Source organism: Talpa europaea, assembly GCF_964194135.1.
Source record: "Talpa europaea genome assembly, chromosome: 6".
In the NCBI taxonomy this organism is placed as follows: domain Eukaryota; kingdom Metazoa; phylum Chordata; class Mammalia; order Eulipotyphla; family Talpidae; genus Talpa; species Talpa europaea.
Genome location: NC_140072.1, coordinates 94,184,633 through 94,256,721, shown reverse-complemented (window position 1 = coordinate 94,256,721; position 72,089 = coordinate 94,184,633). Strand labels below are relative to the sequence as shown.

The window sequence follows — 72,089 nt, the reverse complement described above, 5'->3', positions numbered from 1 at the left end:
AGAGACACTTAGTCTATAAGGTGGAGACAAGCTATGGTGATAGCTAAAACAAATCTGATTTAGCCAGAGCACAGAGGAGAGATGAACAGATGGGACAGGAGAGAAGAGGGCGTGAGAAAGAGGGAGAAGACTTTTCAAGCAGGAGGAGGCACTGGTTTTCAGACAAACCAGTCTGAAAGTGGACTATGAGAAGTCCTTGTGAAGGAGGAGCACCTGGAGATGTGCTGGGAGGTAGGGAGGTGGGGAGGGGGTGTAAGGAGGTGAAGTCAGGGCTGACTGGACGGATTCTGCAGGCATTGCACAAAGTGGTTGGAGGGTTTCAACTGTTTCTAGTATAGTTTGCTAAGGTTTCAAAGTTAGGTGACAATTCCAGCAAAAATTTGAAGATGGCCTCGACAGTGAGATAAAGGCAGGGAGTTTGATTTCAGGTAACAAGAGAGGCAAACGCAACATTTGCCATTTGTCTCCTATGAGTTACATGAACATCCTAATTGTTCCCACCAACACAGTTGATATTACCCCAATCAAAGTAGGCAGAGCTTTTACAAACTCTAAAGAGGGCAGGCATAAAATTGTTATAAGATCACTACTTGGAAGACAAAACAAACACACCACTTTTGCAATTTCCCAACATCGTTCAAGACAGGCAAGTTATTTTTAATCATTGGATCCATGTAGATAAAAAGTTGAATATCACTATTCTTAAAGCACCTTTTATAAATTAATCCAGGTAACTAATACTTTCTGAGCACAATATAGAACTACCCTTCACATTTCATTTTGGTTACTGTTGGGATTTTTTTCCTAATAAGTATTTTCTAGGAATACTCTCCACAAGGCCACCACTATATTACTATTTTTTAATTTGGTAAAGCACCTTTTGAACACATCCTAATATTCTGAAGTAAAGGATGCTGTTTCAACAGGAGAGATTGCACCTACAGTTCTCAGACACTGCTTTGGAAACATGTTTGTGAAACAGACACATACTAATCTTTTGGCTTATATTTTTGTTTTATGTTAATACAGAAACAATTTTTTACACAGTGAGAGAGGGGAGGAGGTGGGATAGGACCAAGATAGGAAAATATGTTACAAACATAACTGGAAGCAATTGTGTTCTTCATATATTAGGGGATAAATTACCAGAGAGGGGAAAAGTCTCTCATGCCCCCTAGTGTCCTTTGGCGAGACTTACAGTATTCTAAAAGTTTTGAACCACTAGAGATTTCAGGAGAAAAGATTCTTGAAGATTTTTCCCTCAGAATTAGGTCATATCACTGTAAGTGAATTTTAACCTGCTATCCTTATTTATGATATACTTTAATATAATAATTTGAATATCTGCTTGATTATTAGACACAAGAAGGCCTGGTACTTGTTGATGACTGTGTCCCTGAGTTTACTGCAGATGTAAAATGCGGTTCACCAAGGATGCTAAGAAGAGATTGAGATCATGCCCAGACACATGGCCCGTTTATGTATGAGAGTCATGATAATTCCACTGTTTACAATGTGGACATATTCAAGGGAGAAGAAAACTAACTGCTTTCCCTTATTGAATAATGGTTCTGGTTTTGTTACAGGGCAGGGAGAGGGCACCCCAGACCCTGCAAACCTGCCTGCTCTAAATAGGTTCTGCCATCTGCCACATCAACACAAAACACATGAGACTTTAATGAAAAGGAACTTTAATACAATTCATAAACAAAACAGGGAAGGCAAAGAATATAGTTTTTAATCAAGCACTCAAAGTGACCCGTCCCCTCATGGGTAAAAGTCCCCCCAAATGGGATTGGCCCAGAGCAAGCCCCAAAGCCTGCCACAAGTCTAAAGCACCTTTCAGTGGGGATCCACAGAAAAGGGTCAGAAATAACCGGACAAGTTTGGGAGGCAAAGAGCAAAATCAAAACCAATATAAAAGCTGCCATTGTTATCCTCCCTGCCAGTCTCTTACCCACATCTGGGTCACCCAGTCCACAACCAAAAGGCAAGCGCAGTTTCTTCACGTGTCTCTCTGTTCCGTTCCTCCTCCAGGTCTCCTTCTTCTGCCTCCCCATCCTTAGTCTCCTCTGCAGCTTTTCCTCCCTTTGCTCAGCTCCACCCTCCTTTGGGTGGGGCAGGAACCCCCCGAAACTCCCCTCCTCCTGGGGACCACCCTGCTACAGTTTGATGACATGAACTTAAGGAATTGGGAGGATTCACTTGCATTGAAGCCAAAGATTTTAAGTCCACAATTTTCTGGAACAATTTGATGCTTTCCTTGTCCAGTGAAAATATATCACAACACAAATGCCTCTGCCCCCTAATATGGGGTAGGTGAAAACAACAGCATATATACCTACTGCTTCCAAGATTTAAAAGATTATAAACAATGCCTAGTTAAAGCAAACAAACAGCCACAAAAAACTTCTGCTACACACACTAAATGAACCAGTAGATGTGGTTTTAGAAAAAGGAGATTACTTTTCGATATTTTTGTGGCATGGCCAGTGGAGTCAGCTTTTCTGAAGAAAGCTCCAAGCTTTTACTCCTTCCTATAAAGCCCAGGGTACAAACTTTCCTGACTCAGAACTGCAACCAAGTGGCTCCCCCAAATCATATGGACTGCAGTGACAGTGAAATCTGAAACATTGAACGTTCTTCTTGCGTCTTCCCTTAGGCAAGTTTCAGGAAACAGGTATAAATATTTTCGGCAAAGGCAGTTCAGCAAGAGATGCACACAAACTCTACCAAAGGACAAAGACAAAAATGTGTCTAATTCGAGGGTCTGTGTTTGAAACCTCTGCATGTGTTCCCTGCTTATAGCGACAAAACCTAAACGTGGTTGTGTTTGCTGAGGTTTTTTTTTTTTTTTTTTTCCTTCAAGGGTGCTAATTCTCACTCCTAGCGTGCATGGCAATCATCTGGAAATGTAGTCAATAAACACAGATGGAGGGGTGGGGGTAGGAGAAGAGCCACCAACCAAGCTTCTGATTCTGTAGTTCTGGGGTGAAGCCAATAAAATTTCTAACAAGCTCCCAGGTAACGCCAAAGCTGCGAGTCCACACCGAGCCTCGCTGCTGCAGGGGTGCGCAACTTTTGAGTACCTGGTCTAGTGAGTGGGTGAGGGGAGAGAAGGCAGGGTGCGTCGAGAGCATTCTCCGTGCAGCTTCATCTTCGTGAGAGAGAGGCAGCAAACCCTCTGCACAGCGCTGGCCCAGTGCATGCAGCGGAAACAAAACAGTGCACAATGGGGGTTCTCGGGCGCTTTTCTCCCGTTAGCCGATTAAAACACTTATTTACACACACACACATTTATTCACACACACACACAGGCGGGGTCCTGTCTCTTCGCTCACCTCTGGCGGCCCAAGGTGGACCGTCTCCCTGGGTAGCAGGAGGGCAGGGACCGGAGCCAGCCCCGCTCCTGAGCACTAGTCCACCTGAGCCCTGCCAGGCCTGCACTGCGCTTCTGCTTGGGCCGGGTAAGGACCAGGGATTGGTAAAATTATTAGTGGGAGCCCCGAATTTGGGTTCCCTGGCAGAGCCCGGTCGGGGTATAGTCGGGGTATAGCTGGCGGAAATGCAGCCTGCTCTATTTGGAGGCGCTTCAGGAGGCTTGCTTTCCTTCCCTCCAGGTGCTTTCTTCCCTTCCCTGTGTTGGACTTCTGTGGCTGTTTGACATTTAGCCCAGCTGGAGGAATTCAGGTTAGGGTGAAGTAGGCGTCGTCCGTGTGGAGGAAACATCCCACGCTCCACGCTAGGCTGACGACCATCTTCGTCTCTCCTGGGCCCAACCCTCCACGGGCACACCCGCGTAGGAGCTGCACAGGCTCTTGGTTGTGGTTGCAGCTGTTTCCGCAGTGCTTCCTATATGTCCTCAGGTGCAGTGGTTCCAGATTTCACACCCCCATCTGTGAGTATTCCTAGATCTTAAAACTCCAAGAAATCCTAGGGACAACCTACTTGTTCTGCAGAAACAGAATTCTTGAGAGCCAATTTATTGAAGGGTTATCTTAATTTTTGTTTGTTTTTATTATGTAATTGTTCTCTTTGGGCACAGATCCATAAAGTCTAGATAACTGTACAGAATGTCCACTTATGGGGTGAATGACCAAATTTAGGGAGTAGTTGATCTTCGCTGTGATTGTGTATTTCCTGATAAATATTACATTTTATTCTACTTGTGTTGGGATCAGTAGTAGACCAAGTGCAGAAGTCAGAAGAATGACTGAAAAACCCAAGGCTTTATAGGGTGCTTTGTCAGTGGGGGTGGTGGTAACAGGCATCTGAGGAAGGGTGAACCTGTTCCCTAAAATCATATACAGTGCCCTAAACCATCTTACTTCCATAAAGAAAAAACACATGCAAGGCCACATGTGGTTGTGGCTGACCTGTATTGAGAGGAAATGGACAGAATAAAGGTTCCATCTACTGTCCTATTTTTAAGAAGCCCACTAAGCAACAACAGACAAAGTCTGAGTGACTAACCTTGAGAAATGCAGGCTGGTAAGAGACTGAAAATGTCTATAACTTTAAAAAGTTACTTTCCAGTGGGAACCTTCAGAAAAAGTTTCCTGAGCATAAATGGGACTTTTAGCAGTGAACTTTGGGACAAAAAATTTTCCCAAATAGTTTATATGGGGTAGTTCATAGTTCTCTGTGAGCCTCAATGACTGGGAAAAGCATATTTTTCAAGGAATAATTGGAAAGACTGTCAGAACTAATTATGTACTATTTAATAACTTTTTGTTAATCAGATAATCTGCATGAGTTCAGCCAAATGTTTTTTTTTTTTTGATTCTGCTGTCATTCAAGGACCTAGTAAAATGTGTAGCATATAGTAGCTGCAAAGTGAATATTTATTATAAATGCATATAAGAGCATTGTCGAATCATAGCATGAATCTGACATTCTTGAAAATCACTCATATAACCCATATGTCAGCTGAGGGCACCGTTTGTTCACATTTAGTTCGTATTGACTCAGTCCCCTCCCAGGCCTGCACATTCTGCTAGGAGCACAGTTTCCTTTTAGAGATTTCATTAATTTGCTCTTGGTAACTTCCCTCTTCATTTAATGTTATTCTGTGTGTGCTGAACCCAAAATAGAACTTAGGAATTTTCACCTGATTCCCCATTAAGTATTAAGGTAGTATTGTGTCCAACATTTGCTGAAGATTTGGGAGTTAAGGTTGGGTTATATTATCATATAGATTGCAAGTTATTTAAGACCCCTGATGACTCAGATCTCACTGCCTTATCACTCTCAACTGTCTCCTAAGCAGGCCCATCCAGCTGCCTATAGACCTATGACCAAATTTAGATCTTTCTCTGAAGTCCTTTCCCTTTGCTCTGTCTCTATACTCAGCTGCTTCCTTGATAGCTCCATTCTGGTATTGTAGAAGGGTCATCATATGTAGTATATTTTTGGTGGACTTGCAACAGTAGAAAGTTATTGCAGGTGAGACTTTTACTGCTGTGTGATCTTGCAACTGTGGCAACAGTTGAGGGAGCTTAATAAGTTGTGACAAAAGGGGAATCCCTTTTGAATGTGTTCTGCCATTCCTTGGCTTCTCTTAGCTGGCTTGTTACACTATTTTTTATGACACTTCTCAATAATATTTATTGCTGTCAAGATATTTTTTGAGCACATAGAGGGATGATAAATGTTGTGTAGGTTTCTTGTTGTCTTTGCTAATAGGGAAAAAAATCTTAGTTACCAGTAATGGTCAAGCCACTCTTGTATGATAAGTTTTTCTTAAGCTGCAGCTAATTTGCTTGCTGGGGCACATTGGCATAATGGGCCCATTAAAGTTTCTGTATTTCCTTCTCAATTTTTCTTTTCTGTTTTTGTCAGTTAGTTGTGTGGTAATCGGGACATATTTCAAGTGTATCTTAAGTACCTTCTGAGAGGTTTAATTCGGTTCTACCTCTTTTTGCTACAGAGGCAATTCCAGCAAAGACACTCCAGTAGAGGAGTGTCTATTCCACATACACTCATTTTTTATCAATAAGGTATATCAGTTAAGGATTACCCAAGGATATACTTAAAGTATGTCCAAAGCAGTATTGTTTATTCTGGTGAAGGCTTAACTGTGAAAACCTGAATGTGCAATATAGGGGAACAGATAAGTAAATTATGTTATATTTGCACAATGAAATAATATGCTCTGCCTTTTCTATCGAATTAAACCCACATACTTATAGTTTCCATTTTAATAATTAGAAAAATCACATAGAGGTTGCTACTTTGAACTTCTTAGTTTGAGGTAAACAATAGCCATGACCCCACTTTGAAAGGGGAATGGGGTTAATCTGTGAAAGATCGTGAACACCATCTGTAAGGTCAGGAATGGACACAGTGCAGGTTCTCTGATCCCATGCAGACCAGGTAAAGGAGGAGTCAGAGTCCTTAGTGGGTTTTTGCAGGTCTTTTATTGGGGTTCACCAGGCATATGGCAGGCAGGGGTGCTGGGGGGCCAGGAAGCTGGCAGGCCTCCCAGCCCCCAGCAGGTCTTCACTCTGGGCTCTCCGGCCTTCTCTCGGCTTCTGCTTCTCTTGCTTCTCTCTTGGCTTCTGCTCGGCTTCTGCTGCTGCTTTCTCGGCTTCTTGCGTCCCTGTGACGCCACCCTTAAAAGCACAGTCTTAGCGCAGGTGTACCCACTTCAGGTGCCCACCATCAGGCATGCATTCAGGATCACAGGGTTCCCTCATCTATCCTGATGGCGGGAGGGCAGAAAAGCCTGATACCTTTTACCTTACTCTACACCATCTTAAAGAGCTTGGACTTACCTAGAATTTCTGAGTGAGGGAATGATAAGGTATTATCTACCAACAGAGTTACCCTAGAAAATTCAGCAGGGTAAAAAAAATAATAATAGCTGGCACCCATAAACTAGGGAGGTGTATGATATCCTGAAAAAAAAAATTAGTCATGGAAGGAGAAGCTTTGATGGTTTATGTGGGAAGAAACAATAAAAAAGGAGACTGTTATACTCACCTAAATAAAATTGGAAGTTTTGAGTGAGAAAGAGTAGGAAGGGAGGGAAGTGGAGAGAAAGAAGGCTGGATCTTGCCTCTGTGTTTAGAAAGCTATGAAGGGTTTTGTATTTAATCCAAAATGCAATAGGAAGTCACCTAAGAATCTAAGCAAAATAGGGCTGATCTAAGTCAAATAGAAATTTGAAAGATCTTTTGGAATTCTTGTGGCTTATCTGAAAACTTCCCTAATAACATCTCTGTATCCACTTACAAATTATTTCGTAAGGATAAATTCCTGTAAATAGGGTTGTTGTACTGAAGATAACACAAATTTTTAAGTCATAAGGAATATATTGAAATAATTTGTCCTTTATTAAATTATTGACTATGGACCATAACGGGTTTTTGTTTTAGTATAGTATGCTGGTGGTCTCTGAGTCTCTTCCTTTTCCCATCATTCTCTTTCAAAACCATATTTTTTCCTATAAGTAGAAATGTATAAAAAATATAAAATAAGCTTCCTCTGAGTTCCTGGGTCTGTGTAATAGAAATTCTTATCTTTCTTAGGGTCTATCAGTAGAGACTGTGAATCCATTATGTATACCCACCTGGAAACGTTTTAAATGGTGAGCATGGATTGCATCATTTACGCCTCAGCAGTAATGCTAGGAACCTAGGAACCTGTGTGAGTTAGGAATGAAATTTGACTGCAGATAACTCAAGGCTGAAAAATAACCAAATGAGTGACTTTATTACCATGAAGCGAGGCAGAGCTGGTATATTTCAGAAGGTCATTGTAGTGCCAGCAAGGCACAGGGCAGGTTCTCTATTTGGAAGACGAGTAAAGAAGAGTCCTGGAACCCTCAGTAGTTTTTTCAGGCTTTTAATGAGCTTTCTAAACCATTTGTAGTGAAGCAACCAGGTGCAGGGCAGGCAGCGAGGTTGCGGGGGCAGTGTAGGAAGCTCGCAGGCCTCCTACAGGCCAGCCCCTGGTGAATCTTTACTCTCTCTGGGCTCTCTGACTTCTCTCGTGGTCTTGTAACTGTTCTCCATTGCACACCGTTCTCTGTGTGGTCGCCCTCATAGCCTCTGCTTTTAGGCTCAGGTGTGCCCACTTACGCACGCCCACACTGTACTTAAGGTGTCCACCATCAGGCATGCGTATCTCCAGCCCACGCCCCCAAGCGCCTCCTGCTTGATAGCGCAAAGGCCAACGGCGCAAAAGCCATCACTTACCCTGCAGCCACCAAGAGTTGGGTTCCTGTCTTTCCACATTTTCATCTATAGGCTGTGCTTGCTGCCTCACAGGACATCATGGCAGTTCAGGGCCATTGTCAGACACAAGCAAGAGTGAAGAAAGAAAGGTAAAGGGTGAAACACATGTACTGTCTGGGTATGATCCCCTTAAGTGTTGTTCCTAAAAGTCTCCGGAAAAAAATCTCCTGCTTTTATATCATTTACTAAAATGCATAACAAGGATATCTAATTTGCAAAGGAAGCTAGGAAAAGTGGTCAGTATAATCAGACTGCATTAACAGGGAAGATGAGAATGTTGTTGGTAGAAAATCAGAAGTTTCTGCTATCCACCCAAATGTGAGGACATTGCTCACAACTATGGATGAAAAATGTAAATCAAATTTAGGTCTACAAATGATAAAGGTATTTTTATTAGTTACCTATTGCTGTGTAAAAATTTACTCCAAATGTTAGAGCTTTAAAAGCAAAAAACATCTTACGAATTCTGTGGGGCAGGAGTCCAGGTGTGTTTTAGCTGGGCCTTTGGGATTTGGTCTCTCACAGGATGCATGGGGCCAGGGCTGTGTCCCAGCTGAAGCTCAATTGAAAGAGGATCTGCGTCCAGGCTCATCCATGTGGTTGTTGTCAGGATTCCATTCCTTATAAGCTTGGAGTAAAGGCCATAATTTTTTGCTGGCGGGTGACTGGAGCCTCCTCTTCAGCTTTTTGTCACGTGATCTTTTTCACTCACAATATGGCAGCTGGCTTCCATTAGTGTGAGCAAGTGTGGGAGCCAGAAAAATGGCAAGATGAAATCCTGAGTCTTTTTATAACTTAATCTCACAACTGCTATCCCGAACCTTTGGCTATATTCTATGCAAGAGAAGCCAGTTAGACTCAAGGGAATGAAGTTACCCAAGAGCATAAATACTAGGAAGCAGGGATTGTTGGGTTCACTTTAGAAGCTGCCACCATAGCACACATTGTGTGCTATTAGTGCTAGGATAAGTAGACACCATGTCCTTGTAAAGCTCAGAGGGAGTGGCCTAACAGTAAAGAAAATTTGTTCTCATTCTTTGTAGTGCATTCTCTACTGCCTGCTTGAACTGGACATACCTTTTTTTCTTTAACAAATTTATTTATTTATTTTTAAAGATTTATTTATTTATTTTATACAAGAACCAGGGTATAGGCCAGATGCGCGGGAGGGTGAGAGGATTCACCAGAGACAGAGAGGGCAACAGAACAGGCAGACTGATGAAATACACTGCTGAGGGGAGCAGGGGGCGCGACAGGAGAGGTCTGCTGTGCCATGTGGGACCCTCGCTGGCCAGCTGGGATCGAACTGGCACTGCAGAGGCTGCAGACAACTTCACAGTGCTGTGCTCAACTGCCTGCACCATCAGGGGAGGCCCTAAATTTGTTTTTTTTAATTGAGGTGACATTAGGCCCCCTCCCACCAGGTATGGCCACTGCAGTGTGCCCAGAGTCCACCACCAAAGTCCATTGTGCATCCTCCCCTCCTTGTTCTTATCCCTCCCCTGCACTTTCCCTCCTTCAGTTCTATAGTCAAGTTCTAAGGGTTAGTTTTTAAGCTTGTCTTCATCTGTTCCTTAATTTCTCTATATTCCACATATTAGTGATACCATCTGGTATTTATCTTTCTTTTTTTCTGATTTATTTCACTTAGCATTATCCCTTCCAGCTCCATCCATGTTGCCACAAATGGCATCAGTTTATCTTATTTGATTGCTGACTAATATCTCTTTGTGTATATATACTACCTCTTCTTGATCCACTTATCTGTTCTGGGGAATGTAGGTGGTTTCCATAATTTGGCTATTGTAAGTAGTGCTGCAATAAACGGGAGTGCAAGTCTCCTTTCGAATTAGTATTTTGATTTTTCAAGTAGATGCCTGGGAGTGGAATTACTGGATAATCTATTTGGGAGCCAAGTAAATGTCCAAAGATTCATTTTTAATCTTTTGAGACACTTCCATACTGCCTTCCATAGGAACTAGACCATTTACATTCTCACCGGAAGTATGAAAGTGTTCCTTTTTCTCCACATCCTCACCAGCATTTGTTGTTTCTGGCCTTTTTGATATTGGCCATTCTCACAGGTGTATTTCATTGTGATCTTGATTTGCATTTACCTGATGATACACAATGATGAACATTTTTTTCATGTGCCCATTTGCAGTCTGCATGTCTTCTTTGGAAAAGTGTTTAGTTCTCATGCCCATTTTTTGATTGGGTTATTTTGTTTTCTTATTTCTTATTTGTTGTTTTCTTATTTGTATGAGTTCTTTGTAGATCTTGATATCAGTTCCTTGTCAGATGCATGGTGTGCAAATATTTTCTCCCATTCAGTAGGGTGTTTTTTGATTTTTGTGTATTGATTTTATACCCTGAGATGGGCATTTATTTTGAAAGTGCATGTGTACACATACATATCATCAAAATCATCAACCCTCCACCCAACTTCCTACTCTCAATTTTAAATAATTAAATGATTATTTAATTTTTTTCAACAGGTTACTTACCTTCATAACTTGATGTGTTTAAGCCTCTCTTTTTTTGCATCAACTTAAGTCTTTTGACTCCTATGTCAGTCTCAAGCTGTCATAACAAAATACTACAGATTGGGTGACTTAATCAACCAAATTTATTTTGTTACTGTTTTGGAAGCTAAAAGTCACACTTAAGATGCCATCAGTGTTAGTTTCTGGCAAAGCCTCTTTTCTTGGCTTGTAGACAGTCACTTTCTCACTGTGTCTCACACGACCTTTCCTTTGGGCACACACTGAAACAGAGGGATCTCTGAAGTCTCACTGGCCTTCTTATAAGGAAACCAGCCCTAGCAGATTAGGGTCCTACTCTTAGGAACTTATCTCCCTAAGAGCCCTATCATTTATACAGTCACATGCAGAGGCTAGGGGAAACAATTCAGTCCTTTGGAAGCTTTACTATTATGTGTCTTGCTTTGGTTTTCCTTTCATTGTAGTTATTTGGTGTTCTTCTAGCTTCCTGTATATCTACTTTCATATCCTACTTCATGTATGGGAAGTTCTCTTCAATTACCTCCTTTAAGTTTCTTGGTTCCTTTGTCTCTCTCCTCATGACTCTTTATATTTCCTTCCTCATGGTGTCTGTTCTTGAACCTCTTCTTCATTCTTTTTCCTTTGCACCTCTCTTTCCTTTCCTTGTTCTTTTTATGTCTGTATCTTTGAGAGTACTGATTTTTTTCCTTCTATTTTCATGGTGTAGCAGCAGGATGGGCCACTGAGCAGGATTTCTATGATTTGAGCAGACAGGGATAAAGGAGAGTCTTGGAGTTTCACTGAGCTTTTTACATGTAGTGCAGCAACCAGGTACACAGCAGGCAGGGATGCCTGGGGGCCAGGAGGCCACTAGGCCTCCAAGCCCTGGGCAAATCTTCACTCTGGGCTTCTCTGGCATTCTTTTTTCCCTTCTCTCTCCTGCCTCTTTCTAGTGCCTCTGCTTCTCTTGGTGATTATTTCAACACTGCTGCCATGGCCCACAGAAGTAAACAACACAACTGAATATAAAATGTAACAAAATGCAGGTGCCCCCATCAGGCAGGCAGTCCTAATGGCAGAGGGCAGAAAATCCTGAAAACCATTTACCCTACACATAGCTTTTCCCAGAATTTTTGAGCTCCTCTGCTAACCTCCAGTTCCTTCACTTTCTTCCTCAGCTCATTGATTATATTCTTATCTCTTTCTGCATTTTTCTCTTAGCTCTTTAATTGTTTTCATTATGGCCTTTTTAAATTCCTTATCTGTTAGGTGGAGATATTCTTCCTGGTCCACATTATCGGGTTCTGGAGGTTGACTTTCTTTCTGTGGTATATTGTTCCCGGAAAGGCCTGCTTGGTCATTTGTATTTTTCTTTTTCCTGTTGTTAGCCTTCAGCTTTGCTCTGTTCATAGTGTCCTTGTACTACTGGTGCCGGTGGGCATGACTTCTGATTTCTCTTGCTGAGGTCTCAGCTGCTGTGGCAGGGTACATGTCCGGACTCTTTTCTATTATGGCTCAGCTTGTTCTGAGCTGTGATTTGCTCCAGGAGTCCCTGCTTTTCCGGCCCCTACTACCTAGGATGGGATCCACTGCTTCAGCCTGTGGTAGTCAAGAGTATTAGGTGGAGCACTGACATATGCGGAGGCCATATGTCCAGATATATGCGGACACCTCCAGACATATGCGGAGGCCAAGTCCCCTGGGAAGTGCCTGCAGGATGGTGGGATGTATTTTTCTGTTGAACTGTTTGGTCCCTCTAGGCGTGTCTCAGAAGAATGCTGAGATCAAAAGAGAATAAGGAGTGACAGAAGGGATAAGAGGAAAGAGGGGGATGATACAGAAATATAAGAGGAACAAAGGTGAGAGAAGAAAGAAAGGGCTAGATGGGGGGAAAAGGAAGGAGGAGGAGGAATCAGAAAGCAGAAATAGGAAAGACGGAAAGGAACAACAGACAACCAACTGACCAGTAAACAAACACACAAACAGATGGGGGGAGAACTTCTCAAGACTCTGATGGCTCCCAGTGAGTCAGTGATTGTTGTTTTAGTCTGGTCCACTAGGGGGCACCACAGGGCTGATAGTCTTCCCAGGGCCAGCTTAGCTCCCTTATCTCCCTTGTAGCGTGTTGAGGGGGGATTGAAAAAAAAAAAAAAAAAAGCATAAAAGAACTTGGTTCTGGGTATTCTGTGCATGAATTGGAGGTTCTTAATCCTGTGCTCACAAGGGGGAGATTACTGTCCTCACTGCTCTGACTGTGATGCATTAACTTCCTTTAGTGCCCTTGCTAGAGTGTATCCTTGTCCAGCAAGAAATTGTAAATCTGTGGGCATTGGCATTTTGAGTCCCATTTCTCTTTAACCGGAGAACTCTAGCGTAGGATGACCAACTCAACTCTCCTAGTTTTTACACTGAAAGGCCTATATCCCAGGAAACCCTCAGTCCTAGGCAAACTGGGAGAATTGGCGTTCCTATCATTTGTGCAATATATCCCTCTTGTCTTCATCCCCTCTCCATCCCCACTCTAAAATATTCCATGAATGTCTGCTATCACAATTGCTCTTTATCAGTGGTGTTAAGCAGATCAAAGAAAAAAGCCTGCATTCCAAGTCAAGGAAAGGTGGAAAGAAGGAAACAGCTACAAGAGACAGGATGATAAAGAAATCCAGGATTTACTTGAGGTGGGAAATTGGAGCTGAGATGAGCAGGAAAAACATAAGATCTGAGACTCCCAGAAGAATAATGCTGGATTTCCTGTTGTCTTTTGGCTGTGAATTGTAACCTGATTTTATGTGACTATTAGAGGCTGAAATTATTTGAGCATCTGGAGAAGGTAAGAGCATTGAGGGTTACAGTTGGAGGCAGAGATGATAAAAAATACAGAGGCACGTCCTTGACCCATTCATCACCCTTAGGTTCCAAGAGTAGGGTTCCTCTCATGAGCAAAGAAAGAATGGGCAATGAGAAGAAAAGATGCTGTCCTGGGGGATCCCCTCAGGCATTGCAGAGTCAGGGTTACTTATTTCTGGGACAGATTAGAAGGAATCAGCATGTGGGATTATTCTTCCCTTGTTGTCATTTACAAGGGCAATTCAATTTTCTAAATGTAAATGAAACACAAGGGGAAAGACTCCTTTTTCTAGGAATGTTTAGGTGTTGTTTCACCTACAGGCAAGCAAACAAAGAAAACAGTAAATTGATTCTTCTAGGTTGTTTCTGGGTCTAAGTTTATCCTTCTACTTTAGAGACATAACCGGGTCGGAGTAAGATTCTTCTTATTTTTGATTTTAAAATCCAATAAACTGGGTTGCCTATAATGAAAAAAATAATATTACAGATATTCAAATAACAGGAGATTCCTTAATTCTGATCTTTTGTAAATTAAGATATAATTAATACATATAACATTATATAACATTATTAGTTTCAGGTACAGCATGATTTAATATATGCATGTCTTGTGAAATAATTACCGCAATAAGACTACTTAATATCCATCGCCATACATAGTCACACTGTTTATTGTCCTGAGAACTTTCAAGATCTCTCTTACTAACTTTCAGGTATACAATACAGCATTACTAACTATAGTTGCCATGATGCATATTACATCCCCAGGACTTAATCATTTTATAACTGATCTGGTCTTTTATTAGCATCTACAAATTTCAGTAAGTTTTGACTAAAAGAATGTTTTCCAAAAGTAGATTGCAGAGATATAAACAAAACTGTCAAATAAAGCAGCCATTCATAAAAAAAAAAAACAATACCATTCAGGATGGCAAACAAGAGGTTTTGCCTTTCTTTTTTTTTAAAGATTTATTTATTTATACAAGAACTGGGGTATAGTCAGAGGCACAGGAGGGTGAGAGAATTTGCCAGAGACAGAGTAGGGAACAGAACAGGCAGATCCACTGAAATACACTGCTGAGGGGAGCAGCGGGCGAGGCAGGAGAGGTCCACCACGCCATGTGGGTTTCTCCCCAGCCGGGCATCAAACCCGTGCTGCAGAGGCTGCAGACAGCTTCACAGCGCTGCGCTCAACCCTCTGAGCCATCGGGGAGGCTCAGGTTTTGCATTTCTAGGAATGATCACTACTTAAAATATCATTTACACAATGTCATGCAATTTATCATGGGTGATAACTTTTAATCCACTTTCTAAAACATGATTAATTTTTCAATAAAAAATAACCCAGCTGAGTACACAAACTGTACTCTTTCTTGGCAATTCCTTAGATCAATCTGTAACAGTATACTCTGATGTGCTAGAAGGCAAGGATCATTTATACCTTCAGAACACTTTTCAGTAGCAGAAAATATGAGTTCGCTGTTAGATGTCTTCGTGACTGACAAATATGAACTGGATTTTTAAAGAGAATCACAGATCACAGTATATAACTAATATTTAAATGATTATACTCAAGTGTCTTACCAGTAGGAATCATATTTAAAAGTAGAAAAGACAGGATATATGAAAGATTGCCTGTATTTTCAGCATCCTAAGATAATCCCTGTTAACATTTCAGTGTCCATAGTCAGGAGTATATTATTCCAGTCTTGTCTGATAAATCAGTTATAGTAAATATATACATGCAAACATCATGTTGGTTTGTGATTGACCATGAATATATTATTAAAATTTCTCTATCAGGCTACTACAGATGTTTCTAAGTGATCAGCACTTTCATGGTATTGATAATTTAACATTAAAACCAACTGACACACAAAATCCTCTTTTCCAGGGTAGGCAAAAAAGGATAATTTTTTTTTTTTAACTTCACTCATTAATTTCATTTCTCTGCATTCCTCTGGTCCCTCTTTCAAATCTAATTTCCTTGATGAATAAAAGTTTATTTTCCTTGTTAAGTACAAATATTATCTTAAATCTCAGATCCTTCCTTCTTAAAATTTCTTCTAGAAATTTCTAGCATCAATTTTTACTTTTAGGTCTGTCATCCTTTTAAAATGAGTTTTGCATTTGGTATGAGTTGGAGATTGAAACTCAATTTCTTTTTTATTCCAACATGATTTATTGAAAAAATTTAAGGGTCATTCTTAATGGTCACTCATTTCTTGCATTTAATTACTTTGGAATTTTTGTTAAATATTAATTCACTTTATGTATGTAGATATATATTTGGATTCTTTTCTGTTCCATTGATCTATATGTCTTCTCACTATCTTAATTATAATTCCTGACTTTAGATTAAGTTTCAGAAGTAGGTAATATATGCTCTCCAGATTTGTGCTTTGGCAACTCTAGGTCTGTGATATTTCACATAATTTTTTTATTTATAATTTTAAAATTTACATTTATTTTCAGCTTCTTTATATAATGTAATACCAATGGTAGGAATAGGACAGCTGATGCTTTTATGTCTTTGACACAATAACTTTGCTTTTTAAAAAGCAATTTAAAACTGGCATGCTAAAAGGATTTGTTTTGGTACATGGTATGAAATTTTCATTGTTTTATGCCAAAAATAAAAAAATTTAAAGATTCATGAGTACATGAGTAAATCACATTCTATAACATATTTTAAAATGTTTTATAATGCATTTGAAGAAAATTGCCATAAATCACACCTTTGTGTCATTCTTCAATTTTACTTGAAACATTTTGTAAGTAAAATCTCACTTGTGTAGTCACTTAGTCATTTGTTTACTGATTTTTGCAAACTAATTTATTTATTTATTTAAAGATTTATTTATTTATTCATACAGTCAGAAGCACGGGAGGGTGAGAAAATTCACCAGTGCCAGAGCAGGGAACAGAACAAGCAGACAGACGAAATACACTGCTGAAGGGAGCAGTGGGCGCTGCAGGAGAGGTCTGTTGCGCCATATGGGACCTTCGCCGGTGGCCGGGGATCAAACCGGCACTGCAGAGGCTGCGGGCAGCTTCGCAGCCCAGCGCTCAACTGCTGCGCCACCGGGGGAGGCCCACAAACTAATTTATTACGTTAAATTTGCTCACTTGAAAGATAGCTGTCATTTTCTGAAAATGTTTATTGAAACATATGAGAAAAGCCTTTATTGTAACTATAATAGGTGTCATATTATAGTAGTGATTATTTACAATACATTTTCAGAGAAAACTAACAATACTCAAATGTAGAAAAGAAAACATCCCTTTTTGACAGTCGCTACTTCCATTGGTTCTGCATATTGTGCAACTGGAAGATACGTTTTGTTTTTGCATGTTTAGTTTTCTAATACGGGAAAATTGCACTGAAATTTTTTTCTTGCCATTAGAAACTGTGATCCCTATGGCACATGTTCAGCTTTGCATATCAATTTTGGGTTTTTTAAGATTTATTCTTATATGGATACAAAAACTAGGGTGTAGGCCAGAGGTGCAAGGGGTGAGTGGATTCACCAGGGATAGAGCGGGGAGCAGAACAGGTGGTTCTACTGAAATACACTGCTGAGGGGAGCAGTGGGTGAGGCAGCAGAGGTCTGCTGCACCATGTGGATTAGCTACCTGGCTGGGATTGAACTCATGCTTCAGTGGCTGGCAATAGCTTGATAGTGCTGAGACTTACCCCTTGCGCCACCAGTGAGGCCCCTGCATACCAATTTCGGGATCAGATCTGGACTCTGTCTTCCCCTATTTTTTTTTTCGCATTATGTTTATTGAGGTGAAATAGGTTTGCATTGTTGTATCTGCATTGTAGGTTATAGATTTAACCTCTACAAATGTAAATTTTTCATACACTGCCTACTGTAGTACACCATGTCCAGTGGGGCTCCTTCCTCCTCCGTTCCCACTCTGCCACGGCCTTATACTTTGGTTGCTTCAGCTTTAAAATCAGATGTTAAGGGTTCATTACTGGTAGGTTTTGACTGACCCTTTGTTATGTTTCTCTTTATTCCACATATAAGTGAGATGATCTAGTATTTGTCTTTTTTCTTCTGGTTTATTTCATTTAGCATTATCCTTTCCAGTTTCATCCATGTTGTCACAAATGACAAGAGTTCATTCTTTTTTATAGCTGAGTAGCATACATGCCATTATGTGTGTGTGTGTATATGTGCACACGACATTTCTCTGATCCACTCTTAGTGGCCTAAGTCTCACCACTTAGTGGTGAGACAGGAGAGGTCTGCTGCACCATGTGGGTTTCTCCCTGGCTGGCCAGGGATCAAACTCATGCTGCAGTGGCTGGTGATAGCTTGATGGCACTGTCTTTAACCCCTGTGCCACCAGGGAGGCCCTGCATGAGTTCTTTCTATATTTTACATATCAGCCCTTTGTCAGATGTGTTATGTGCAAATATTTCCCCCCATTCAGTAGAGTGTCTTTTCATTTTACCGATAGTTTCTTTCATTGTGCATAAGCTTTTGGTTTGTTGTAATTGTTTATTTTGCTTTTGCTTCCTTTGCCATTAGAGCTTCCATATGATCCAGCAATTCCACTCCTAGGTATTTATCCAAAGGACACAGAAACATCAATTCCAAAAAACACCTGCACCCCTATGTTTATAGCAGCACTGTTTACAATAGCTAAGCTTTGGAAACAACCCAAATGCCCAAAAATAGATGACTGGATCAAGAAGATGTGGTACATATATACCATGGAATATTACTCAGCATTCAAAAAAGATAAACACATGCAATTTGCAGCAACATGGATGGCGCTGGAAGGGATCATGCTCAGCGAAATAAGCCAAAAAGAAAAAAAAATACCGGATGGTCTCACTCATAGCAGGAATCTAGAAAACTTAAATAAGGGACCAGGAAAATGAATAACTATAAGAAAGTAAAAATCAAAATCAACAAAAAACTATGAACCAGAGACACTTTTAGGGGGGCGGGGGCGGGAGGGGAGGGATTGGGGTCAGAATGGGGGGGCTGCAATTGTATGGGGAATATAACAATAAAATTTATCTAATAAAAAAAAATAAAAACAAAAAAAATAAAAACAAAAAAAAATAAATAAAAACAAACAAAAAAAAAAAGAAATGAACTCCCAAAGGTGTTTCTTAAGCCAATGTCAGAGTGTTTTACCTATTTTTTCTCCTGTATTTTGTGGTTTTAAATCTTACATCTATGCTTTTTAGTCTATTTTGATTTTTACATAAGGTATGAGATGGTGATCTAGTTACACTCTTTTGTGTGTGGCTATCAAGTTTCCCAACACTATTTGTTGAAGAGACTCTCCTTACTTCAGTGTATACTGTAGCTACTTTGTTGAGAGGAATTGTCCATAGATGTGTGGGTTTATTTTTGGGTTCTCAGCGCTATTCCATTTGTGTATGTGTCTGTTTTTGTTCTAGTGCCATACTTTTTTTTTAATTACTGTAGCTTCGTAGTATAGATTAAAGTATGGGAGTGTGGTACTGTAATTCTTTCTCTTTTTTTGTCAGGGTTGATTTGGTTATTCATGGTCTTTCATGGTTCCATTTGAGTTTTGGTATTGTTCTATTTCTTTGAAGATTGTCTTTGGAGCCTTGAAGGGGCTTGCACTGAATCTATATATTGCTTTGGGTAGGATGGTCATTATTTTATTTTATTTTATATAATTCTTATATCATTTTTCATCTTTGCATTTTCATTTTGGCTATATTCCCCATACAATTGCAACCTCCCCCCTTATTTTGACTCTAGTTCTTCCTCTCCCCCACCCCCCACTGTAGTGTGTTTCTGGTTTACAGTTGCTTGTTGATTTTGATTTTTACTTTGTATTGATTAGTCTTTTTCCATAGCAGAAATTTAGAAAACCTAAATAAGAGACCAGGAAAAAGGATGGTCATTTTAATAATGGTGATTCTTCCAATCCATGAGATATCTTTACATTTACTTGTGGCTTCTTCTATTTCTTTAAATAATGTCTTGTAGTTTTCATTGTAGAGGTCTGTCACCTCCTTTGTTAAGTTTACTCCAAGGTATTTAATTCATTTTGCTGTATGTAGAAATACAACCAATTTTTGCAGATTGATTTTGTGCCCTGCCATTTTACTGATTTCTTTTTTCAGTTAGTTTTTTTTTTTTAGACTTTATATAGTTGTCATTTTTTTTTTCATTTTTTAAAAATTTTTTTTTCATACCATCTTTTTTTTTTTTTTTTTTTACAATTGCAATCCCCCCATTCTGACCCCAATCCCTCCCCTCCCGCCCCCCAGCCCCCAAAAAGTGTCTCTGGTTCATAGTTTTTGTTGATTTTGATTTTCACTTTCTTATAGTTATTCATTTTCCTGGTCCCTTATTTAAGTATTCTAGATTCCTGCTATGAGTGAGACCATCCAGTATTTTTCTTTTTCTTTTTGGCTTATTTCACTGAGCATGATCCCTTCCAGCGCCATCCATGTTGCTGCAAATTGCATGTGTTTATCTTTTTTGAATGCTGAGTAATATTCCATGGTATATATGTACCACATCTTCTTGATCCAGTCATCTATTTTTGGGCATTTGGGTTGTTTCCAAAGCTTAGCTATTGTAAATAGTGCTGCTATAAACATAGGGGTGCAGGTGTTCTTTGGAATTGATGTTTCTGTGTTCTTTGGGTAAATACCTAGGAGTGGAATTGCTGGATCCTGTGGAAGCTCTATGTTTAGTAGGTCCAGAAATCTCCACACAGCTCTCCATAGTAGTTGGACCAGTTTGCACTCCCACCAACAGTGCAGAAGAGTTCCTTTTTCTCCACAACCTTGCCACATTTGTTGTTGCTAGTTTTTTTAATATGTGCCACTCTCACTGGTGTAAGATGGTATCTCATGATAGTTTTGATTTGCATTTCCCTGATTGCAAGTGAACATTTTTCATATGCCTGTTGGCCATTCGTATTTCCTCTTCAGAGAAGTTTCTTTTTAGCTCCTCTGTCCATTTTTTGACTGGATTATTTTCTTTGTTTTTGTTGAGTCTCATCAGCTCTTTGCAGATTTTTGTGATCAGTCCTTTATCATTAGTGTTGGGTGCAAAAATGTTCTCCCAGTTGGTGGGGTTTCTCTTTGTTTTTGTTATTGTCTCTTTTGCTGTGCAGAAGCTCTTTAATTTGATGTAGTCCCAGCTGTTTATCTTTGCCTTCACTATCACTGCTTTGGGTGATGTGTGTGTAAAGATGTCTTTGATATGCAAATCACGTAGTGTTTCGCCTATATTTCCTTCTATGTATTTTATGGTTTCAGGTCTTATGTCTAGTTCTTTAATCCATTTTGAGTTGATTTTTGTATATGGTGTGAGGTAGTGGTCAAGCTTCATTCTTTTGCATGTAGCGACCCAGTTTTCCCAGCACCATTTATTGAACAAACTTTCTTTGCTCCAATGCATAGTCTTTGCTCCTTTGTCAAATATTAGTTGACCATAAATCTGTGGGTTTATTTCTGGATTTTCTATTTGATTCCATTGGTCTGTATGTCTGTTCTTGTTCCAATACCATGCCGTTTTGATGATTATGGCTTTGTAGTAGAGTTTGAAGTCTGGGAGTTTGATGCCTCCATTCCCTTCTTTTTTTTTTCAGGAGAGCTTTGGCTCTTCGGGGTTTTTTGTGATTCCATATGAATTTCATCAATAATTGTTCTATTTCTTTGAAGAATGACATTGAAATTTTGATTGGAATAGCATTGAATCTGTATATTGCTTTTGATAGGATGGCCATTTTAATAATGTTTATTCTCCCAATCCATGAGCAGGGGATGTTTTTCCATTTCTTTGTGTCTTCTTCTATTTCTTTTAACAGTGTTTTATAGTTTTCTTTGTATAGGTCCTTTACCTCTTTTGTTAGATTTATTCCCAAATATTTGATTATTTTTGTTTCAATAAAAAAAGGGATGGTTTTTTTTATTTCTTCTTCTTCAGATTTATTGTTTGTGTATAGGAAGGCTACTGACTTTTGCGTGTTGATTTTGTATCCTGCCACTTTACTGAACTGATTGATGAGTTAAATTAGTTTTTCTGTGGACTTTTTGGGGTTCTCTATGTATATTATCATATCATCTGCAAATAGTGATAGTTTGACTTCTTCTTTTCCTATTGGGATTCCTTGGATGTCTTTCTCTTGTCTTATTGCTCTGGCTAGGACTTCCAGTATTATATTGAAAAGCAGTGGTGAGAGTGGACATCCTTGTCTTGTTCCAGATCTTAATGGAATTGCTTTCAGCTTTTCACCATTGAGAATGATACTGGCTGTTGGCTTGTCATAGATGGCCTTTATGATGTTGAGGTACGTTCCTTGTATCCCAAGAATTTCAAGGGCTTTTATCATGAATGGGTGTTGCACTTTGTCGAAAGCTTTCTCAGCATCTATTGATATTATCATATGGTTTTTATATTTCTTTTTGTTGATGTGTTGGATAACGATTGATTTTCAGATGTTAAACCATCCTTGTGTCCCTGGAATGAATCCTACTTGGTCGTGGTGAATTACCTTATGGATACACTGTTGGATTCTGATAGCTAAAATTTTATTGAGGATTTTTGCATCCGTGTTCATTAGGGAGATTGGCCTATAATTTTCTTTTTTTGTGTTGTCCTTGTTTGGTTTTGGTATTAGTGTAATGTTGGCTTCATAGAACGTGTTAGGTATTATACCTTCCTTCTCAATTTTTTGGAAGAGTTTGTTAAGGATAGGCACTAATTCGTCTCTGAATGTTTGGTAGAATTCATTTGTAAATCCATCAGGTCCTGGGCTTTTGTTTTTGGGGAGGTTTTTGATTGCCATTTCAATTTCGCTAATTGTAATTGGTCTGTTTAGGTGTTCTATTTCTTCTTTATCTAGCTTTGGGTGATTGTAGAGTTGTAGGAATTTGTCCATCTCCTCTAGATTGTTGAACTTGATTTCATATAACTGTTCATAGTAGTTATTAATTATTCTTTTGATTTCTGCTGTGTCCGTTGTGATTTCTCCTCTTTCATTTATTATCCTATTTATTTGTGCTTTCTCCCTTTTTGCCCTTGTGAGCCTGGCTAGGGGTTTATCTATTTTATTTATTTTTTCGAAGAACCAGCTCTTGGTTTCATTGATCTTTTGGATTGTTTTTTTAGTTTCGATTTCATTTATTTCTGCTTTGGTTTTTATTATTTCTTTTCTTCTACTGGTTTTGGGGTTTTTTTGTTGTTCTTTTTCTAGATCTTTGAGCTTCAAGATTAGGTTCTTTCTTTGAGTTCTTTCTTGTTTCTTGATGTGAGCATCTATTGCTATATATTTTCCTCTTATTACTGCTTTTGCTGCATCCCATACATTTAGGAAATTGGTGTCCTCCTTGTCATTCAATTCAAAGAATTTTTTAATTTTTTCTTTTATCTCCTCGTTAGTCCAGTGGACTTCCAGTAGTGTGGGTTTCAATCTCCACGAGGTAGGAGAGTACCTTGCCTTCTTTTTATGGTTTATTTCTAGTTTGATGCCTTCATGGTCAGAAAAGATGGTTGATATGATTTCAATCTTGGTGTATCTGTTGATGTTTGTCTTGTGCCCCAGTATATGATCGATCCTAGAGAATGATCCGTGTGCGCTTGAGAAAAATGTATACTCAGATTTCTTTGGGTTTAGTGTTCTATATATGTCTGTTAAGCCCAAGCACTCTAGATCCTTATTTAGAGCTTTAGTGTCTTTACTTATTTTTTGTCTTGTTGATCTATCCATTGTTGATAGTGGTGTGTTGAAGTCTCCCACTACGTATGTGTTTTCTATGATGTCTGTTTTCAGAGATGCCAATAGTTGTCTGATATATTTTGGTGCTCCTTCGTTTGGTGAATATATGTTAATGAGTGTTATTTCTTCTTGAAGTATTGTCCCCTTGATCATAATGTAATGACCACTGGGGTCTCTTTTTATCTTTTTAATTTTGAAATCTGTTTTATCTGATATGAGTATAGCTGTTCCTGCCTTCTTTTTTGGTCCATTTGCTTGTAGAATTGTTTTCTATCCTTTAACTTTGAGTCTATTTTTATCTTTTGCAGCTAAATGTGTTTCCTGGAGACAGCAAAAGATTGGGTTTTGTTTTTTAATCCAGCCTGCAACTCTGTGTCTTTTTATTGGAGAGTTTAGTCCATTTACATTTAGAGTTAGTATTGATATGTTAGCATCTGTATTTGCCATTGTGTTTGTCTTTCCTTTGATTTTATTTATTTATTCTTTTAATAACTTTCTTTGGCCTTCTTTTGTTGTTATTCGTCCCTCTGAGTTTCTGGCTTTAGGACTCCTTGTAGTATTTTTTGGAGTGGGGGTTTAGTTTTAATGAAATTCCGGAGTTTCTGTTTGTCTGGGAAGGTCCATATTCTTTCTTCAAAGAGGAAGGAGAGCTTTGCGGGATAGAGTATTCTTGGTTGGCATCTGTTTTCTTGGAGTCTGTTGACTATGTCCCTCCACTCTCTCCTTGCCCGTAGTGTTTCTTCAGAGAAGTCTGATGTCAGTCTGATTGGTTTCCCTTTGAATGTTATCTGTTTCTTCCCTCTTGTTAGTTTCATTATTTTTTCCTTGTCTTGGATTCTTGGGAGCTTTACTATTATGTGTCTTGCTGTGTTTTTCCTTTCGTCATGGAAGTTTGGTGTTCTTCTTGCTTCTTGTATATCAATTTTCAGATCCTTCTTCGCGTTTGGGAAGTTCTCTTCAATTATATCCATGAATATTTTCTCTGTTCCTACATCTCTCCCCTCTCCTTCTGGGATTCCTATAACTCTTATATTTCCTTTCCTCATGGAGTCAGATAGTTCCCGAAGTCTTTCTTCGGTCTTTTTCCTTCGTACTCTCCTTCCTTTTCTGTTTTAGTTCTTTTTATTTCTGTGTCTTCAAGAGTACTTATTCGTTCTTCCATTTCATCTATTCTGCTTTCATTGCTTTTCCCAGAGTTCTTTAGCGTCTCCATTATTTCTTTGATCTCCTGCATTTCTTTTACTTCCCTCTCTAGGGACTCAATTTCATTCTTCTGGTCATTAATTATTTTCCCCTTATCATTGTTTTCCTTTATGACTTCTTTCAGTTTTTTAATCACAGCAATTTTAAATTCTCTATCTGGAAGGCTCAGAAGTTCTTCCAAGTTACTGTCATTGCAATCTGGTAGATGGTTTTCTTTTTGCAGTGTGCTTTTTTGCTGAGGAGTTGCTGGGTTGCATGTGGTTTTTCTACTCCCTACTGCCTGTTTTCTAATTTGCCATATTCCTTGTGACACTGTGTTGCTGGTACTGGCCGGCATCTTGGGCGACCTTCCCAGCTCACCACTGGCTCCTCTGGGGAACTTCTGCTGGGTTCACAAGTCTCCAGCAAAGAAAGGTCCCTGCTCTGTCTCCTCGGTGAGCCTTCTGCTGGGTTCACACAGTCTCCAGCAAGAAAGGTCCCTGCTGCAAAATGCCAGTGCAGGGGACGTGCTCCCCTGCACGCCTGGTCTGCCCCAGCGGTGGGTGCTGCTCTCCTCTGGGCTAGAATTGCAGGCTAGAAGGTGCCCGGCGTAGGCAAGCCTCCCAGCTTACCTCTGTCTCCTAGGTGAGCCTTCTGCTGGGTTCACACAGTCTCCAGCAAGAAAGGTCCCTGCTGCAAAATGCCGGTGCCAGGGACGCGCTCCCCTGCACGCCTGGTCTGCCCCAGCGGTGGGTGCTGCTCCCCTCTGGGCTGGAACTGCAGGCTAGAAGGCGCCCAGTGGGCAAGCCTCCCAGCTTACCTCTGTCTCCTTGGTGAGCCTTCTGCTGGGTTCACACAGTCTCCAGCAAGAAAGGTCCCTGCTGCAAAATGGCGATGCAGGAACGCGCTCCCCTGCACGCCCGGTCTGCCCCAGCGGTGGGTGCTGCTCCCCTCTGGGCTTCAGTTAGTTTTTTTTTAGTGGAGTATTTTAGGCTTTCCATGTATATTATCATGTCATTTGCAAATAATGAAAGCTTTAGTTCTTCTTTCCCAATTTCTCTTGTACCAGATCTTAAAGACAGAGTTTTGTTAATTTCACTGAGCCAATTTTTTAGTTTCACTCATTTTTCTATTTTTTGTTGTGTCAATTCCAGTCTTTTGATAGTGATAGTATCAACTAGAAAAGCCTTAGGCACTCACACAGGCCATATTATTTGTAGTATTAACACACAGACATTTCTCCCTACCTGAGCCAATGTGGCTGAACTAGCCCCTGTGGTTCTTATTATGATTATGGCACACACTGCAACAAAAACCATCAGCTTGCAGAAGATGCATGAGAGTCACACAGTGAGGTCCTGAGCAGAGAGACAGAAAGACTGGGAGGAGAGAATGGATTTGGGCTTTGCCTTTATTAAGGTTGAGGGTGACAGGTCTAGTTTTTTTTCTATATTCTTATTGGGTGATTCAAAGTATAAGAGTAAGAATTAGAGTATGAGAAGGGGTAAGTGAGGTCATTCAATTGACCTGTTGACTGGGTTGCCCAGAATTTTCTGAAAGACAGAACTTTATGGATGTGGACAGCATAATTCCTTATTTGGTTGTTTTGCTAGAAGCTGGCAATATGTTTTTCAAGATAGATTTCTCTTGTAATAGATGTCTTGTCAATCATAAATATAATATCAGGCATTCGCACTACAATCAAAAAGTTTAATGTCAGACACACTAAGTATATTTTTCCATTTCCTATTTTAAACTCCCTAATTTAATTTGAATTTAATTTGTTCTTTTTCTGAGAAACTTGGTTCACATATTTGGACTTTTCTCATTTTTTTTTAAACATAATGTTTAAAGGTATCATTTCCCTTCTAAACACTTCAGAAGGACCACTTAACTGCATCCCACAAAATTTTGGTATGTTGTATTTTCAAAATTGTTCAATGACAAATGCTATCTATTTTCTCTTATGATTTCTTAATCCATGAGCTAATTATTTATATGTGTTTTACTTTCAAATATCAAAGGGTTTTACAAGTAGCTTATCTATCTTTCAACCATGATTGTTAATATCCTATGGACAGAGAATATAATCTTTGCAATTGCAAACTTATTAATTTACCAATACTTGTTTTATAGCTCAGCACATATTTTATATTGGTGAACATTTTATGTGCACTTGAATATTTGTTGTTGGTGTTAGTAATGTTATATAATTATCAATTAGGGCAACTTAGCTCATATTGTTGCTGAAGGTCTCTCTATCCTTAATGGTCTTCTACCTATCTGTCAATTACTGAGAGAAAGTTGTTGAAGTCTGCAACCATAATCACAGATTGGTCTGTTTCTTTTTCAAGTTCAACCGAGTTTTACTTCAGTATTTTGAATGCTTGTAATTATGTGACTATACTTAGTATTGCTATATTTCTTAATAAACTGACATTTGTCATTATGAAATGTGTCTTGTTATCCCTAGTAGTATTAACTTGAATTCTAATTTTCTGATAATATAGGAAGTTATGTTTTCTATTATTAGTGTTTCATGGCTTATCTGCTTTTTCATTCTCTTTTTTTTTTTTTAAGATTTATTTATTTATTTATTTATTTATTTATACAAGCACTGGGTACAGTCAGAAGCACGGGAGGGTGAGAGAATTCACCAGAGCCAGAGTGGGGAGCAGAACAGGCAGAAGGACCGAAGTACACTGCTGAGGGAAGCAGCGGGCGGCAGGAGAGGTCTACGTGCCATGTGGGACCCTCTACCGGTGGCCGGGGAGCAGCCAGGGATTGAACCAGCGCTGCAGAGGCTGCGGGCAGCTTCACAACCCAGCGCTCAACCGCTGCGCCACCGGGGAGGCACTGCTTTTTCATTCTCTTAAACTCTTATGCTTATACATATTTTTGTTGCTGTGAAAAAGCCATATAACATTAAATTTACCACTTAACTACATTTAAGTGAATAGCTCAGTACTATTAAGTATATTAACAATGTGTAAAAGGTCTCTAGAACATTTTCATCTTAAGTGTTTATATCTAAAGTGCATTTTTGGTCACCACCACGTAGTTGGTGGTGATCTTGCCCCTTTTATTCAGTCAGACAATCTCTTATTTTTATTTGGATTATTTAAACCATTTACATTTAATGTAATTATCAGCATTGTTGGGTTTAAATCTAATGTCTCTCTATATTTCACTTTTTTATTGACTTTATTTTTTTCCACTTTTCTTGCCTTGTTTTTGATTATTTGTGACTTATTTTATCTCATTTACTGGTTTATTAGACATATCATTTTGTTTAACTTTTAGCAGTTATTCTAGGACTTATACATCTTTAATTTAATGCAATTTTTAAATAATATTATGTCATGTAACATTGAAATTATATAGTAGTATAGTCTCATTTCCTCCCTCCTTTCGTGCAGTTATTGACCTGTTACATTTAAATATGTTATAAATATATTGAAATTAATTATTCTATAAATATAAAGAAATTATTTTGAATTAGAATATAAAATAACCCCAGAATTATTACAGTTTCTTTCTTGTCTGTTTAAAACTTGAATCCTGTAAGAGTTATGGAATTGTTCAGCTTACATCTCTCTTAGTTTGTCTTTACTCAAATTCATTGAGTTTCACTATGAACTTTTATAGATTAACAATCTACTCTCAATTTTATAGATTAACAATTTACTCTCCATTTTTCCTATAGAAATGTCTAGAGCCATTTTTGTGTGTAACTTCTTTCTAAATAATAATGTACCCAGAAAATTTCAGCAGTTTCAGTCTTACAAAACTTTTAGCTCAGTGTCCTATTTCCTTGGATACTGCTTCTCTCAAGAAAGTGCCTGTAAACTGAATTTCTAAGTAGTAATATGTCTTATTTTCTTACTTTTAGAGATTATTGTCTTGATCTACAATTTTTCCAATATCTGAAATAGCTTTTATTTATAACTTTCCAGTTTTCTAATAGTTTTAAGCAACAGGGCAAGTCTAGTACATTGTGATTGGAAGTAGAATTTCCCCAGGTTGATTTTTTTAAACAGCTTTATTGAGATTTAAATCACTAATTTATCCATTTAAAGTACAAAATTGTATTCATGAATATATACAACTATTATTGAAATTTTAGAACTTGTTCATCACTTCAACAAGAAACCTTGTACTATTTAAATATTAACTCTTTGCTACTTAATCTTCTAGGCAGTCCTAAGCAATTACTAATCTAATTTAAATCTCTAGATTTGCTTATTAGTTTCCTGTGGATGGAATGATATGTCACCTTCTATGACTGACTTTTTTCACCTAGCTTGTTTTAATGTTGTGAATGCATCAGTATTTCATTCCTTTTAATGGTTGAATAGTAGTCCATTGTATGGATGTATCATATTTTGTTTATTTGTGGATAATTTTTTAAGATAATAATTAGGTTTCCTCCCAGTGTTTTCTTTGCAGCTGTAATACCATTCAAATAGGTATTAGACTTTTGGTTTATTTCATTAAAGGAGTCATTTGGCAGAACGGAAAAAGAAGAAACCTTTAAGAATTCCTAGTCTTTGTTTCTAAAATCTATCTCACTAAGTGGAATAGGTATGAGAAGGGGGATTTTACCCTAGAGTCGAAGAGGTATTTGAAAGACAGCTCTTTTTTCTTTCAGAGTACACTGTGAAGATGATGTGTTCTAGGAGAGGAATACTATTATGGGGGATGGTAGAGTATGGGTAAGATAGTATGATTTATGTGTGTATGAGTGTGTATTTAATATATATGTGTGTTTGTATCTGTGTCATTCAGATGATCAAAGTACATTTCTAATGTGTATTTTGCCTTTTTCAGTGTTTCCTGACTTATAGCCCCACAAGCCCCTGGAATTTCCTTAGTAATGAGTAAAGAGAAGCATATTTTATTTAATATTTGGTCTCATCTTTAGTTCCTGAAAATGTTTCAAAGCCATAAAAGTGACACTAGTGTCTTGTTATTCTTCACAATCTCCTTTTCACCACCAAGTGAGTTTATGTTCATCAGGTAACTTTTGGGAAGCACCTGAGAATAATGATGGTTGACATGGAAGCCAGTCATGAACAGAGAGTTGAAACTTTTAGTCCCATCTACCCCTTTTCAGGGAGGTGAGAGAAACTGGAGTTTGAATCACTCACCAGTGGCCAATGATTTAGTAAGTGATGCATATGTAATGAAGGGAACATCAAAACCTGTGTGCTTCCAGGTTGATGGTCTAGAATGCTTTCACATGCAACCATACTGGGCCCTAGACTCTACAGAGACACTCCTTTGTTCAGGACCTTGTCCTATGTATCTTTACATCTTGGTGTTAATTTGTGTCTTTTAATATCCTTTGTCATAAATTGGTAATCTAGTGAATAAATGGGTTTACTGGAGGGGGTCTTGAGAACTTCTGATTTATAGCTAGTTTGGTCAGGAGTTCAGGTAACAACCTGGACTTGTAATTAGCTTCTAAAGTGTGTATGTGTGTGTGTGTATTTCTCATGTATATTTTATGTGTGTGTGTTTGTGTATGCTTGTGTGTGGCAGGGGTTGGGGTAAGACTGTCTTGTGAGACTGAGTCCTTAACCTATGGGATTTGATATTATCTCAGTGTAGACAGTGTTGGAACTGAGTTATATTGTGGGATACCCAGCTGGTATTTGAGAATTTGTTGAATGTGTGAGGGAAAAAATACTCTCCTACATATCAAAATTGGTAACCAGAATCATTAATAGGTATGGGGATTTCTAACCTCCCCAAATATTCTAGTTCTCCATAGCTGCCACAGAAACCTCATAAAGTGGCCAGGCCAAAAGAAATCATGTGTCTTAGTGGTGATCTCTGTGGGCAGATGACAGAAGAGTGGAGGGTGACCCAATGCTTTGCACTCAGTGCAGCAGTGCAGCATTGGTACAAAACTGAGTCCCAAGAATGATTGAGGTTGAATTTCCTACCAGTCCATTGCATGGGCGCATCAGAATGAAGATTAAATTAATGTATAGAAAATAATAAGATATTAATTCTTGCACACCTCATTTTGGAGCCTGTGATGAGTGTCTGCTACACCCTTTGTGTGAGTTCACTGAAATCAATAATGCTATGCAAATATTGTACAAATAAAATGTGACTTTAAGTGACAGCACGTCCTAACTTAGAAAAATGTTTTATATGCTGTTTAATGTCCTTAATCAGTGAGTTTTCAAAATGCAGAGTTATTGTGTAACCCCTTTCCAGTTAAGCAAAACAGCCTGACTATATAACATATCATCTTTTACCCTTTTTTCACAAAACAACTTATACTGAAGTTTAAATTTTGGTGAAACGTAATGCTGTTAATTTTGTACTTAATACCAAGCTAATAAATAATCTTGCAGCCACAGAAAAGCAAGCACAGTAAGTAAAACATTGAAGACAAATGAAGAAAAGGCAAATAGGGTTCCACATTATTTATACCTAAGGATTGTGACCCAATCAAATACATAAATTACAGATTTCCCAGAGATACAGGAAGGAGTGTTCAGGAGTGCTGGCTTGTACTCCTGAATACTGGTAGTCTCAGGGAAGGATGTGAGCATACAGGACACAGTGATCCGAACCTTACAGCCAGCAGTACTCAGAAATGGTCTTTCTTAGATTCTTCTCATTTTTTGATTTCAGCAGTGTTATAAGAACGAACTAGTTCTTCTTGAGTCATTTTGGTGCCTTCTATTTGAGAAAATGCATATCCATCTGAAAGAGCCAAACACAAGGGAATCTGTTAAAAACAGTAATGCACATGAACATTCTGCTAACAGGAAGTGAGACTCATGCCAGACTGGGACTTACTGACATTGGCCAGGCCAGTGACTGAAGTGGGGAAAGTGGTCAGGTCTATGAAAACATGGTAGTCAAGTGGTTTGTAAGAGAACCGTTTAAGCATCCCCATTCTGAGGCCAAAATTGATCAGGGGGTAACAGAATATCAGTGTCTAATTTTTTTAATTCCCCCAGGGAGTCTGAAGTGTCACTATGTTCTGAGTGAGAATTTCCTGGAGGAGGCAGGCCTGAAGAGGCATCATGAAGCTCAGGGCTGTTTATATGAGATTGTGGCTGAGGCTGGACTGAGCAGCTCAAACAGTGGCCTCTGGGTCCTTGATCTCATTTTCTATCATATTTTAAGAGGAGGGGATATGGAAATGTCTGAATTGTGAATCTTGAAACTGGAACCAAGAAGAGTAGTCTATGAAGCTGAAAACATGCTGGGGGATTGCATTCAATGCTAATGTTAAATTGGGTGAAGAATCCATAATTGTAATATTTTAATTGTTTAACTATTTTAAAATGAGGTTGATTAATATAGGCTTACTCAAGTTCAAATGAACAATAAGGTCACTGGTAGGAATTCCTGGGTAATTAATTAATCAGAACTCTATCCCCGAGAGAATTAGTCATATAATCTTTTCTGAAAGTAGTGCTGATACTCACCAGGCAATATAGAGGACTTACAAGTATTTTCATATTCTCTAACTCTTGACCTTGACAGGTTAGACAAAAGAGCAATCACACACTTGAATGACATATTCGGATTAAAATACGACACAGAGCCAGGCAACTGCTGTTTCCTAAAACTTTCAGTGACAACCTTCGGGGGAAAGGCAGAGTGTATGGGGAGTAGCTCTCATTCCCAACAGATACCATGTTACTTTATTTTTATTATCCTTTTTGTTTGGTTTTTTTCCTTTCCCACTATAAAATTCTACACTCACAGCATCAAAGTCTTTCATCTAGGGACTTTTTTGGATGAATCTCAGATGGAAGAAGGGGGGAATATAAAACAACTTTTAAGTTTTCATGCCCACCTTGGGGCTAGTTAACTTTATACCAGAAAAAAAAAAGGGTATGCAAGTTTTCTTTGGATAAAAATTATTTGCATTGACCAGGACTTCGGTGGGCTTCCCAGGGACCTAAAGACCATGGCCAGCAATTTCTACCTGTGCTGCTATGTACTGCACAAGGGCAAGTTTAGACATGAGTTTCTGGAGTTTTAGTTTCTACTGGATGAAAAGCTTAGCTATACCAACAACAGCAATTATAAAAATGATGTCATGGGCAGAAAGAGGCTATGTGCACAAGAATGTAATGGAAGAATTGAGAATTATGGATGACAGTGAAATTGCAAAAGGTGCTGATTTTTTGTGGCCTCCCTGAGGAGATATGGTGAATGCAGGGTTGGCCAACAGGAGCTTGAATTGCAACTGGAGATGAACACGTTTCTTTCACTGCATCAAAAATTGTTTCTCTTATTGATGTAAATCAGTCAAAGGACCCGAAAAACCTTCCTGTATATTACTGTTTGGTATAGGACCTGAAATGCTTAGTTTTAAATCTTATTGGAATACCTTTCAAGATTAAACTGATCTAAATTGTATGTGTTTTTGAAGTTGTTTTTATATTTAACTAAGTGATAGTTATGGAAGATATGGGAGGGTTTGTCATTTCAGTTATTGGGGTTTTTATGAATGTGGAGCAAACAATTTTTTTTGTATGGAAAATAAAAATAAGAAAATGCATAAACAGGCTTATGGCTATCTTCACTTACGTCCAAATGAGTTGCACAGTCACCCCACATATTAAATTCTGTAAATAAAAGCTACCTTTCACTGAAATTTTACTTCAAAAAGATGTACCAAAGCCTGAAGAAAAACTACCTTTTACCTTTAAAATAGTATGTTTGGAATATGCTACAGGATATTGAAAATATGAAAATTTTACATGTGAGGATCTTATCATGGAGGAGTAGGAGATCAGAAACTGCACTTGCTTTAGACCAAACTCTCTAATTTCACAAATGTAACTGAGCTTTCTTTCCCTATGAGAATTATCTACTTTAAAAAAAAAATAGAGTTTCCATTTTAAAAAATATTGTGGTAAAAATACATGCAACATAAAGTTTACCTTTTTAAAGAATATTAGTTGCCCAGGTCAGTAGCAGTGGGTATACTGACCATGTTGCAACCCTCACCACCATCAATCGTCAGCCCTCTTCATCTTCCCAATCAGAAACTCCGTTACCATTAAGCTCTAACCCTTCTTCCCCTTCCCAGCCCCTGGCAACTATTTTACACTCTGTTTCTCTGAATTTGACACTCTGGGTACCTCTTGTATGTGAAATCACACAGCACTTGTCTTTTTGTGTCAGCCTTATTTCACTTAGCACATGGTCTTCAAGGAGACTGAACTAGCTTTTAGAGACTCATGCTTTCTGTGACTCGATGCCATCTTAGTGTTGGGGTCCACTTTACAGTACTCTACTTACGTGGGGCACTAGTATCAACAGAACTGTTGTGGAAGAAGACCCCGCAGTTCTGGGACATTAGGGTATTTTTTGCCTCCACCCTAAGAGTAAATCAAACACAGACTGACTTTAGTTCATTGGAACAGCTTTCAGAAGAATTTACTGGAAAAAATCAAGGTGCAAGGCGAAGTAGAATATCTTCCTCACATTTTGCAAACTGTTCATGTATTTATAGTAAAATGAATATTATCTAGATACTCTCAGCAAGATGCTTCTTCTGAAATAGCATTTTGTCATAGTATTTTTTTAAACAGCTCTCTGTTATTTTCTATAGAGTTGAACTGAACAGTGTCCTGTCAGCTCTCTGGCTTCCCAGAGCACCTTAGAGATCTTGTGGTATGTATTTTTAAAATATTTGTTCCAACTTCTTTTCCTAATGGCACAGATATACTACACTGGTTCAAGACTCTCGATAATATATGTCAGGAAAGGTCAACTCTAGGCATGAGAGAGAACTTCTCCAGATCCCATTGGAAATCCAAGTACTTTTTTATTATTAATTTAATAATTTAATTATTAAAAGGTTGTGATTAAAGATGACTAAAGTGTATATACAATAAAAACTTTTTTAAATCAGCACTATAAAAAAATAATAGCAATCCTACCTTTGATTGCAGGGAGCTACCTGGCTACTCTATTTACTGTTTACAATACTTTCTTAATTCAAATAATTTTCAAGGCTTGATGTCTTGGTATTTGTCTCTCCACTTGAGATCCCAAGGTTTTGGGTGCTTGATGTGGAGCATGAGGCCCTCCCTGCCTCAGGGAGAAGCTCTGACTTTGTGAGATGCCTCCTGGTTGTGGTCGCACACCAGGAATGGAGCTTTTGGCAAGACTGTATGTCTCTGTCCCTTTGTCTGCTACCCTTCTCCATGTGGCCCCTTTATTTAAATTGCTCAGCTTATTTTCAGAGGGAAATGTTTCATATGTTGCTGTAGATTCAGTGTGTCCACAGGAAGAGGTGAGTTGAGGATCTCAAAGTCCATTATCTTGGACCAGCCCCGCATATGTTTGTTTTTTTTTATTGCATTGGTTATTGAGGAGCATGTTTTAAATCTTCACATATTTATGGTTTTTTCCAGTTTTCCCCTTTAATTGATTTCTAGCTTCATATCTTTGGGGTCATAAAAGATGCTTGATGAGATTTTAATCTTTTTAGATTTACAAAGACTTGTTTTGTGGCCTAACCTATGATCTGTTTTGGAAAATGTTCCATGTGTGCTTGAGAAGAATGTATATTCTGGTAGTGTTGGGTGCAGTGGGGCTTTACCTCTATGTGATGACCTGCTCTTATTTTGCTGCTTTCAAGATTATCTTCGTTTTGAGTGTTGTGTCAGGTATCATGGTGAAGTCTTCTTTGGATTTTACGTCATCAGGTACCTTTTAACTTCATATGCCTGGATATCTGGACATGTATATTTTATTTTCTCTTCGATAAGTACTTAGAAATGGAGATGTTGGATCACACAACATAAGTTTATTTAAAGTATTAGAAATGAGTCAGTTATTCAGGGGGATTGTGCAAGAGTTCTAGGTGCTTTATATGATCACGAATACTTGCTGCTATGAGTACCAAGTACTCAGTAGGTGCCAAATACATGGGCATTGATTAATTACCCCATTCATTTACTTTATATTTGTTTGTACTTACAGCTTTGCTGCTCCCTCAATCTATTAAAATGTGCCTTTTGCCCTCTTTTCCCAGGCCACATCAGCATTGGTTTGGACCCTTTTCTCCATGCTTATGAAAGTACTCAAAATGTAGCAGGCATACATTATACTTTAAAGAGTCATTCTTTGCCTTATAATTCCTATATAAATATCCCAGATTCAACGAGAGTCCACTCAGAACTTCAAGACATGCTGAGACCACGTGGAAACCCCTAGAATAAAAATGTTACTGAGGCTCAAGGAACTCAAGATAATGCCCAGGTATGTCAGAAAATTGGAAGTTATCTACTTCTGGAAATAATTTGGGTGTGGAGATCGAAAATATTGACAACCATTTGATTCCTGTAAACCTCTGACATTCCTGGCATTTAGCCTGCTCTTCTTTAAGGCCATCAAATAAGGACTAATGGGAATGAGGCAGCAACTGCAAGAGCAAACATTTTTTATCTTCCCAGGCAGCAGCAGAAGGGGAACAATTCAAATCTTAAACAGACCCTGTTCCTTTCTTCTGCAATACAACTCCCTCTCCTCCCATATCCACTGTTTCATCTGGATGGGTGCAGGCGAGAGAGAGAGAACTGCTTTAGCCTCCATGTCCAAATCTTTATGCAAAAATTTGCGTGGGAAAGAACAGAAATTTGCAGATTCTCTGACCCATAGTAGATAAATGTTGCTGTTTCAACCACCAGAGGTAAAAATAAAGTTAGTGTGCATAAGCTTAATGCACCTTAGTTTTAGAATGTTAGCAAGGGATCCTGTGAAAAAGACAAAAAGCTTTCCTTAAAAATATGTTAGGTGAAATGGAAACATACCTTTTCAAAATGAGGCATTTCCGAAAGTATTTTGGTAACTGACATTAGAAAAGAAATCCCTAAGATGTCTCAAGCTGGTTGAATATATGTGCATATGTATGTTTGTATGTACGCACATATGTGTATATATGCCAGTGTGCACGTGCTGTGTCTGTGAAGGGACAGAGTGTGTAGGGCACTGTAGGCCATTGAAGGAATGTTGCTCTGAGTGAGGGGGAGGTAATGGGAATTAGCAGAGAGTGATATGATCCAATTTACTTTGTTCAAGCCTCCTTTCTCTGGCTGTGTGGGGAAGGGTGGAAACAGGAGACAAATAATAGAGACTGCAACAGAGCAAGGCAATAGTGATTGTGATTATTTCCCTAATTCTCAGTTTGCTTTGAAGTAGGCGTAACAGGATTTTTAAAAACATGATTTTTTAGGTGTTAACCGGAGGGAGAGAGTAGAAATGAGGATGACTTAAAGGTTTTGACCTGAGAAACTAAAGGAATGAAGTTGCCATCTGAGAGTAAGATCACCGGGGAATTGGCATGGCAAAATAGGCAGCTGCACTATTCACTGTTGTGCATTCAAAGTTCAAGATGCCTGTTTGATATGCTCTTAATAAACTTAGGAAATCATGGAGGATATGGAAATGTCTGGAAGGGAAATGTGGGAAGAAGAACAGGAATAATGGGTCCTTAAAAAAAATCAGAATAGAGTCTCACCTCCGTCTGACCGTTCTAGGAACATCAGTTTCTTGAACTCGGCTGCTTTCCATCTTTCGAACCTGCTCTAGTAAACTTCTGTTGATGGTATTTTTAATCCTGTATCACATGAGAAAGATAGAAAGAATGTAACACATGAACATTACATACTTTAAGTATTTGATTTCTTCCTTCTTAGATGATGGTTGGACATTCCTTGGTTACGAGCAGTATGGCGGTATGCAGTGCAGTGTTTCTAGTCTCCACTAGATACCCAGACTCTGCTTTCCTGGTAGCTGAGAAGCATTGCCAGAGAGATGCAGCAATGATAAGCCTTAGCTGTCAGCCACTGTAAACACTGCTGACTTTCTGCAAAGCCAAAAGCTCTCCCTGGGTGTGTGTCTAGGCTATAGAGCACCTAACTCTGGAGGAGTCAATTTGCTCAGCTCCCAGCTAGACAAGTATTTGAAGATTTATGGAACTGAAACAGGTTGAAAAGTTTTTTTCTACTAGGGTCATTTCTTTCAGAATCTTGATGTGTATATTCTCATTGAGGTGTGATACCTCCAGGCCTTACTTAGACCTAGGGCTAGTTGTGTCATTTATAGCAATTATGGTGGCGGTGACTCAGTAGTTCATATATCAAGAGATACTAGCTCTTGACCTCAAACATACAAGGTGGCCCAGACAACTGCTCTCTTTCTGTGGAAAGCAGTTTTCACTGGGATGCACATATATATTCGGCAATTTGTCACACATCTACTCATGCATTCCTTAAATTTCTTTCTGGAATCACATTTGGATGCCAAAGCAAAAACAGACAGTGTCTCTACTTTTATTAAGCTTCCAAGATAAAAGGAGAGAAGCTAGATGTCAGACAAGTGACATTACTTGTCCATTTCTCCACTGGTAATGTCAGATGAGAACAGGTATGATGGAAGAAGATCCACATGTCACCATGATGGCATGAGGTGGAGGTACAAGCTTCCCAAGGGCATCAGCAAAGCTCCCCTGAGGAAGTGGAGTTTGAGCTGGGGTAATGGAGAGTAGGCAGTAACTAGAGGAGAGTGGGACAGAGCATTCCATCCAGAGGAAACCCTATATACAAAAGCCCTGTGGAGGGAGAAGTGTAGTTAGCATCTCCTGAGAGACACAGGAGATGGGTCTTTATTTCCCAACAGCCGTCCCTTATATCCTCTTCTCTTCTGCCTTCCTCCTCACTCTTACCTTCAGAGTTCTCACTATGTTTATTGATGTTCACCAGCTGTAGAAAATATTTTATGTTATACAATTGCCTGCTATATAAAGGTCCTGTGTTTTTTTTAATCACTATTACTTGCTTTACTATTCAAAATTCTCTTAAACTGCCATTTTGTTGAAAATGGCTGCATTTCATCCTTTCTTATGACTGAATAGTTTTCCATAGTGTGAATATACTGCATTTTCTTGATCCAGTTGTCTACAACTAGACATTTAGGCTGCTTTCATATCCTAACTATTGTAAATAATGCTACTATGAACATTGTGGAACATGCTTTGTGTTTCTGTGTTGATGGTTTCATATTCTTTGGATAGAAGCCAAAGAATGGATTGCTGTGTCATACAATATTTCCATTATTAAGTGAAATCCTATTTGTTTTCCATAATGGTTGCACAGGCTTACACCAGTGGATGTAATAGGGTTCCTCTTTCTCCACATCCTCTCCAGCAGTTATTGGAAGTCTTTTTAATATGCGCCACCCTCATGGGCATGAGATGGTAACTCATTGTGGATTTAACATGCATCTCTTATTGGAAGTGATGATAAGTCATAAGTCTGTTGGCCTCCGTTAGTCTTCTGAATATCCTCTTTGGTGAGTTACCTGTTCACATCTGTTGCCCAATTATTAATTGGGTTCTTCATTATATATCTTGATTATTAATATCTTGTCAGTTATATGTTGAATAACTATTTCTACCATTAAATAAGGTGTTTTCTAAACTTGCTTTTTCATTCACTGTATAAAAACATTTTTAACTTCAAGAACTTCAAGTAATCCCAACAATTTACTTTTGTTTTTATTTTCCTTGCCATAAGGGTTGAATCACCAGAAACATCTTTATCTTTGATATCATAAAATATATCAATGTTTTCGCTTAAATATTTCATGTATATTGGTGCAGCTCTTAAATGTAAATCTTTAATCCACTTGGAGTGTATTTTTATAAATGGAGTTAGTGAGTAACCCAACTTTATTCTTTTATATGTGACTTTCCAGTTTTCCCAGCACTAGTTATGAGATAGACTATCCTTTATTGTATAGCTGCTTTATCGTACATTAGATGCTGATATATATGCAGATTTTTTTCTGGGATTTTGATTATATTCCATTTATCCATGTATCTATTTTTGTGTCAATACCATATTGTTTTTAGTACTGTTATTGTATAGTAAAGTTTGAAGTTGAGGAACATACGTCCATTTCTCTCCTTGTTTTCAGGACTGCTTTTGTAACTTGTGTCCTTTTAAGGTTCCATGTAAATTTCAATATTCTTTTTCAAATTTCTTTGAAAAACATTGGTGATATTTTTGATGCAGATCATGTGAAATTTATCATTTTAGGCAAGATAGTAGTTTTGATTGTATTAATTCTCCCCATCCATGAATGCCTTAGGTCTCTAAGTCCTTTAATAACATCCTATAGTTCTTTTTTTTCATAGTTATTTTTATTTATTTATTTTTTTAAAATAAATTTTATTTTTATATTCCCCATACAATTGCAATCCCCTTATTTTGACCCCCAATCCCTCCCCTCCCCACCCCCCACCACCCATAGAGTGTCTCTGGTTCATAGTTGTTTGTTGATTTTGATTTTCACTTTCTTGCAGTTATTCATTTTCCTGGTCCCTTACTTAAGTTTTCTAGATTCCTGCTATGAGTGAGACCATCCAGTATTTTTCTTTTTCTTTCTGGCTTATTTCGCTGAGCATGATCCCTTCCAGCTCCATCCATGTTGCTGCAAATTGCATGTGTTTATCTTTTTTGAATGCTGAGTAATATTCCATGGTATATATGTACCACATCTTCTTGATCCAGTCATCTATTTTTGGGCATTTGGGTTGTTTCCAAAGCTTAGCTATTGCAAATAGTGCTGCTATAAACATAGGGGTGCAGGTGCTCTTTGGAATTGATGTTTCTGTGTCCTTTGGGTAAATACCTAAGAGTGGAATTGCTGGATCATATGGAAGCTCTATGTTTAGTAGGTCCAGAAATCTCCACACAGCTCTCCATAGTGGTTGGACCAGTTTGCACTCCCACCAACAGTGCAGAAGAGTTCCTTTTTCTCCACACCCTCGCCAGCATTGTTGTTGCTAGTTTTTTTAATATGTGCCATTCTCACTGGTGTAAGATGGTATCTCATGGTAGTTTTGATTTGCATTTCCCTGATGACAAGTGATGTTGAACGTTTTTTCATATGCCTGTTGGCCATTTGCATTTCCTCTTCAGAGAAGTTTCTTTTTAGTTCTTCTGCCCATTTTTTGACTGGATTATTTTCTTTGTTTTTGTTGAGTCTCATCAGCTCTTTGCAGATTTTTGTGATCAGTCCTTTATCATTAGTGTTGGGTGCAAAAATGTTCTCCCAGTTGGTGGGGTTTCTCTTTGTTTTTGTTATTGTCTCTTTTGCTGTGCAGAAGCTCTTTAATTTGATGTCGTCCCAGCTGTTTATCTTTGCCTTCACTATCACTGCTTGGGTGATGTGTCTGTAAAGATGTCTTTGATGTGCATATCACATAGTGTTTCGCCTATATTTCCTTCTATGTATTTTATGGTTTCTGGTCTTATGTCTAGTTCTTTAATCCATTTTGAGTTGCTTTTGTGTATGGTGTGAGGTAGTGGTCAAGCTTATTCTTTTGCATGTAGTGACCCAGTTTTCCCAGCACCATTTATTGAACAAACTTTCTTTGCTCCAATGCATAGTCTTTGCTCCTTTGTCAAATATTAGTTGACCATAAATCTGTGGGTTTATTTCTGGATTTTCTATTCGATTCCATTGGTCTGTGTGTCTGTTCTTGTTCCAATACCATGCAGTTTTGATGAGTATGGCTTTGTAGTATAGTTTGAAATCTGGGAGTGTGATGCCTCCATTCCCTTCTTTTTTTTTTTTTTCAGGAGAGCTTTGGCTATTTGTGGTTTTTGGTGATTCAATATGAATTTCATCAATAATTGTTCTATTTCTTTGAAGAATGACATTGAAATTTTTATTGGCATAGCATTGAATCTGTATATTGCTTTTGGTAGGATGGCCATTTTAATAATGTTTATTCTTCCAATCCATGAGCAGGGGATGTCTTTCCATTTCTTTGTGTCTTCTTCTATTTCTTTTAACAGTGTTTTATAGTTTTCTTTGTATAGGTCCTTTACCTCTTTTGTTAGATTTATTCCCAAGTATTTGATTTTTTTTGTTTCAATAATAAAAGGGATGGTTTTTTTTTTTAAATTTCTTCTTCTTCAGATTTATTGTTTGTGTATAGGAAGGCTACTGACTTTTGCATGTTGATTTTGTATCCTGCCACTTGACTGAACTGATTGATGAGTTGAATTAGTTTTTCTGTGGAGTTTTTGGGATTCTCTATGTATATTATCATATCATCTGCAAGTAGAGATAGTTTGACTTCTTCTTTTCCTATTTGGATTCCTTGTATGTCTTTCTCTTGTCTTATTGTTCTGGCTAGGACTTCCAGTATTATAGTGAAAAACAGTGGTGAGAGTGGACATCCTTGTCTTGTTCCAGATCTTAATGGAAATGCTTTCAGCTTTTCACCATTGAGAATGATACTGGCTGTTGGCTTGTCATATATGGCCTTTATGATGTTGAGGTATGTTCCTTGTATCCCAAGAATTTCAAGGGCTTTTATCATGAATGGGTGTTGCACTTTGTTTAAAGCTTTCTCAGCATCTATTGATATTATCATATGGTTTTTATATTTCTTTTTGTTGATGTGTTGGATAATGTTGATTGATTTTCAGATGTTGAACCATCCTTGTGTCCCTGGCATGAATCCTACTTGATTGTGGTGAATTATCTTATGGATACATTGTTGGATTCTGATAGCTAAAATTTTGTTGAGGATTTTTGCATTAGTGTTCATTAGGGAGATTGGCCTGTAGTTTTCCTTTTTTGTGTTGTCCTTGTTCAGTTTTGGTCTTAGTGTAATGTTGGCTTCATAGAACGTGTTTGGCATTGTCCCTTCCTCCTCAATTTTTTTGAAAGAGTTTGTGAAAGATAGGCACTAATTCGTCTCTGAATGTTTGGTAGAATTCATTTGTAATTCCATCAGGCCCTGGGCTTTTGTTTTTGGGGAGGTTTTTGATTACCACTTCAATTTCGCTGCTTGTAATTGGTCTGTTTAGGTGTTCTATTTCTTCTTTATCTAGCTTTGGGTGATTGTAGAGTTGTAGGAATTTGTCCATCTCCTCTAGATTGTTGAACTTGTTTCCATATAACTGTTAATAGTAGTTACTGATTATTCTTTTGATTTCTGCTGTGTCCGTTGTGACTTCTCCTCTTTCATTTATGATCTTGTTTATTTGTGCTTTCTCCCTTTTTTCCTTTGTGAGCCTGGCTAGGGGTTTGTCTATTTTATTGATTTTTTTCAAAGAACCAGCTCTTGGTTTCATTGATCTTTTGGATTGTTTTTTTAGTTTCGATTTCATTTATTTCTGCTTTTGTTTTTATTATTTCCTTTCTTCTACTGGTTTTGGGGTTTTCTTGTTGTTCTATTTCTAGATCTTTGAGCTTCGAGATTAGGTTGTTTCTTTGAGTTCTTTCCTGTTTCTTGATGTGAGCTTCTATTGCTATATATTTTCCTCTTATTACTGCTTTTGCTGCATCCCATACTTTTAGGAAATTGGTGTCCTCCTTGTCATTCAATTGAAAGAATTTTTTAATTTCTTCTTTGATCTCCTCATTAGTCCAGTGGTCTTCTAGTAGTGTGGTTTTCAATCTCCATGAGGTAGGAGAGTTCCTTACCTTCTTTATGGTTTATTTCTAGTTTGATGCCTTCATGGTCAGAAAAGATGGTTGGTATGATTTCAATCTTGGTGTATCTGTTGATATTTGTCTTGTGTCCGAGTATGTGTTCGATCCTGGAGTATGATCTGTGTGCACTTGAGAAAAATGTGTACTCCGTTTTTTTGGGGTTTAGTGTTCTATAGATGTCTGTTAAGCCCAAGCGCTCTAGGTCCTTATTTAGAGCTTTAGTGTCTTTACTTATTTTTTGTCTTTTTGATTTATCCATTGCTGTTAGTGGTGTGTTGAAGTCTCCCACTACGTATGTGTTTTCTCTGATGTCTGTTTTCAGAGATGTCAATAGTTGTCTGATATATTTTGGTGCTCCTTCGTTTGGTGAATATATGTTAATGAGTGTTATTTCTTCCTGAAGTATTGTCCCCTTGATCATAATGTAGTGTCCGTTGGGGTCTCTTTTTACCTTTTTGAGTTTGAAATCTGTTTTATCTGATATAAGTATAGCTGTTCCTGCTTTCTTTTTCATCCATTTGCTTGTAGGATTGTTTTCCATCCTTTAACTTTGAGTCTATTTTTATCTTTTGTAGCTAAATGCGTTTCCTGAAGTCAGCAAAAGGTTGGGTTTTGTTTCTTAATCCAGCCTGCGACTCTGTGTCTTTTTATTGAAGAGTTTAGTCCATTTACATTTAGGGTTAATATTGATATGTTAGCATCTGTATTTGCCATTGTGTTTGTTCTTCCTTTGATTTCATTTATTTATTCTTTTAATAACTTTTTTTTTTTTGGCCTTCTTCCGTTGTTATTCATCCCTCTGAGGTTCTGGCTTTAGGACTCCTTGTAGTATTTTTTGGAGTGGGGGTTTAGTTGTAATGAAATTCCAGAGTTTCTGTTTGTCTGGGAAGGTCCTTATTCTTTCTTCATAGAGGAAGGAGAGCTTTGCAGGATAGAGTATTCTTGGTTGGCATCTGTTTTCTTGTAGTCTGTTGACTGTCCCTCCACTCTCTCCTTGCCCGTAGTGTTTCTTCGGAGAAGTCTGATGTCAGCCTGATTGGTTTTCCTTTATATGTTATCTGTTTCTTCCCTCTTGTCAGCTTCATTATTTTTTCCTTGTCCTGGATTCTTGGGAGCTTTACTATTATGTGTCTTGCTGTATTTTTCCTTTCATCGTGGAAGTTTGGTGTTCTTCTTTCTTCTTGTATATCAATTTTCTTCCCCTTCTTCACGTTTGGGAAGTTCTCTTCAATTATCTCCTTGAATATTTTCTCTGTTTCTACATCTCTCTCTTCTCCTTCTGGTATTCCTATAACTCTTATATTTCCTTTCCTCATGGAGTCAGATAATTCCTGAAGTCTTTCTTCGGTCTTTTTCCTTCATACTTCTCTTTCCTTTTCTGTTTTGGTTCTTTTTATTTCTGTGTCTTCAAGAGTGCTTATTCGTTCTTCCATTTCATCTATTTTGCTTTCATTGCTTTTCCCAGAGTTCTTTAGTGCCTCCATTAATTCGTTGATCTCTTGCATTTCTTTTACTTCCCTCTTTAGGGACTCAATTTCATTCTTCTTGTCGTTGATTATTTTTCTGTTATCATTGTTTTCCTTTATGAGTTCTGTCATTTTTTTAATCATGGCAATTTGAAGTTCTCTTTCTGGAAGGCTCAGAATTTCTTCCAAGTTACTGTCGTTGCAATCTGGGGGGTGGTTTTCTTTTTGTGGTGTGTTTTTTTCCTGAGGAGTTGCTAGGTTGCGTGTGGTTCTTCTACTCCCTACTGTCTGTTTTCTAATTTGCTGTATGCATTGGGACACTGTTGCTGGGACTGGCCGGCATCTTAGGTGAACTTCTCTGCTCCCCTCTAGCTCCTTTGGGAGCCATCTGTCGGTTTCAAGCAGTCTTTACTGAAGAAAGGTCCCTGTTTTAAAATGGCGATGCGGGGACACACTCCCCTGCGTGCCTGGTCTGCCCTGGCAGTGGGTTCCCGCTCCCCCTCTGGGCTCGGACTGCAGGCCAGAAGGGGCCTGGCATGGACGAAATTCCCTGCTCCCCTCTGCCTCCTCCAGGAGCCTTCTGCTAGTTTCAGGCAGTCTTTACTGGAGAAATGTCCTCAGTGAAAATGGTGATGCGGACGCACTCCCGGAGTGCCCGGTCTCAGGCACTCTCTTCTGCGCGCCCGGTCTGCCCCTTCCGTGGGTGCCCACTCCCCCTCTGGGCTTGGACTGCTGGTCAGAAGGCGCCTGGCATGGGCGAACTTTCCAACTCACCACTGGCTCCTCCAGGAGCCTTTTGCCATTTTCAAGCAGTCTTTTCTGAAGAAAGGTCTCTGTTCTATGGGGTCTTGGTGATTTTTTTTTCTGGTCACTAGGTGGCGCCAGAGATCTCTCCTAGTGTCCTTGGGAGCTGTTTTTTTCACCCCATGGGACGGGGAACAGAGTGGGAGTGTTGGGAAAAGCCTCAACGGCTTTGGGGTGCTGTGTCTGCCTTGTGCCCCACCGTTGTGGGGAACCCACGCCCCAAATTTCATGCCCCGGGTCTCAGTTCCAAAGCCCTCAGGTCCAGGAAGCGGGCTGTAGCCCAGTTCAGTGTCCGCAGAAATGGCTCCTTTTGCACCCCGCTCCCATGCCCGGGTGCCTGGTTTCTGATTACTCAGGGTGGGACATTCACCTCAGTGAGGACCCCCACAAGCCTAGGTCGCAGACACAGGGACCTGGGCAGGCACGATCCGTGTTTGCTTTTCAAGCTCGCCGCTTTCCCGCACAAGCTTACCGGCTGGCCTGGGCCTTTGTGCAGGTCTCCAGAGTCCTTGTTTTTCTCTAATGGTGCCCGGAGCCATTTGCTCACCTCTGCAGCGAATCCTGCAGGGTTCTCCACAGCTCCAGTTCACGGTGTGTGGTGGCTGAAATAATTCCTTTCCATTCACAGTACTGCTTGATGCATAGTTTGTTCTTGTTGGTTGTTTTAGTTTTTTGTTTTTTTCCTCCTTTCTGTTGGTCGGAGAGTGCCAACTTTGTGGGTGGGGGAGGGTAGCAGGGTTCTGAGCTTTCCTCCCTTCTAGTTCTCTTTTATGGCAACTTTCTTCTTCGGGTAGTTTGCTGGAGTCGTCCGTTTATCTTCCATGTCCCAGTTCTCACTGGGACCTGCCGCTTTTCCTCCCTATTAATTTTTTTTTTTAATGGGAGATCTTACTCGCAGCATTTCCTCGCCGCCATGTTGGTCCGCCTCCAGTTAAGTATAACATCCTGTAGTTCTTATTGTATACTCCTTAGTTAGGTTATTCCAAGGCACTGAATTTTTTTTGAAGCAGTTATAAATGGAGATAATGCAAGAATTATTAATTCAGAGACACTTGTTTTAAACTCACCCATGTAGAATTTATTCACATCCCAAAGAGCAAAAGTTCCATTTTCTCTTTCTCCTCCCAAGGGAAATTTTTTTTGTATTAGGAAACAAAGTTACTTTCCCTTTCCATGAGGAAAAACGGAATAGCTACTTTAATACTGCATAAATCCCAGATTCAAACTTTTGGGGTTCCTCTCCTAAGATACACCGTTAATACTTGCAGGTGTGTCCACCCAGCACTTGTTGCCTCAGCCCAAAAGGGGGAGAAGATTGGGACAAGGGAAACTAGTGTGGCTGTTGTTATAGGTAATTAACGTTATCCTGTCTCTGCCCTGAAACCTAGTGTTTACTTTCAGGATAACATGGATAAATATATAGATTTTTCAAGATTAATCATTACTTTTCCTTTACCTTTCATTGTTAACTTTGATTGATGAGTTAATAGCAGAATGAAGTGTTCTTCCAAAGGCTTAATTCTTCCATGTTGGAGTTTAAAAATAATTATCTTGGCTTTGAGATATAGACAAAGAATTGGACATTGGGAAGCAAAATTATATTAGAATATGCCCTTATCTGCTTGTTACTTAGAATGTTATAACATTTTAGAGATTTATTGTTTATGTTACATTATATATGCACTAATTCATATTATAAGTGAATTATTTCTAACTTCTAAACATTGTAATTTCATGGATTCTTTGCCTTTAAAATTAGAGATTTCAACTACCATATTTGAAAGCATTTTTTCTGTTAGATTTAGTAAAACTCCAGATCTTCTAACCTAATGTTAAATTTTTTTTGAAAAACTATACTTGAAAGATTCTTACTCCAAACTTTTTTTTTAAAAAGTGAAGAAAAAAAAGTGAAAAATGTCTTTCTTTGACTATCTCCTTACTATATCTTATTTTACAATTAGATTTTAATTGGTGATCCTCTGGGATCAGGTTTTGACTCCTGCTACATTAATGAAAGTTATATAAGTCATACTCTAAAGAGTGTAAAAACTGAACCTCTTGAAACCGTGCAAAGCTTGGGAGATACCATGGTTTGTGGATCCTCACACATGAGTTTACAATTGCAACAGATGGCTCAGGCTCATGGTATAACAAGGGGGTTTATTAACAAGGGAAATTTGGGGAAAGGAGCTTCTAAAGCCACAGATGGCTGACTTTCCTACCCCAGAAAGTGTCAGCAGTGTCCAGTAGTCCAAAGCAAAGGTTGTTTGTGCAAGATGGCATTGTCCTTTCAATGAGAGCCTAGAGCTGATGGCATGCCAATAGGCGGTTGATGAGGATCTAACTCATGGTGGCAGCTGGAGGTGATCACAGGTAGTGCTACCAAGATGGCCCCTCAGCAACCAACACCTGTGCAGAAGCTGGGCTGGGCAGCACCAGATACCAGGCTAGATGGCATGAAAGGCAACACCACCCGGAGGTAATGTCAGAGGACCAGAAGATGCCAGGCATAAGCCAAAGTCAGACAGCTCTTTTAGAGACACTGGGCGTAGGTCAACATGCCAATCAGTAGGCAATATTGGAGGCAGGGCTAGAGGCAGGAGCAGTGTGAGGCTGAAGTTTGATGTGGAGCTCAGATACAAAGGTCTTGGAGGTCTTGGAGGTCTCAAAGGTCTGGTAGTTCTATGAAGATCTGAGTCTGGATTAATCTGTTTCAAGCTCTCTGAAACCTTTTCTTATATTGCCTTTAGGGTACCTTTCTTTCAAATCTGTAAATGATTGGTCCATTTACAATTCCAGCTCCATTTGATTGGTGCCAGTTGAGCTCATATCTGATTGGTCCATTTACAACTCCTGAATGGTCTCAAACCCTTGAATGGCAATGTAGGACCTGATTTGGTCTATTTTCAATTCTAGTGTGGAATTCAAAACTGAAACCCTGGCCTGAATGCCCAAAACCAAACCCAACCTATGTTGAGGTTGGATGATTTCCTGTTGGTAGTGGGCTCTGTAGCAGAGGCAGACATACATAGTGGTGCACTCAGGAGACCCTGTCTCAGAGCCAAGCATGCAGCACATCTTGCTGCTGAGGTGGGCCTCAGTGGAGCTGGAGTCTCACCCAGTAGCCTGAGCATGGACTGCCATGGAGTGGGCACTCTTACTGCCATCAGGGCTGGCTCATAGGCTGTGCACTGAGCTGGGGCCACAGTGTGTTTTCCCACCTACTGAGGTGGGCCTTAGCATAACTGTTCATGCCCAGTGGCACCAGTATCTGGAGGTTAACCTGTTACACTCTTCAAAAAACGTCATGAAACTGGTGGTAGTGGACCTCTCTTTAGAAAATCATGAAGCTATCACATTTCCCTCTTGTGCATTTAATTTTTATCTTTTTCTAAATTGATTACTGGTAAATCTCAAGGGGCAAAAACAGGGTATTTATTTCCTTTGAAATTCCCATGACTTTTAATATTCATAAAGCAGCACTTAGTTTAATTTGAGACATATAATTGGAAGAGTAATTAACCATGACAGTATATATTATGGTTACCACTTCATTTTTCAACTTACGTTTTCAATAATACATTTTGAATTAGGCATGCAGTAGGGACTATGAAAAAACCCAGCCAGAAGTGTGGACAAGCCATCACCATAGTGACCTGCATATAAACATAAAGAAAGAATATTTAAATAAGAATCAATTTGTTGATAGAGTACAAAATGTTTTTTTTTTTTTACCTTGCCATCCACAAAATCTTGGAGATGTCAAAAAAGTATGAATATATAGCTATAGGAATTTAGAACTACTAAATTAACATAAGTGCATGAACCTTAAATATAGTATTAGCTAATTAAATTTGATAGTATTACCTACAAACAACCAAAGAATGTTTTGATCAAGTATGTTTTATCCCAGCATAAAAATATTCAAAATAATCAATTCTAGTCTTGACTCAAGCCCATTAAAGACGTGAACTAAATGATCTCCCTGCTCCTGTCATCTGCCTCCTTCACCCTGTATCTTCTCCATATGATCCTGCATGGCAGCAGCAAGTCTATATCTAATCAATAATTATTTTAAATAAAGGGGATTAAATTCTCCAATCAAAAGACAGAGAGTGGCTGAATGGATTTTAAAAAAGATCCAACAATATGGGCCTCCCCGGTGGCGCAGCGGTTGAGCGCTGGGTTGCGAAGCTGCCCGCAGCCTCTGCAGCGCTGGTTCGATCCCCGGCTGCTCCCCGGCCACCGGTAGAGGGTCCCACATGGCGCGCAGACCTCTCCTGCCGCCCGCTGCTCCCCTCAGCAGTGTACTTCGGTCCTTCTGCCTGCTCTGCTCCCCGCTCTGGCTCTGGTGAATTCTCTCACCCTCCCGCGCTTCTGACTGTACCCAGTGCTTGTATAAAACCAACCAACCAAATAAATAAATAAATAAATAAATAAGACATGCCTCTAGAAAATTTAAAAAAAAAAAAAAAGATACAACAATATACTATCTATACAGAACATATTTTGCCTTTAAGGGTACACATAGACTGAAAATGATGAGATGAAAAAAAGATATTATATGCAAATAAGAACCAAAAGGGAGCACAAGTGGCAATACTTATATCAGATAAAATAAACATTAGTCAAAATTAGTTAAAATTGCTCACAAGAGACAAAGAAGGTCACCATATATGTTAAAGGATCAATTCATCAAGAGGATATAAAATTTATTAATTTATTTGCACCTAACTTTGGAGCACTGAATATTTAAACCAAATATTAGCAAGACTGAAGGGAGAAATAAGCAACATTACAATAATAGGTGACTTCAATACTCCACTTTCATTCAGAGAGAAAATCAATAAGGATGTAACTAATATGAATCACAGAAAGTCCAAATGAACCTTACAGACATACGAACATTCCAGCTAACAACACCAGAAAACACATTCTTCTTAAGTGCATACAGAACATTCTATAAGATAGTTCATGTGTTGGGATACAAAGCAAACCTTAACAAACTTAAGAAAATTGAAATCTTATCAATTATTTTTTTCCAGACTCAGTGGTGTTAAAATAGAAATAATAACAGGAGGAAAACTGGAAAAAATAGCAATTAAACAACATAGTCCTATTTTTGTTTTACCTCCTTTGCCATTAGAGTTAAATACTCAAAGGAGACTCTATACCTAATGTCACTGAAATTATTGCCTATGTTCTCTTAATTGTATTTATTGTTTCGGATCTTACAGTCAAGTCCTTAATCCATTTTGAGAGCAACTGGTCCCTCAGCTGTAGCAGGTGTGGTTGAGCAAATCACCCACTCATTATCATTTACCATCACCTCCTCTCCAAAAAACGGTGTGCCGATTTGATTCCGGATCAGCCACCACCTTCTCTGCCTTCAGTGCCTCTTCCAGAACCCTCACTCACTCTGCTGCCTCCTCCATGCCCAGTTCACTAACTTTTGGTGCACAGATGGGTGTATACCTTGGGTGTACTGCTTTTTCGTTTGCTTATTCTGTTATTCGTTTGCTATTCTGTTGTAATCAAAGGGGAGGGGGAAAATGAATGACACATGATATTTATTCAAGCTATAAAAGTGTGTACATCACCTTCACTTTGAAACTCAACTTATGCTTAAAACATTGATAAAAATTATTCTGATTTTGACATTTATGACATCATCTTTCCTATAATAAGGGACAAATAAATTCATTACTATTCCCTTAATATAATTCCTAGTTCACCATGTTTATGAATTAAGACTTATTTTAAAATGTCATTATGTTAACATCTTATCAAGGCATAATTATACAATATTCCATACATATTTAATGTGAACAATTTAATATGTTGCTTTCATTGAATTCATATTGTTCATAATGTTATCCAGTTTCCTCTTTGATTTTTTTCCTTTGGCAAATATATTGTTTTATAGTGTGCCAGTTTATCTCAACTCCAGGGCTCACTCTTAAAACAGTGTGTGTATGAGATGATAGTTTTGAGACCTAGAAGAAGACAAACGGTGGGCTGAAGAATCAAGCAGAAACTTAGTACCCACTCAATGTTGGGGAGACAGAGGCTGGCATTTAAGCCTTACCAAGTTAGAGGCCTTGGTAAATATTCAGTGTATTCTCAGAAAAATTATGCCTTGTAAGTAAATGCTTCAAATTAGAAGAAAATACCACACCTTGGGAATAAGCTCCACAATTGTTATTAAGGGCAAAACAAAGCTTCAAACCAAATCTGACCCCATCAAGGTATTTGGCAAGGTCTTCTGCCTCTTGCCTCTTTTCAAGGATTCTGTCCCACAAGTTCAGGCATTTCAGCAGCCTGGGACTCTGAATTCCACTTCCTCCTCTCAGTACAATCACTTTTGGACTCCTTCCCTTGCACTACAAACAGATACCCTGGGGAAGGAGTTTTGACAAACAAGGAGGGAAAAGGACTTCCTTTCTTTAACGAATCATACCTGCTCTTGATTTCTAGTCAATGGCTTCAAACAATTATTTACTCACATTTTGTTCAGTTTTTAATAGTTGGGTTTTTTTTCTTGGCTATTCTAATACCAGCCATTCAGTTGTGGCTGAAATAATGTCTTTCACAATTCTTATTTCTGGGACTTTCAGCTGCCCCAGGCCTGAAGGTGCACGGATAATCCCCCGCTTCTACAAAGAGATGATGAGTGTAAATGGTGTCTTGTGAACAGACCACAGGATTGAACTGAGCTACTCTAGACTTTCATTTCTTCATTTGGTAACAAGGCATTTGGGCATTAGGCATTTGGACCAAGCCTACCACAGCTCCTAAAATAATATAAATCAGTGAGCCATTTTGTAAGCAGTATGGGTCTATTACCTACAATAGATATAGAAAAAGTAGAATTTGGAAATATTAAGTATAAAAATCTAAAAAAGATATATTCTCTGTGGTTTAACATAACTGAAACAATGGCTTCCATGTATTTTAAAATATTTTGAAGCTAAAACTTTGGATGCTCTGAGAACTACCTATTCTATTTAGACTTAGTTAATGAAAAGTCTTACTTATCATGCATGCATTATCAAATACAAATAAAATTCAATCATATAGCACAATACATAAAAAAAATAGCTATTTTAGATAATTCTAAGTTTTTGAAAGGGTGGTTAATGCAGTTTGAAGTAATGAAATTTTAGATGAATAATACAACTAAAATAACAATGAGAATTTCACTGAATAACCAACTATTTCTAACTGCATTTATTTTTTTTTCAAATTATTTTGAAAATAGGTAGCATCAGTTTTTTGTTGTTGTAAATGAACATAAATTTTCATGAGAAAGTAGAGTACACTTACCAATGACAGTAAAACTAACCTGTCCTGTCATATCGGAAGCAAGAGGAATGGTGGGCCAAATGAAACAGTAAATTGCAAAAAATGCCAGCCATATTATTATGCTTCCCCAAATTGCTATATGACTAAACTGCAAAAAGAAAAATATCATAGAAACACTTCAATCTTTTCTGTTTAAAATATAACTATCAGTCAACTAACAAAATATATGATGTCCAGGACACCATAGAAAATTATTGGTAATCTTTCAATTTCTTGATAGATTTATTCAATTTCAGGTTCTTTTAAAGAAAAAAAAATCTTTGAACAGAAATCATTAAGAAGGATATAAAGTTGAACTTATACATGTTCTGTGTGAATTCTGGGACACTCGCATAAATTGGATTTCTAGACCAAAGCAGGAAGACTTTCTGTTTCTATCAACTATGTATGTCATTCTGGTTGAGCTGTTGGCTGGAGCATCGCTGTGCAGGTCTAGTTTAGGAACTTGTACCAAACTCTTTAATGCTAAATGTTAAGGAGACAAATCCTCCTGTTGATCTGATCTGTTATTTGTACAGTTTGTGTTAGCAAAGGAATGGTAAGGAAAATGACTAGGAGTCTTAGGTTCTAAACTTGACTCTCTCTCTGCATGCCCACAGGTCTCAGATTGATCATTTTATCATATTTAGCTAGAAGACATTACTTCTTAAGGTTTCAAGTGTGCTCACCTTACTAGGTACAGCTCATTACTAATCATATCTGAACAACAAAAACAGAGAAAACCACAACCTGCTATTTCTCAGAGTTTTTTAATGAAAAGTAATTTTTTCACTCTCTTAAAAAAAATAACATCTTTAATGATTCCTCTGATTAAAAGGAACCAGTCTCCTCAAGGCTTTCTCTTGTGATCAACAGATGATGGAGAAGAGAACCAGTTCAAAACTTTCAACTTTTCTAACACTGCAGTGCATTTTCATGTAATTTTCCCCCTGTAGTCAACCTTAATACATTAGCTGTAAAATATTTCTCAAAGCAGTTATGTTACAGGGCAACCCTGATATAAAATGGGTTGCCTGACTGTGGGTCCTCACCTGTGCACTTAAAAGGGACTTACACTGCAGGCACACACAAAAGGTTAACAAAGGTTTATTTACAAAGGAAAGGGAAATGAGGAAATGTACAGCTCAGGTAGAAAAGAGGGAGATAAATTCTTAAATGCGTCCTACCCATTCTGCCGACCTGGAATCCCAAATGGAATCCCGCCAAGGCCAAACCTGCCTGGCCAAGAGCACGAGCCAAGTGCCCCAGACCCCACTAACATGGCTGGTTTTATTTACAAACAGATAAAATGGCTGCTTAACTCTGCCCTTAGGTCTTTGCAACTTCCCTTTGGGGATCATGGGATTTGTAGTTCCCAGTGTCTTGATGGAATGGGGGTGGCATCCACAAAGCCTATATGGAGTATGCTCAGGACATCCTTTCCCCCTAACAGTTACAGTAGCTTGCTACTGTCCTAAGAAAATGGACTCAACAGGTACCCACCTTTAAGCCATACAAAATGCCTCTCATTGCATTTCATGTATATGTGAAAAATAAAGGGTCAGATAAAACCAAGCCAAAAATAAACCATCTGACTGTAGAATTGTGACTACCAGAAAAGGAGAGGGAGGGAAGAGAACAAAGTGGGGAGTGAGCTATGATAGTGGAGGACTATGAGTGCTGGGGTGATAGGTGTGGTATGATTATAAATATAAATGCTGTAATCCTATACCTCTGAATCATATACAGTATTACAAACCAATGCAACCTCAATTAAAAAAAAGTTACAATTAACTATCATTAAGAATATAGAAGCCCTGAGCAATATAATTATCCACCTTAAAATTATTGATATTAATAGTTCTCTGTATTTTACAACTAAGTATAAACATTCATTTAAAAAAGTTAGCATGAAGCAACTATCTGGATTGAGGAAATATCTAAATATCCTAACGAATACTCACTTTATTCCAAGACATTGTCTCCAAACCAGCTTTCAGACAAACAGTAACTATCACATACTGTGTGAGGTAAGAGAGCAAAGGGGAAAGAGATTGGAAAAATGATAAAAAATTAGAATCCAAATCCCACCTTCTTGACCCCTTCTCTCCCCCCCCCCCCCCGACACACACACACTCCCATGTCTGGTGAACTCTCTTGTCATTTGGTTGCTAAATTTTAGTTGTAGGGGGAATGAAGTTTTTCAAAAGATGTTCTGGGTTTAGAAGTTCATTAACATGATGAATCCATGCTTTTAAGCTCTTATATTTACATTTTTTAAAATAGTATGGAAGATTTGATTCTTATTAATAATCTAAGTGACTGATTAAAAAAAAACAGTTGAGCAGAGTAGATTGAAATAGCTGAAGAGTATCTTGGCTATTTATGCCCCTTCGCATTCCTATATTCATATTTTAGAAATGACACATCAAGTCTCTAGGGCTTTTAATTGTGATTACAATAAATCCATCTGAAGTGATCTGACTTCTTTGAAGTATTGAGTCTTCTAGCTAATGTTCTTGTATATTTCTTCATATAGATGTTTTTAATGTCTCCAGTAATGTTTTACAATTTTCCTTAGAGATCTTGAATATCATGTATTAGATTTGTTCTTATGTTTCCCATATGTTTGATAGTATTTTTAAATAGTATTTATTTTTTTAACTTTACAAATATGTGTTGGTGGTACACTAAAATTTAATTGATTCTTAAATATTGATCAGTATCCCACCAACAGCCAATCTCTTTTTATTGATTGTAATATTTTATCTGTAGATTTTATTTTGTTTCTATCTTCATACTTGTCATCTATGATTTAAAAACAGATTTTGTCCCTTTCCAAAGCTTAGGCTTCTTGCTTCATTTTCTTTTTGTATTGACTTAATAACTCCATTACAATGTTTAAGAGAAGTGGCAATAATGACATCTTAGTCTTATTCTGAACCTCAAGGAAAAAACTTTCAGTGCTTAATTAAGTATGATTTTGTTGCAGGATGTGTTCTTATAGAGCAACAGAGTGATGCACTGAGTGCTTTAAATCCTGCATTTGAAGTTGTCTTTGATCATATCCATTTCTCATCAGCATTCTAGTAAATCCCCATAGATAAGGGGTGGTGCCTCAATAGATAGGGGTAGATAGGGGTGGTGCCTCAAAGGTTCCAAGGCACCAGTAGAAAACTGCTCCAAGTTTACTTTTGCCAATACACTGCACCTCCCTTTCCTAACACAGTTTGCACTGTGCACTGAATCAGATTCCACTGGATCTTTAAACTCCCTGAAAGCACCAGGATTGTCTTCACCTTACTGTCAGTGAATTCCCCAGGGTTCTATCTTTGGACTTAGCATTTTACTCCAATTCACTAACACTGGGAATAGCGTTCAGGAAAATTAGGTTAATGACCTCATCATGCTGAGCCTAATAATTCTCCTTATATTTCTCTGATAGCATCACATTTTGATGTTTGTAACATTGGATTCAGTCCCCTTTCCTTGTTTATTTGCTATGGTGAATTACTTTGTTGTAATCTTTTGCTCTTGGTTTTACTATTTTTCTTTTTTGTTTGTGTGTGTTGTATTTATTTATTTATTTATTTATTTATTTTTTATAGAGGCATGCTTTTATTTATTTGTTTGCTGGTTTGTTTGTTTTGTTTTGTTTATACATGCACTGGGTACAGTCAGAAGCACGGGAGGGTGAGAGAATTCACCAGAGCCAGAGCGGGGAGCAGAGCAGGCAGAAGGACCGAAGTACACTGCTGAGGGGAGCAGTGGGCGGCAGGAGAGGTCTGCGCGCCATGTGGGACCCTCCTCTGGTGGCCGGGGAGCAGCCGGGGATCGAACCGGCGCCGCAGAGGCTGCGGGCAGCTTCGCAACCCAGCGCTCAACCGCTGCGCCACCGGGGAGGCCCTGTGTGTTGTATTTAGCTTTGAGAGATTAAGACTCCATGTAATCACTGTACTCTGGCATCTTAATTAGGAATCTCTTATATGTGTGTATATGTAGTTTCTTTGTGTCTCTAAATGTAATTTTCATGAGGATTTGGTTGGAGATACATACATACATACATACCACATGTATAAAAACATATCTAACAAGCACACTGTGTACAGCTTTTAACACAGTGTTTTATTCATATTAATGAATGAATAAAACAAAACCCTATCTGATTTATTTAGTCATTTTCTTGGAGCTGGAAAAGGGTAAGGCCTGAAGAAGTAGGAGATTTGAAATGAAGAAAAATTGCACTATGCATATGTCCAAATAAATAAAGTACTATCAACCAACACTTGATGGTCAGAAATATGTAATTAGAGTTAAAATCACAACTAGTAACCTGAATTAATAGACAACCAGCTAAAGTAAAAGGAGGCAATATGCCAACAAACTGTTTCTTAAATGGAAGTCATACAAAAATGGTTAATGAGCTTGTTATTCTAAGATATATGCATACCTCATTTTATTGTGCTTCAACTTACTGTGTATCACAGATATTATAGTTTCTATAAAAGTATGTGGCATCTCTGTGTCAAGCCAACTCTAGTTGGCACCATTTTTCTGTGTTCATTTCTTGTCTCTATGTCGTATTTAATTAAGGCATGCACATTGATTTTTAGACATAATAGATAAGTTTTCAATTAATAGAATAAAGTATAATGTAGGCATTACTTATACCTGCCCTAGGAAGCCAAAAAGATTTTGTGACTTGCTCTGTTGCAGTACCATGAAACTGAACATGTAATATCTCCAAGGTATGCATGTATTTGTTAAATGGGAAAAAGGATGCAGAGGAATATGTTTTTTACTTGCTTACAAAAGGGATAACACACTGTTGAATACATATCTACAATATTTAGAATTATCAGTAAGAAACTACCAAAACAGAGGCAGACACAAATTAGAAGCCATAAAGGAAAATACTGATGCATTTAACTACAAAAAATGATATACAAACATATTCATGACAAAAACACCATTAAATGTGAAAGTGAGTAACCGGAAATTTATTTTTCTAATATATGAGAAGATATACTCAACATATATTGCTAATAATTAATGTGACCAACAACCCAACAGAATAATTTGGTAAAGTAAATTAATAAGTACTTCACAGAAAAAGAAATAGAAGTACATATTCATGCAAACATGCTTACCCTCAAAGCAAAAACTTCAATTGGATATCATTTCACCTACTAGATCAAAAGGTGTCAGAAAACCATTACCCAGAATGGCACGGGGAACTGATATTATCACTAAATTTGTACAACCTCTTTGAGGGATAATTTGGTAATGTTTTTCAAAATTCACAGTAGCCTTTGATTAGCATTTATACTTTTAGAAATGTATCCTACATATATATTTGCTTCTGGGCATAAAGTATAGCCTTTGCAGCAATTTTTGTAATGGCAAATGTCCAAAACAATCATAATGTCCACTAAAAGAATACTGGTGAAATAAATAATGATGAGTTAGTTGTTCATATAAATAGCCTCAAAAGAATGTGGGATAGGTTTGTGGGGTGATTCAAAACTATCACTGAGGCATGTATACAAGCGAGATATAGAATAGCATCTCTTGCACAAAAATTAGGGGGGTATACATTTACATAAATGTTTCACATATCTAGAAAAATATATATATTTTTATTATTATAATAATTACTTTGAAAAGATATTGAAGCATGTGAAGTATTTAAAACTCATGGATAGTTAGTTTTTATTCAAAACTATGAAAAGTATAAGGATAAACTTACCGTATAAATGAAATTTCCAAGAAACAAATAGTCTGTTGTGTGACCACCTAGTAACACCATATCTGAAAATTGAAAACAAATTTTATCCTTATGCAGCATGAAACATATATTTTAAAGTTATTTTTAACAAAGTAATCCATTCCAGACACCAAAAATATTTATTAATTATTGGACATAGTTTTAAAGTGCTGTCAGTGAAAATGTTTAATTTTGCCTGTCATAAATGTGACGGTCTTCCATGCCTTACACTCTCCAAAGCTGTATTAGGCAACAAAGAAATAAATCATAGAAATAAGTAAATTACAAAGAGTACATGAATGTGCTTATCAAGACCAGCTTAAAGTATCTAAACTGATTATTGAGTTGGGATCAAGCTGGCAGTGGGGAAACGCTGCGAGTAAGTCCTCCCATTAAAAAAAAAGAAATGTTAATAGGGAGGAAAAGTGTCAGGTCCCTGCAAGAACTGGGACATGGAAGATAAACGGGCAACTCTGGCAAACTGCCCAAAGAGGAAAGTTGCCAGAAAAGAGGACAAGAAGAGGAAAGCTCAGAACCCTGCTACCCTCCCACACACACTAAGTTGGCATTCTCCAGCCAACAGAAAGGAGGAAAGGAAAAAAAAAAAAAAAGAACAACCTACAGATCTAGTGGGACACTGAGAAGAAAGGAACTATTTCAGGCACTGCACCCCACTAATGGGAACTGTGGAGAATTGTGCAGGAATCGCCATTAGAGGAAGAAAGGAACTCCTCAGAGACCTACAAATAGCCCAAGGCCAGCCAGTAAGTTTGTGCAGAAAAGCAGCGTGCTCAAAAAGCATACGCGGATCAGGGCTGCCCAGGTCCCCGCGTCCACGACCTAAGTTTGTGGGGAGATGTGGGGGAGCCTTCACTGAGGTGAATGTCCCACACTGAGTAATCAGAAACCAGGCGCCCAGACATGGGAGCGGGGTGCAAAAGGCGCCATTTCTGCGGACACTGAACTGGGCTACAGTCTGCATTCTGTATCTTAGAGATTTGGAACTGAAACCCAGGGCACGAAATTTGGGATGTGGGTTCCCCACGACTACGGGGCACAGAGCAGACACAGCACCCCCACACCGTTGAGGTGCTCCATACCACCCCCACTCTGTTCCCTGGACCCATGGAGAAAAAAACATTTCTGGAAGGTCACTAGGAAAGATCTCTGGCGCCACCTAGTGACCAGAACAAAATCACCAACACCCTGATAGTTGGAAACCAGAAATCCCAAAAACACCCTCAGGCTCTGAGAGAGATTGAGCCATGCAAATGGGGGTAAGAAGGGAAATAAGGGGTGGAGCAAGACCCCATTCTGGAACTGAGAGCCAGGCGCATGATCCAGGGTGGGGATGCACCATAGCAGCGGGCACTGCACAGTGTGACAGCCAGCGTTTTGGATCTGATAACCCTGGAACTGAGACCTAGAGTGTAGAATTCAGGGTGCAGAATCCGTACAGCTGTTGGCATAGCACCAGGTGAACACGGGGCAGCACAGCACCCAGCTTGAATAAGAGCCCCTGTGTTGAGGGGCTCCCCTCTACCCCACCTCCATTTCTCAGAGAACCACTGGGAAAAAGCATGGGGCAGCAAGTATGGGTCTCTAGCACCACCTCATGACCAGAATACAATCACCAACTAGTTGATTCCCTGTTGGAACTGAGTAAATACAGAGGGAGGGAACTGTAAGGGACAGTGCCCAGCAACACAGCAACAACACCATGGTGGAGTTTTGGCCTACCAGTGCTGGTCTCAGTCTGGTAAACAGTTTCTGACACCCCTAAAGGAGCACTCCAAAGAGTTGCCCACCAACACCAGTGGCACAATGTCCCAATGCATAGAACTATTTAGAAAGCAAACAACAGGGAGAAGAAAAAATATAAATAACCAAGCAAGCCCGCAGGAGAAGGATATACCACAAAAAGAAATACAGTCACCAGAGCTCAACAATGACATGGAAGAACTTCTCGGCCTGTCAGATAGAGAATTAATGATCAGCATGATTAAAAAGAAGAAAGAAAACAAAAAGGAAAAAAATGATTTGAGACAAGTAATCACTGAACTGAAGAATGAAATTGAAATCTTAAGAAAAGAGACACAGGAGATTAAAAGATTACTAGAGGAGATAAAGAACTCTGGGAAAAGCAATGAAAACAGAATCAATGAAATGGAAGATACAGAAATAAAAAGAGCCAAAAGAGAAAAGGAGAGAGAAGTGCAAATGAAGAAGTATGAGGATACTCTTAGACAATTATCAGACTCCATGAAGAGAGGAAATGTAAGAGTTATAGGCATTCCAGATAGTGAGGAGAGAGACAAAGGAACTGAGAAATTATTCAAAGAGATAATTGAAGAAAACTTCCCAAGCATGAAAAAGGAGACGAATATAGACATACAAGAAGTGAGAAGAACTCCCAATTACCACAATGAAAAGAAAACTACAGCAAGATACAGAATAGTAAAGCTTGCAAGAGCCCAAGACAAGGAAAATATAATGAAACTGGCAAGGGGGAAGAAACAGGTAACTTATAAGGGAAAAACAATCAGGTTAACTTCAGACTTCTCCGACAAACAGAAACTCCAGAAATTCATTACAACTAAATCCCCACTCCAAAAAATTCTAGAAGTCCTAAAGCCAAAACCAACAGAGGAATGAACAAGAAGAACAGAATAAAACAAGGAATAAATCATGAAAAAGACAAACAAAATGGCAAATACAGATGCCGATATATCAATATTAACTCAATGTAAATGGATTAAACTCATCAATAAAAAGACACAGAGTAGCAGACTGGATTAAAAAACAAAATCCAACCTTCTGCACACATTTAACCACAAAAGATAAAATGTGGAAAGTAAAAGGTGGCAAACAATCCTACAAGCAAATGGACCAAAAAAGAAGGCAGAGAACTCTAAAACTCCACAGAAAAACCACTCAAAATAATCAACCAGTTCAGTAATGTAGCATGATACAAAATCAACACGCAAAAATCAGTAGCCTTCCTATACACAAACAATCAGTCTGAAGAAGAAGAAATTAAGAACACCATCCCTTTTATAATTGAAAACAAAAAAAGCAAATACTTGGGAATAAACCTAACAAAAGAGGTGAAAGACCTATACAAAGAAAATTATAAAACACTGTTAAAAGAAATTGAAGAAGACACAAAGAAATGGAAAGACATCCCCTGCTCATGGATTGGAAGAATTACCATTATTAAAATGGCCATCCTCCCAAAAGCAATATACAGATTTAATGCTATTCCAATAAAATTGCCAATGACATTCTTCAAAGAAATAGAATGAATATTGATGAAATTCATATGGAACCACAAAAAAACCTTGAATAGCCAAAGCCCTACTGATGAAAACAAAGGAGAAAAGAGATCACACTTCCAATCTTCAAGCTATACTACAAAGCCATAATAATTAAAACAGTTTGGTATTGAAACAAAAAGACACACAGACCAATGGAACCAAATAGAGAGCTCAGAAATAAAGTCACACTTATATGAACAACTAATCTTTGACAAAGGAGCAAAGAATATGCAATGGAACATGGACAGTTTGTTCAATAAATGGTGCTGACAATACTGGACCTCCACATGCAAAATAATGAAACTAGACCACTACATCTCACCATGCAAAAAAATCAATTCAAAATGGATAAAAGAACTGGACATAAGACCTGAAACCATAAAATATATAGAATAAAATATAGGTAAAACACTACAAGACATACATCGCAAAAACGTCTTTAAAGACTCATCACCCAAAGCAGTGATAGTCAAGGCAAAGATAAACACCTGTGATTACATCAAATGGAAAAGCTTCTGCACAGCCAAAGAGACATTAACCAAAACAGAGGGACATCCCACTGATTGGGAAAAATTCTTTGCACCCCAGTCAACTGATAAGGGTCTGACCACAAAGATATACAAAGAACTCACAGGGCTCAACCAAAACAAAATAAACAATCCAGTCAAGAAATGGGCAGAAGAACTTAAAAGACATTTCTCCAAAGAGGAAATGCAAATGGCCAACAGGCATATGAAAAATGTTCAACATCCCTTATAATCAAGGAAATGCAAATCAAAACCACACTGAGATACTACCTTACACCAGTAAGAATGGCACATATCAAAAAAACAAGCAACAACAAATGTTGGCGAGGATGTGGTAAAAAAGGAACTCTCCTACATTGCTGGTGGGAGTGCAAACTGGTCCAACCACTATGGAAAGCTGTCTGGATGTTCCTCAGTCTACCATAAATGGAGCTACCATATGACCCAGCAATTCCACTACTAGGGATCTACCCAAAAGAAACAAAAACATTGATTCAAAAGAACACCTGTACACCTATGTTTATTGCAGCACTATTTACAATAGGTAAAACCTGGAAACAACCCAAATGCCCCAAAATAGATGACTGGATCAAGAAGATGTGATATATATCCACAGTGGAATATTATTCAGCAATCAAAAAAGATAAACTCATGCCATTCGCAGCAACGTGGATGGAGCTGGAAGGAATTATGCTCAGTGAAATAAGCCAGAAGGAACAAGAAAAATATCAGATAGTTTCAACTTATAACAGGAATATAGGGGAACCAAATAAGACATCAGTGTAAAAAAAATAATAACAGTACAAAACACAACAAAGCAAAAATAGACAATTATAAACCAGAGACATAATGCAGGAGAGGAGGAGGAACAGGGATCAGAGAGAGGGAGGGAGGAGCACAGGGGTCTGTGGTGATGGTGCACGGGTGCCTTGGAGAAGGAAATTCTATGGGGACTCAACCTGAGGGGGTGGAGGGAAGCAAATATTGTTTAAAAAAATAAAAATAATAAAATATCTAAACCATCTAAAAGAATCTTCAAACTGAAGTCCAAATAATACAGAGTGATACTAGGCACAAAGAGATTTTTTGAAAAGATTTTGTCATGGTTTTTAGTCTATTTTTCCAGGATTACTAAAATAATAACTTGAATATGTAATTTGAAATTACAATAGAATTTCAAATTTTCTTCAACTGTTGCTAAGTCTAATATAATCTTATATTTTCATTCACTATAAAGGGTTAGTATTAACTCAAGATTAGGATGATTTATTCAGATCTTATAAAAGTAAGAAAATTTTGAACAGTAGTGATGAAAGAGGCCATCCTTGTACCTGATATTACAGAAGGAATGTTCAGCTTTCACCACTGAGTATGATGTTAGCTGTAAGTTAGGCATATGTGGTTTTTATTGTGTTAAGATATGTCCCTCTAATACTCATTTTATTGAGAATTTTATCATAAATGGATATTGGATCTTGTCACATGGTTTTCCTGCATCTACTGATAGAATCTATTGATATATATTTTTTCATTCTATTTGTTCATGTGGTGATTTACAGTCATTGATTGCATGTGTTTAACTATCCTATATCCCTGGAATAAATCCCACTTGGTCATGATGTATGACCCTTTTAATGTATTGTTAAATTTGATTTGCTAGGATTTTGTTGAGGGTTTTTTGTTATCTATATTCATCAGAATATTGGCCTATAGTTTTCTTTTTTGTGTGATATCCTTGTCTCCTTTTGGGATCAGTAATATCAGATTCAGAAAATGTGTTTGGAAACTTCCTTCTTCAGTTGTTATTTTTTTTTTTTTTTTATAGAGGCATGCTTTATTTATTTGTTTGCTGGTTTGTTTGTTTGTTTTGTTTATACATGCACTGGGTACAGTCAGAAGCGCGGGAGGGTGAGAGAATTCACCAGAGCCAGAGCGGGGAGCAGAGCAGGCAGAAGGACCGAAGTACACTGCTGAGGGGAGCAGCGGGCGGCAGGAGAGGTCTGCACGCCATGTGGGACCCTCCTCTGGTGGCCGGGGAGCAGCCGGGGATCGAACCGGCGCCGCAGAGGCCACGCGCAGTTTCGCAACCCAGCGCTCAACCGCTGCGCCATCGGGGAGGCCCTCTTCAGTTGTTATTTTGAAAATATTGAGAACAGTAGGTTTCAGTTCATCTTTAAAGATTCTGGCAGAACTCAAGAGTGAAACTATCTAGTTGGGTTTTTGTTTGTTTGTTTGGGGGAGGGGAAACTTGATTATTCTTTCACTTTCCTTGCTTGAATTGATATGTTCAGGTTTCTTGGTATGGTGTATGCTTCTAAATTTTTTTTCCCCATTTCCTCTGGGTTATCCTATTTGTTGGCATAAAGATGTTCATAGAATGCCAAGACTTGGGGTGAGCTGCATGACTGGTGGAGGCATCAGCCCTTGTCAGCCCTTGTCAGCACTTGTTACTATCATTTTGATTACAGCCATCCTAGTGAGTATCAAGTGTTATCTACTGTAGTTTTAATTTGAATTTCTTTATTAATGGCGTTGAGCATCTTGTCATGTGTATATCAGTTATTTGTAAATATTTATAGTACTGTTTGTTAAAAACCTTTGTCCCATTTTTAAAAATTGGGTCATTTATCTTTTCATTGTTAATTTGCAAGCATGTGCTATATATTCTAGACAGAAATTCCTATTTTCTATTTACTATGTAATTTTAAACACTTTGCTCCATTTTGTGGTGTATTTTCACTTTCTTACTGGTACACTTAAGCACAAATGTTTATTTTAATGAAGTCTGGTTTATTTACAGTGTTGCTTGTGTTTTGATGTCATATTTAAGAAATGTTTGTCTAAATAAGATCCTAAAAATTATTCCTATACTTTCTTCAGAAAGTACATGATGTAATTTTGCTTTTGCTGCCTAACATATATTCCCTTTTTATGGCTTTCAACACTTAGTTATAGTGTGTCTGTGTATAGATCTCTTTTAGTTCATTCGGTTTCTTGGATGTGTAAATAAATGTTTTTTCAACTAATTTGAAACTTTTTAGTTAGTATTTCCTCAATTTTTTTTCTCCAGCATTCTTTTTCTCCTCTTGCTTTTGGTCATTACTGAGTTGGTGTATTTAAAGACTTTTCACATTTCTCTGAGGCGCTGTTCATTTTTCTTCATTTTATTTTCTCTCTGGTCTTCCAGTTGCATACTCTCAATTAATTTAACTTTGCTCATTGTTTCTTCTTCCATTTCAAATATACTGTTGAGACCTTCTAACAAACCATTCAATTAGATTGTTTTATTTTTAAATTCCAAAATTTTCATTTGGTTCTTCATTATAATTTCTATCTCTTTATTTATTATCTCTATTTGATGTGACATTGCTGTCATGCTTCAATTTTATGCATGATTTCCTTTAGGTTTTTGAACATATTTATAATGACAACTTTGAACTGTTAAATTTGACATCTGGACCCTCTCACAGGCAGTCTGTGTTGACTGTCTTTTTTTTCCACTTATATGTTATATAGTCCTGCTTCTGTGCATGCCTTATAAATTTCTGTTGTTGAATATGGGACATTTTACATACTATATTACAAGTACTCTTGATAATCATAGCCCTCCCCCAAAAGTATAATTATTGATGTTTGTTTATTTGTTTTGTGATTTGGGTAGCCTATTTATATATTTCCCCCATTTTTTTCTTTGGCTTAATTTCCAGAGAAGTTACAGAGTTGTGTTTTTATAGTTTTAACTATCTATGTTTAATTGGATGAGGAGTAGGTCCACAGACATCCTCAGACTGCTATCCTAGACGTGGAACTAACTGTCATCAACTTCTTACTTTTCTTTATGTATTCTTGGCAGCTGAAAGTTTTGCTTATATTTTACAGATTAGAACTTTATCAATGTTATGAAAGATTCATTATTTTAATAGCATAAACCAACACAACTCAACTAAATTTTTAAAAAATATATAAAAGACAGAGACATATCACTAATAACATGTGATAAAAATTAAATTTTATTAAAGAAAATAAATCACACCTTAATTTTTGGTTGTGAATTCATTATACACCAATACTATATGTCATAAATATGTCTTAGACTTCTGGATTTATTAGACCAAAACCAGTTTTGAGAAAAACTGTATATCAGGGAAAAAAGGACTAATAATAAGGTAAAAGGTTCAGTTTATGTAATACCTGTTAGACAGGTATTACAGTCTAAATTGAAGCAAGAAGTTTGGTAAGTAAAAACAATAACTAAAGTACACATAAATTTCACCATTGTTTGACAGGAGTCATTGAAAATTTATCAGAGCTATTGAGTTATTCATCAGACTTTGCATATGAAAACCTAACAACATTAATTCTCAATTTATACATGTCAGAAGGAAAAAGAATGGGTCCTAAAAATCAGCACTTAAATGTTCAAACTATCATCTGCTAATTAGAGGAATTCTTCATACTAATTTTTTGTTTCTAAATTCTTTTCCTTCATCTCTGTCTGTAGACACACACACACACCACTACCACCACCACATACCACATATGTAGAAACATTAACTCCAGTGAGAATATGTTCTTTGCTGAGTAGTTAAAACAATGAAATTATTACCATGCTCCAGCATCTTTGTGGGCAACCAGAAGAGAATTAAGGAGTGAAGCAAAGCATGTATGCATTCAACGCAAAACACCTGAAACAAAACAAAGCAAAGTCAAGATAGTACCTTAATCTAAACTAAGAAAACAAAAAGTGATATTCTGAAGTATTTTTGACTTTGCAAAACATAATTATAAAGCTAAAATGTTTTCCAAGAGATCGAAAAATTGGATTTCTCTATTCCAATTTAAAAAGAAGTCACTGCACATTTATACGAGTGTTATTTTAAAAATACTTTTAAATATGAATGTATAGAATGCAAATATAGTATACTTGTTTTAATAAATTATAAAAATTTAAATTATCCAGCAGAACAGAATCAGAAATAATTTTAAGAGAACTATTAAACATTTAAATCTTTAACTTTAAACATAATTTCATACTAAATTTCATATTGTCATATCTTACCCTGACTCTAGTTAGTGAAAATAACTTTTAACAGACCTAAAGGAAATCTTAGTGGGCCTCCCCTGGTGGCACAGCAGTTGAGCGCTGGGTTGCGAGGCTGCCTGCAGCCTCTGCAGCGCCGGTTCGATCCCCGGCCACTGGCGAGGGTCCCACAAAAAAAAAAAAAAAAAAAAAAAAGAAAGAAAGAAATCTTAGTAATACAAAATCTTCAAACTCAAAAATTAAGTCTTTGCTCTTTCCACTGTAAATATGCCAGTTATTTTTATCTTTGCCAAAAAGAATTCTCTACAAAGAACCAGAGAAAAGGAGAATGTAGAAAAACATATTGGTCTGTGACATAAATTTCTTGGAGTAATGCATATTTTAGGAAAGTATATAAGAAAGTGGTTCAAAAAAAAACTAATACCAGATTTGGAAAAACCTCAACATTTATGGAATATTGAGTAGGGTACATAGAAAGTTCAGTCTCAGTGAAAAAAATATTATTCCCAGATGAAGTACTATTCTGTTCTGACTAACATTTTAAAAGCCAGAGCCAGAAAGATGCTTTAGGTTTTATATCCACATGTTTAGTCACTTTTGAGTTTTTGTGTATAGAGTTAAGTATGAATCTATTTTCATCTTTTTGCATGTGGCTATTGATGTTTTCCAGTACCATTTATTAAAGAGGCTATCTTTTCTCCATTATATGTCCATAACTTCTTTGTCAAAGATTAACTGTCTGTATTTGTGTGGGTTTACCTCTGGCTTTCTATTCTATTCCATTGGTCCAACTTTCTGTTTTTGTTTCACTATCATCCTGTTTTGATTACTGTTGCTGTGCAATGTAGTTTGCAATAAGGAAGTGTGATACCTCCTGTTTTCTTCTTTTTTCTCAAGACTGCTTCAGTTACTTTGGGACATTTTGTAGTTCCACATAAATTTAGTAATTTTCATTATATTTCCTTGAGAAAGGTCATTGACCTTTCTTATGGTTGTTGACCTATCTATGGTCAACTGAGGTATAGATCATACATCTGAGGCATCTGGAGCGGAGAGTACAATGGACTATGATGAAGAACTGTGGGTATTTCAGTCGTACAAGAACTATGGTGACAATATCCATGTGGAGAAAGTCTATATTGTTAAAAAATTCACAAGGATATAAAATAATGATACTTCATTAATATATATATATTTAAGAGAAAAATCAGAGAAAGGAACTTCACAATAGGTAGTACATTGAATCTGTAATAGCTTTATGTGATTGGCCATTTTAATGAATTAATTCCTCCAATCCATGAACCTAGGATATCTTTCCATTTCTTTGTATCTTCTTTTATTTCCTTTAACAGAGTTTTATAGTTTTTAATATATAGGTCTTCCATCTCCTTCCTTAAGTGTATTCCCAAAGATTTCATTATTTTTTGGTGTGATTATAAATAGGATTATATTCCTTATTCTGATATGCTGTTTGTAGATAGAAATACAACTGATTTTTGTTTGTTGATTTTTTTATCCTGCCACTTTACTGTATTCATTTATTATTGCTGAAAGTTTTTTTGTAGTATTTTTTGTTTTCTCTAAGTATATTAGCATATCATCTGTAACAGATAGTAACAGTTTTACTTTTTTCTTTTCCAGTTTGGATTCCTACTATGTCTTTTTTCTTTCATAATTGCTTTTGCTATGACTTCTAGTACTATGTTGAATAATGCTGGTGATAGTGAACATCCTTGCTTGTTCCTGATCTTAGTGGGGATGCTTTCAGATTTTCATCATTGAGTATGATATTGACTATGTGTTTATTATATAAGGCTGTTTTAAGTTCCATTTATTCAACCTAAATAAATAATGGAGTACTAGCTAACTATAAAAAAAAAGATGAAATCTTACTGGCTGAGACAACTTAGATGGAACTGGAGAGAATTATACTAAGTGAAATAAGTAAGAAGTAGAAAGACAAATACTAATGGTTTCATTCAGATGTGGAATATAATAAACCACACAAATGAACAGACAAAACGAAACCAACACAAACCCCAGAAATTTGACTGTACGAATCAATTGTACAATTGATGCTACCAGAGTGGGATGTGTAGGAGAGGAGCGCTGTGGAGAAGAGGCCTAATGGACTATAGTGGGAGATTGTTGGTGCTTTTGTGGTGGGTGTGGTGTGGCAACATACATACAAACATGTATGAACATATACTCTTGAATCATATGCAGTGTTGTAAAACACTGTACCTCAACAATAAAAAATACAATTAAAATATAATAATAAAATTAAAAACAAAACCACCAACAAAAGAATACATACTGCCTATAAGAAACAGATTTTAAAATGAAGACGCAAATAACTTAAAGGTAAAAAGATGAAATATATATATATATTTTAGAAACACTCTATTTTTTATTTAAATATTTTATTTTATATAATTCTTACATCTTTTTTCAACTTTGCACAATGTATACATTTTCATTTTGGGTATATTCCCCATAATATTGTACCCCTCTCCTTATTTTGACTCTAGTCCTTCCTTTCCCTACCCCCCCCACCCCCCTGTAGTGTGTCTCTGGTTTATAGTTGCTTGTTGATTTTGATTTTTTTTTTTTAAACATTTTTTTTTTTTTAAGTTTTATTTATTTATTTATACAAGCACTGGGTACAGTCAGAAGCGCGGAAGGGTGAGAGAATTCACCAGAGCCAGAACGGGGAGCAGAGCAGGCAGAAGGACCGAAGTACACTGCTGAGGGGAGCAGCGGGCGGCAGGAGAGGTCTGCGCGCCATGTGGGACCCTCCTCTGGTGGCTGGGGAGCAGCCGGGGATTGAACCGGTGCTGCAGAGGCTGCGGCTTTGCAACCCAGTGCTCAACCACTGCGCCACCGGGGAGGCCCTGATTTTGATTTTTACTAGTCTTTTTCCTGGTCTCTTATTTAGATTTTCTAAATTCCTGCTATGAGTGAAACCATCCGGTATTTTTCTTTTTCTTTCTGACTTATTTCGCTGAGCATGATGCCATCTAGCTCCATCCATGTTGCTGCAAACTGCATGTGTTTATCTTTTTTGATTGCTTAGTCATATTCCATTGTGTATATGTATCACATCTTCTTGATCCAGTCATCTATTTTGGGGCATTTGGGTTGTTTCCATAGCTTAGCTATTGTAAATAGCGCTGCTATAAACATACGGGTGCAGTTGCCCTTTGGAATTACTGTTTCTGTGTCATTTGGGTAAATACCTAGGAGTGGAATTGCTGGATCATATGGAAGCTCCATGTTTAGTAGTTCAAGAAATCTCTACACAGCTCTCCATAGTGTTTGGACCAGTTTGCACTCCCACCAGCAGTGTAGGAGAGTTCCTTTTTCTCCACAACCTCACCAACATTTGTTGTTGCTAGTTTTTTAGTATGTGCCATTCTCACTGGTGTAAGATGGTATCTCCTGGTAGTTTTGATTTGCATTTCCCTGATTACAAGTGATGTTGAACATTTTTTCATATGCCTGTTGGCCATTTGCATTTCCTCTTCAGAGAAGTTTCTTTTTAGCTCTTCTGCCCATTTTTTGACTGGATTATTTTCTTTGTTTTTGTTGAGTCTCATCAGCTCTTTGTCAATTTTTATGATCAGTCCTTTATCATTAGTGTTGTGTGCAAAAATGTTCTCCCAGTCGGTGGGGTTTCTCTTTGTTTTGGTTATTGTTTCTTTTGCTGTGCAGAAGCTCTTTAATTTGATGTAGTCCCAGCTGTTTATCTTTGCCTTCACTTTCACTGCTTTGGGTGATGTGTCTGTAAAGATGTCTTTGAAGTGCATGTCATGTAGTGAGAAACACTCTTTTTAAAAAGAAACTGATGTGGTTATGTTATGCTTAAGGTAAATTTTGATCGAAGAATTTTACCAGGAGTAACAGGTAATTTCATAATGAAAAAAAAGGTCAATAAAAGGAATATAGTAATTCTAAACTTTTATTCACTAATAAGACCATCAACATGTATGAAACAAAGCTAATAGAACTTCAAATGGGATCAAAGGTAATTCAGCTATGGTTGGAGTAATAGAACCTCTCAATAATTGATCGAAATATTGGACAAAAAAAGCACTAAAGATGTAGAAGTTTTGAATAATGCTATGAATTTAAGATAAAACCTTCATTCTTTTTTTTTTTTTTAAAGATTTCTTTATTTATTTATACAAGCACTGGATCCAGTCAGAAGCGCGGTAGGGTGAGAGAATTCACCAGAGCCAGAGTGGGGAACAGAGCAGGCAGACCGATGAAATACACTGTTGTGGGGAGCAGTGGGCACATCAGGAGAGGTCTGTGCACCATGTAGGACTCTCCCTCGTGGCCCAGGATCGAACCGGTGCTGCAGAGGCTGTTGGAAGCTTCGCAGCCCAGCGCTCAACTGCCTGCACCACCAGGGGAGGCCCAAAACCTTCATTCTTTTCAAGGAAAGACGTAATATTTCAAAGATAAATTATATTCTGAGACATTAAACAAGTCTCAATACCTTCTAAAAGGTCTATATTTCTCCCAGGTGTCTACTTTTTCATTAAAGCTTCACAAATGATTGAAATGAAGTTGGGTTTACGCTCATAGTCAATAAATTCCTTTTAACTTTTCCACTTAACTCTTATAACCTAAGAAGTTATCTTTCAATGGAATCATTTGGAATAATAATATCACCAAATTCAGACGCTCTTTTATCTTTTCCAGGACTGTTCATTGTACACCACATAGGTCCTGAAGTTCTCATTGCATAATCTCTGAAATCACACATGAGGCCTTGTTTCTTT

The 72,089-nt window shown here is 37.9% G+C and overlaps 1 pseudogene across 1 annotated transcript; it reads left to right on the top strand.

Moving 5' to 3' along the window:
* Positions 1–32,462: 32,462 nt before the first annotated feature.
* On the top strand, positions 32,463–32,911 carry LOC311172133 (protein mago nashi homolog; annotated as a pseudogene). The gene has a single exon. The product of its transcript is annotated as a protein mago nashi homolog (transcript).
* The last annotated feature ends 39,178 nt before the right edge of the window (positions 32,912–72,089 follow it).